This window comes from Hetaerina americana, unplaced genomic scaffold, assembly GCF_022747635.1.
Source record: "Hetaerina americana unplaced genomic scaffold, ioHetAmer1.1.p SCAF_422, whole genome shotgun sequence".
In the NCBI taxonomy this organism is placed as follows: domain Eukaryota; kingdom Metazoa; phylum Arthropoda; class Insecta; order Odonata; family Calopterygidae; genus Hetaerina; species Hetaerina americana.
The window spans coordinates 64,378-136,466 of NW_027287011.1; the positions used below are offsets into that span (position 1 = coordinate 64,378).

Here is a 72,089-nt window from a genome sequence, read left to right on the forward strand (position 1 = left end):
GATTGTTTATCAAGTCCTTCGTCGTAAAATTGCACCCCTTTTTATGCGATCATAGAAAACAGACAAACACTCGCGACGTCGACTCTTAAATAGCCAGTATTCAGTCAGTAACTCCATGCAGGAAGAAAACACCAACCAGGGATGAATTTCATCCTGCACAACCTAATTAAATATTTCATAAACAGATATTCACCAAATAACGCACTAAATCTTCTGGTCTTAATATCACCATTATTTTACAAAAGAGTATACGCGATATACAAACGAATTTCTATCTCATATAAGATTTTTTACACACATAACATTCTAAGCAATGAACACAGACAACTAAACTTACTTTGAAATCTATTAAATCTTCTATAGTCTTTTGCAGCATGATTTGTAATTTACTATTCTCGCCGAAAACATTGATCAACAGTCCACAACTGTTTAAACACAATCTGCACACTTCAAATTCGGCTTCATCGCACATTATGAAAGTTTTAGACTACTCCAAATGATTTACTTTAGAATGTTACCCAAAATAATTCAGCAATATGTCATAGTTTACTTGAAATAGAACTAAAGTTTATTAAAACAGCCGATAACTTAAAAGTAAACTACTCAACAGCTGGACACTTGCATTCCGATCTTCATCTGTCACACTCTTCAATAGAATTGAGTGATATGGAAAAAAGAATCTTAATCCGATCAGATATACGTCTGGGTATTTCAATGTAATCTATTAATTAAGGGGAGGAAAAATAATTCCGTTTTATATAATTTTATTAGTTGGTGAAGAATGACGGGCATTCTTTGGTTTTATATACAAATCGAAAAAACTAAAAAGGTCTAATATGTTCCGATCATTCATTTGAAAAACCTGGATCAATAGATTCAAATACGTTTTGCTGATGATTGCTAAATGTAAGAATGACCCAGTATTTATACATGCGAAAGTTATTGTGCGTTGTAGATATATAGTGTATTAAAAATATTACAAGTTCCATGTTCCCGTCTCTTCATTCTGTCCCTTCCTGAATAGGTAAACATCAAAATAAATCTTCGACCCGTAGGAACGGGACTTTGACGAACTGAATCTTTTTCTGACGATCTGAATCGATGTCAAGTTAACATTGAACGTTGTTTGCCATGGTTAATCAGATAATTAAGATCTCAAAATAATCTTAAGGTAATTTTAAGTGTCAATGTTTCGTGATACGTCTAATAATTCCCAAATATGTTCATATGTTCTGACCCAGATTCAGATCGACTCTACTCGTATCATTCCTTTGATTTACAAGAAATACCGCAGAAATAAAATGAACATATGAAGATCGAAACGCAAGTACCCAGCTGGGAAGATGTTTTATTTACTAAGCTTGTTTTATCGATTTTGAACCCTAATTCAAGTAAATTGTGAAAGAAAAACACCTATTCCGCCTTTTATTCACTCTCTTACTGGATTAGACGTGATTCACCGGGTGGGATTCGTCTACTTGTGTAATGTGCGGAATTGTGATCCTCTTCCTGCAAAGAGTCGGTCATTTTTATCGACCCTTTTGCTCCTGCACATGAACTGCTGTGGTGGAGAAAAAATAAGAAGAATGAAATGCCAATCGCAAGTTGTCGTAGCACTTGTGATGTTGTATTGTGTGAATAATCGTACTATTTTACGTAATGGTTGACAGACATCTGTATATTTAACGTTATATTCTCCGGTCAATCATCCGACGTAATCTTAAACGTTCATAATGTGTGATAAAATTGATTTTGTGGTATGCAGATTGTGTTTAAACAGTGGTGGGGTTCTGATAAACATTTTCGACAAGAATAATAAATCGGAAATAATGTTGGAAAACACTATAGAGGATTTGATTAATGTAAAAGTAAGTGAATTGTATGTGTGATGTCCTTTCTAAAATATTTTTTGAAGATCTTCGTTGTACTTAAAAGCAATTAGTTCATGGAATACGTAAGGTAAAACTATAGTGATTTGTAGACAAGAGTAGATTTCAGCATTATAATGTCAAAATATTCTTTTGATGTATTTTATCAGGTTGTGGAGGATGCAAAATATCCCTGGTTGATTTGTTCGACCTGCATGAAGAAGCTTACGGAATTCCGACTATTTAAGAATCGATGTGCAGAGTGTCTGTTTGTTTTCTACAATCGTGTCCTAAAGGGGAGCCATCCTGGGACGGAAGACATGTTAACTAATCGACAAGAGGTCAGTTGCATCCATTAATTTGAACGATGTATGTAACAAAATCATTTCTTGCCCCAAAAGAATATATTTTGTTGCATCTGTGTTGATTTATATGCTGTACAATTTTGCGATCATTTTTTGAACATCCTTTCATTACGCCCTGTCATATCTATGTATAAAATAATTCAAATCATTCAAGATTCATTCTAATTTGACATTTTCACACTACCGAACAGTGGGGCTGGGTTCGATTCCCTTATACTTCTTAATGGGGTCCACGGTAATAGGTGAATTTAACATAATGCCATGAAGGACTTAGTATTGGGTGAATGCTACCATCACCTACCAAATTGACCTTCTGTGTTGATTACTGTTTTTATTTATAAGGAGGTGAGTGATGTCCTGACGCAAGACAATAAGAGTCCTGGAGAGAATATGGTTGATGGTAAATCAGACAAAGTGTGGGCATCGAGTAGTACCATTGAATCTGCTGTACATTCTGTGGGAACAGCATCAGTTGAGATGAAGAACCCATATTCACCAGTCCATGGAATGAATTTTATGGCCATTAATGATTGCAATGAAGTGAATATTCAGGTGAGTGAATTGAGCTGTTTTCCATTGCAGTCATAACCAATTCTATTACACAATTAATATTGTTGTGTCTTGAAAGTTTAGGTTTTTGTTTCTTAAGCATGGGGAAGAAGTGCAGTAGGTTTCAATGGCTCTGTCCTTTCAAAAACCTACACTGAAATGGTGAACCATCATTTGATAATGTTTATTCCATTGAATGAATGGTAGATGCATGCAATTTAAGCACCTGAAGTCATAATCGTTATTTGTTTGGTGAAATAATGGATTCCAAAATTGTTTTTGAGCAAGAATTATATGACAAAGTTTGGCCAAAAAGAGGTTTTATCCTGAATCACTTATTTTGAAATGTTAATTAAATACCATTATTAAATCATGATTTTTATATGCTTTGAATTAGTTTCCTTGTGAGATAAAGGAAGAGATTGAAGACGAGACCATCGCCAGTGATGCTGTCGACAGCAGTGAGTTAGATGTCCAAGATGACATGATCATTGTCAAAGAAGAAATTGATACTACCAGTGGATGCTCTGTTCCTCTTAAAATTGATACTGGCTCATCAATGCAGGAAGGTGACAGTCATTGGTTGGACAATGAAGATTCTAGCCATTTGGTGAGTGCATCTATTCATTTCAGGAGCATAATTATCAATCTACACTTTAGATCAAATTTTCTCTTCCGGCTCAAAGTGGTGTTATCATCGACAGATGTAATGAACACTTCAATTTCCTCGGACTGATTGGGCAAAGATCACGTACTATAAATTTTGTCTCCCAGATTTTGTGTATAGGGTCAAACTTATAACCATAATACCCTCGGTCAATAAGAAGCAGAATGAGTCAGAATTCTTTAAATGCTCTCCCATATATACAAGGTTTATTCCAAAAGTAATGCAATCACATTTCCCATGCCACTCCTATTGAATAGAGTGGATTTAAGTCACTGTTGGTAAGAAGGATGGACTCTAAGCTATGCTTCAAACCAGTTTCAGTGCTCTCCAAGTTGTGGAAACAGCAGGACATCAGTTATTGTGCGCCAACCAGCAATCTGTATCTACTGTAAATTTGCTGTAAATATCATGCTATTTACTTAATGGTATTAGTGTATATAAAAAAGACTACTGCTTTTTGTTGTATAAGATGATTGCAATGGTCTGCATATGCAACTCTATTCAAATGAAAATGGCAAAAGCATTGAGTTACTGCTCATGATAAAGGTGGTGTATTCAAATAGGTAAATGTAGTGATTTGTCAGTTTTTTAAGAAGAGATAAGATATGCCCAGGATTCTATAGCAAATAAAAGTGTTAGGATAGATAATGGCTATTATGTAGCATTATATGTATTAGGTTAGTGTGAAAGTTATGGCAGGATTTAATTTTCAGAACAGGAAATAGACAGCTTGTGCAAAGTAATGACTGTTCAGGTAAGCCAGAATTGTGGACATGCTAGGTGTTTGCTGGGATGACTTAGTTGTTCCTTCTCTTTATTCTTTTTAGCATCTCTACATAGAAATCATATTTTTTTTTTTCTATGTAACATTAATTTATTATTTGTAGCCAGATATTCAATGTATTCAGTGGGCTTGGTTAGGCTGGAAGGCCTTTAATGACAGGAGCACTCAGATATGTGCGATCTCTCAGATCTATCTGTCTGTTGCTTAATGGTTTTTTAAGGTTTTTAATCACCTTAACAGAGAAGTGGTCATCAAAAATTGGTAGTGGGAAGAAGGTTGATTAAGGATGGGATAGGTAAGGATCATGATGGTTTTCATAAAATAGAATTGGTTATGATGAAGAGGGAAAGGGCGGTGTTTAATTGACTGATGTACTAGGCAGGGCCAAATTTACAGTAGAGGCTAAGTTCGCAGATTGTTAAATTTTATGGTATTTGGACAAAGAAGTGATGATAAGGTGAGGGCTTTTCAGGCAGTTTGGTTCAAAGAGAGGATTCAATTGGGTTGAAGGTTTGAGAATTTTACTATTCAGCAGTTTTTCAGGGTAATCACTTTTTCTGAGACAGTAAAGTAGCTGGTTGGTGTATTTTTATTGGAGGGGAGTGTTCCTGTAAAAACAGAAGCCACAGACTGAGTCAGAAGGAGATGAAGGACTTTGCATGTGAACAGAGGCCACAGTTGAGATAAAGTTATTGTTGATAGTTGGTAAGTTTCATTCAGACTGAGTGAAAATTATTTTTCTAGGGGTGAATGTTGATAGCTTGGAAAGTTATATTACAGTCAGATATAGATGAATTGAAAGATTCTGGAAAAGAAGAAGAAGAAAAAGACATGACAGTACAGTGGGGATCAAGATGGTGTAGGGGCTAATGTACTGGCTTCCCACCCTGAGGGCGCGGGTTCAAATCCTGGCAGTGTAGAATATTTTTAGAGGTATCTCAATCCCAGCTTGAGGTGCTTTGTGGAGGGCAATTGAGTGAGTATGCATCCATCAGATGGGACGTTAAGCTGCAGACCCCTTGGCACCTTTCATAATGACTTGGCTAATGCCGATGCTGGGTTTCTCTCCACCCTTCAACCTTTCCTATCCATCCCCTATGGTGCAAATGACCTTGGCTGTTGGTTGCCTTCCCTGAATAATACTAGTTGATTTCAAAAGCTCGTTTGTTAGGTTGAATTGGGATGAACTAGAGTAAAATGCAGAAAATAAGAATGGATAGGATAAACAGAAGGCTAATCATTTACCAAGTAGAGGTAGAAGTACTCAGAGATGAAGGGGGACTTAATGTAAAGTATGTCACTGGATTTTGTTTTGTTAGCAGTCCCAAAATATTTATTTGTTACTTATGTCCATCCATAATCTACCTAACTGGTAATTACCTAAACAAAATTACAATGCATATGAAGTTATTACATGTTTGCAAACTATACAGCCTTGTTTGATGGATTCTTATAATCCGTTCCATTGGACAGAGGCCATAGAAATATTATGTCTCAAGGGTCATTTCTGTTCATCATTTTTTTAAACCAAGGGGTTTTAAGAGTTTTTCACCCTGTAGTCATATGTAGTTATTTCTCTTGTGTTTCTCAACAGAACAGAGTGATAACTTTACAGCAAGTCTCTGATTATCTCTGTATTCATTAATCCTATCATCCTAACCAATGCAAGTAAATTATTTGAAGAAAAAATTTTTTTCAAGAGGTATTAGCTAAAATATTATTTATTATAACAATTTAATGTATGCCAGTTAACAATTTTTTCATCTTTATTTTACAAATAACCTGTTATTCAAACATTTTTCATGGATATCCTAAAAATCTGTTATTTTTTTTCTTTTTATCTTGCAGGATAATTTGGAGGATGCAGAAATAAGTATGCCCTCTGAGGAGGAAGTAAACATTAAGGAAGATTTTGATACTGAAATTCCTCAGATGGAAGTAAGACTGGAATGGGAGGTGTTGCAGGAACAAGGTAATTGGAGCTGAGGACTGTGCTATCACTTCACCTTTGCTACTTTCTAGTGTAATACAACTATTGTTGATTAACCCTTGCAGTACCATTAATGTATTTTGGAAAGACTGAGTTAACTTTATAGAATTTTATTTAAAATATCTGAAAGGCCATTTAAAACAGTATGATAAATTGCAAAAAGGATGATAATATTGTCATCCCTTTTTTGCAATTATTTATGAACATATTTAATATTATTTATGAAGCTACTCAGACTAGATCTTTTAATAATCTTGCTGTGTTTTCAAGCCATTTCTTTGTTTGCTTGATTATTCTGATTTTAAATTTAATTGCTTAGGACTTATAAATTAAATAACCCAAAACAACCATTTTCACTTTCAATATTTTATGTTTTCCCCAAGTAAGATCTAAACATAGTGTGAAAGGCTGAATTTAGCTCCCTGTAACTTCTTTAGGTTTCTCTGGCTCAAAAGAGCCTTGAAAGGAAAGCACTTGCCACTGAGGAAGGTAAAACCAAAATGGCTAGATAGCCTAATTCAGGTCAGCATTAGTTGATGACATGCTTTGTTCCTCGGATTGAAGCACAGCTGATGTTGCTAAAATGTATACATAGAGTGATGAATTTCTACAGGAAAAGACTAGACATACGATTGTATGCAAATTCAAGTACACATATGTGATTCAATGTGAACATGCATATTTATAATTATAATTTTACATTAATTAGTATATTCAAACTGGTGAAAACAATTTTTTCATCAGAAGTATTTATTTTTTAATGAGTATATACTTAACCTTATCCTTCAAATCTTTCAGATAAACACCAAAAACAAGTTAATGCAGGGGAAGATGCTTCAGCCTCTCAAAGGTATATGTGTGAAAGTTGCTACAAGGTATTTGAACAAAAGGACCTTCTCAAAGATCATGTAATGCATAAGCACCTTAAGAAAATGATGCAATTCAGATGTGATGTTTGTTTGGAGGCATTTAAGAGAAAAATTGACCTTGCAAGTCATATCAAATTGGTGCATGCTCTTAAGAAGCACCAATGTGAATTCTGCTCCAAAAACTTTCCATATTTAAGTAAACTCAAAATTCACATGTTGACACATAATCGGAAAAGACCATTTCAATGTGCATTGTGTCTAAAAGGTTTCGCTGGAAAGATACATTTAAAGAAGCACTTGTTGACACATACTGACAGAAGGGCACACATATGTGAGATCTGTTCTAAAGTATTTACTTGTATTGGTACTTTAAAGAGGCACGTGTTGACACACACTGGTGACAGGCCTTACAAGTGCAGGATATGTCACAATACCTTTACCAGAAATTTTAACTTAAAGACTCACATGTTGACACACACTGGTGACAAGCCACACAAGTGCCAGTTGTGTCAAAAAGCATTTACTGTCAAGAGCCATCTAAAGTCACACATCTTGACACACACTGGCGAAAAGCCTTACAAGTGCAGGATATGTCAAAAAACTTTTACCCATAGTAGTAGTCTAAAGACTCACATGTTAACACACACTGGCAAAAAGCCTTACAAGTGCAGGATATGTCATAAAACTTTTACCCAGAGTAGTAGTCTAAAGACTCATATGTTAATACACACTGGTGAAAGGCCATACAAGTGCAGGATATGTCACAATACCTTTACCAAGAATTGTATTCTAAAGACTCACATGTTGACTCATACTGGTGACAAGCCACACAAGTGCCAATTGTGTCTAAAAACATTTACTGTCAAGAGCAATCTAAAGTCTCATATCTTAACACACACTGGCGAAAAGCCATACGAGTGCAGGATATGTCAAAGAACTTTTACCCAGAGTAGTGGTCTAAAGACTCACATGTTAATACACACTGGTGAAAGACCATACAAGTGCAGGATATGTCATAAAACTTTTACCCAGAAGTGTCATTTAAAGACTCACATGTTGACACACTAGTGAGAAGCCATTCAAGTGCATCATATGTTCCAAAAGGTTTACTAAGAGTAGTTATTTGAGGTCACACATGAAGAAACGCTTCAAAATGATAACATATAACATAACATAATAATGTAACATGTATTCAAAATCATTCTTTTATGCATACATATATGATGACAGACAATATATATATGTGAAATATATTGTTAAGAATTATCATGTAAAAGCTTCATAATCAAAAATTGTCATTTTATATAAATTTCTTTTAAAAAAAGGGATAATTACCCAATCTATACTTAATTAGTTCCTTCTTTACCAACATTAATATTCACATAAATAAGATGCTTACATTATATATATATATATGTATATATACAGATATATATATATATATATATATATATATATATATATATATATATATATATATATATATATATATATATATATATATATATATATGCATACACACACATGCATATATGTAGAAGAAGGCAGGTTACAAAGATGGTGCATGGAATTCAGGTGGCCTAGATGTAGGGAAGGCAAGTAGGCTAGATGGTGCAGGGAATCTCTGGCACATGTGGTTGATTTGCAACAAGATATTCACAGTGTATGATCTTGTCAGATCTCACGTCATGCGTGTGCACTTTGGGAAGGGGAGGCAACTCAGATGTTTCCTCTAACGAATTTGACTGCAAAAGTGATCTCCATGAACATGTGAAATCAGAGCACGCTGTGAGGAGGGAGTGTCGATGCAGAAACTGCTCATGACACCTTCAAAATCCAAGTTAACTCAGAATCAACATGTTGGCACATAATGGGCCCATCCAAGGGTGGGCCAGGAGATGGAAAAGCTAGCACTGCTGAGATGCACCACTACCAGCCGAGGCATGTGCTGTCCTCCCTGTGCACCCACCCAAACCAGACGACATGCAGGGTGAGTTGAAGAAAGAGGAGGAGAAGAATGGTCTCATTAACTCCACACAGGATCGATGCCGGCAGGATCTCTAGCAGTGCCATGCACCATCTGCTAATGTGGCAGTTGGGTCAGAGGTCATTCGTGTAGAGGAGCCAGGGTGCAATGGGAATAATGAGATGGCACCCTGGGACGAACCGACCCCCGGCACAAACTCACTCAAGTTGGATCAGCAGCAGAACCTGTCTTTGTCAACACCAGACTCCTTTGTGATGGAACTCAGTTGGTCTGAGGAGCTTGAACTCATGCCTTCAGAGTCAGAGGTGTGACAGAGACAGGCAGAAGTGTGCCCTGGCGTTTGCAGGTGGAGTGGATTCTTAGAACAGTAGGGCTGAAATCAAAGAGAAGAGGAAATGAAAAATGGTCCATTCCAAGAAGTTTTTCAAAAGTGTGTGTGGGAGAGAAGAGGGGGATAAAGATTGAGGGGGTGATTTTCCCACACCCCTGCCTCTACCTTCCTCAAACACAGGCTTTCCAGTAAATAATCTTATTTTCTAGGTCAATTTTTGCTACTCTTTCTTCCTTTGAATCATACGCATAAGGTGATTAAATACTCCATCTAAATAACATGTCATTAAACTTCTTACTTAGTTTAAAGTATGCCCCTGGATTTTGTTTTGTTAGCAGTCCCAAAATATTTATTTGGCAGTTGTCCATCCATAATCTACCTTAACTGGTAATTACCTAAACAAAATTATAATGTGTATAAAATTAGTACTAGTTCACAAAGTTTACAGCCTTAGTCGAAGGGTTCTAAATATCTGTTCAAAAGGGCGGAGGCCAAGTCTCAAGACGCATTTCTGTTCATCACAATTTATGTTTTTAAAGGAAGAAGTTTGAAGTTTTTTACTGTGTAGAGTTATATGCAGTTACATCTCTTGTATTCCACAACAGAACAGGCTGACACAACTTTACAGCAAGTATTTTAAATCTCTGCATATTTCAATCATCATCCTAACGAACACAAGTAAATTGTAAAAAAAATCAATTTCAAGAGATATTTGGCTAAAATATTATTTGGTCTGAGGAGCTTGAACTCATGCCTTCAGAGTCAGAGGTGGGACAGAGACAGGCAGAAGTGTGCCCTGGTGTTTGCAGGTGAAGTGTAGTCTTAAAACAATAGGGCTGAAATCAAAGAGAAGAAAATATGAAAAATTGTCCATTCAAAGAAGTTTTTCAAAAGTGTGTTTGGGAGAGAAGGGGGAAGGAGAGATGGAGGGGGTGATTTTCCTCCCCAAACTATATAGTAGCATCTTCCCACACCCCTGCCTCTACCTTCCTCAAACCCAGGCTTTCCAGTAAGAAATCCTATTTTCTAGGTCAATTTTTGCTACTTTTTCTTCCTTTGAATCACATGCATAAGGTGAATAAATATTCCATCTAAATAACATGTCATTAAACTTCTAAACATTTATTTCAAAACCTGTGTGGCTTTGTCTTAGATGGACCCTGGCATTACAAAGAAATGAGCCCTGAAACCTTGATATTTATGATATTATATTCATGATATTATATTAAGGATGGACAAAATAGTTGAATGAAATGTTCATTAAAGCATATTTATCATAGACCTAACCACTAATAAATTATTATTGGTAGAAATGCACACGGAAAGGACACCGTTGATCATCATTCTGGTCTACATACCAAGAATAAGCAGAAAGAAATTGATAGGATTTACCACCTTTACAGGATATAATAAATAATGAGTTCATGCAGGGAAATAGGAGAGTAACATTTGTAACAAATGATAGTGATTTAAGATTGTAATAAGATAAATGGCAAAGAAGAGATGGTGATTAGTTCGGAGACTAGTTTATGCACATGAATTCACTGTATGGAGAAAGGAATTGAGTTCTGCAGTTTAAAGATGGAGATTAGCCATTAGTTTCTCCTTGTATGACACTAAGAGACATAGGTATGCATGAAAATTGCCAGGTGACTCAGATAGGTATTAGTTAGATATTTAATACTGAGATTTAAGTAGAATTAAGCATTAAATTATAAGTTTACACAAATGAAACTAGTGTAAAAAGAATTGTAAAAATGCTGTCTGAGGCTCTGGAAAGTCTAAAAAGTAAGGGAGGAATTGGTGCACTATACAGTAATGCAGACTGATTGTTATTTGTCCAATGTCATTGGCTTGCTGGTCATATTATACTTTCAAGGGGAGAGTACTAGGAAGGGAGAGGAGGTGAAGAATTGAATGAATTTGTACAAGTGATTTAAATTATAAATTTATTTTCCCCAAGAATGCACATTATTTTAATGCTGGAATATGTATGATCAGCTACAATGTTACCATGTCTGACCAATGACTTCTATCTTCATGCATTGATGCAAAAATTGATGAATGAATATCCCCTACTGGAGAAGTAGATCATGTTATGGCAATGTCAACTTCCTCTTTAACAATGATCATGTCATCTGGGATGCCACAGCCCTCTTGTCAATAGAATCACTGCCAATCAAGCTGTCAGAATAATACTCCTCAGTTTCACCAGGAATGTATCACAAAGCATTAAAATGCCATAATTCATTTATTCAAATATCAATTTTATTAATCTTTCCAAAGAAATACAACAGCCGAATATGTAATTAGTTAAATAATAAACAGAGGTAATTCACTTTTAGAAAAGGGAACCTTTGACAAGATACGGTGTGAGGATATGGAAAGTCTAAAGAGTTGGGGTGACATTGGTGCACTATACAGGAAGGCACATTGTTTTTTAATTGCCCAAAGTCATCGGCTTGATACTATTATGGGACTAAATAAATAAATGATGCAAACTTCATCAAAGACTAAGAAGGGCTGACTATATTTTTCACCCAAAAAGCCAATTTTTTGCTCAATGTGCGAGTGTTTTTTTGTCATTCAAGTTCCAAAGTCAATGAAACTGAATTTTCAACACTTTTGAGAAAATCAAAACCATCTATCTTAATAAATTGTACATAAAATCAAATTCGAATTACAATGTTTACATTACTCTATCCTGAAAAAGTGGTATTTTCATTAAAATTCAAATGACTGCGTTTGATCACAGAGACAATAAAATAATATTTTCACATTTTAATCAAGGAACATGTCAGGAAATATTAATTTTTAGCCAAATTTGTCCTCCTTATTAATATTGTTCATATTATTAGATACAACTGACATCTTCTCGATTGGTTAATACGTATTTCCTTGAAAGATAGCTTCCCCTCTTGGATGTGATTATAGAATTCCGTTAGCTTCTCCATGATGGCAAAACATACCAACCAGGGATAATTTTCAACCTCCATAACCTAATAGAATATCCCATAACCATGTATTAACAATAAAATGCACGTAACTCCTCTCGCCTAAACTTCAACATACATTTAGACAGCAATGTACGGAATATATTATATTAACCAAATACCAATTCATTTAAGATATCTCAAAAACAAAATTTTTGAAACACCAAAAGCAGACAACTGAACTTACTTCGGCATCTATTATATCCTCTATAGTGTGTTCCAGCATGATTTGTAATTTACTATTCTTGCCGAAAACATTGATCAACAGACCGCGAGTGTTAAAACATAATCTGCAGACTTCAAATGCGTGTTTATCGCACATTATGAAGGTTTTAGAGTACGCCGAATGATTTACTGGACAATCTAACGTTAGAAAAATAATGCAATATGTCAACATTTATTGAACTTGTATTAAAATGTATTAAAACAGCTGGAAAAACTAAGTATACAACTTTATAGCAGGGCATTTGCATTTCGTATTTCATCTGTTACACCCATTTGAGAAGTAAAGTTAAGGTTTGAAATAAATAATCTTAATCCGATCCCAAACATTTGGGGCTATTTAATTGTAATCTATTAATTAGGTAAATGAAAATAATCAACCCTTTTATACATGTTTATTAGGCGATGAAGAATGACAGCCATTCTTTGATATAGAGTGGAAAACAAAAAAATTAATTACTTCGTAAATGTTAGGATCAATCAATCGTTAGATCTGGGAAATTTCTTAAACACATAATTTAAAGCGAAAGCTAGCGAAATAGACTTCTGAACTCACTTTAACATTTATTAAATCCTCTATTTTCTTTTCCAGCATGAATTGTAAATTAGTCTTCTCGCCGAAACATTAATGAACACTTCACGACTGTTCAAACACTCTCTGCATAGTTAAAATTCGGCTTTATCGGAAATGCTGATCGTTTTCAAGTGTACAGAAGAATTGAACTAAAAACCAACTATAGAAGTACAAAGCCGTTTTTCACACATTATTTCACGAATCATTTTAAGTTTTCAATAAAGGCGTAACTCACAAAATACGTAACTCGTCTGCTGGCCACTTGCATTTCGTTCTTCAGTTGTTACGACGTTGTTTTGAATGGAAAAGGAATGGGTTGTTTTGGAAGGAGAGGATCTTATTCCAGATAACACACATGAAAATCTTTTTCGCGATTACTCAGATTTCATTCAAGGCTGAGTAATGGAAAATGGGAATTCGCCTTTCTTAAGATATTGATGAGCTTTTGTTGTATAAATGAAATCACTTAAATAAATAAATGAAAACAATTCTGTTGCGTTCTTTCATTTCAAAGTTTTTTTCGATGCAAACATTCAAGATTAACCAATAATACAGGCATCTATCAGCCAACGTAATCCTAAAGTAATGCAAGTATATTGTAAGTCCTACTGTGCCGTTTTCCCATTCGGTTTCTTTAAGAATACACGCCAAATTAAGTATTCGATAGTTGACGTCCCCTTCTCTGAAATACGAAAAATGTTATGAACTATATTCCAATATATATAATTGACTTCATGCTAATATTATTTATTTCATAAACCCTAGGTAAATTTATTTAAATTCATTCCGATATGATCATACTTACTTACGTAAAGTATGTACGTTCTTAGGTGAATATTACACTGTCATATTCATGAAATCAGCCTAACTTGAAGAACTCTTGTTAGAGTTATAAACTAGTAATGGGTATAGGAGTATCTGAGCGGTAGAGTATCTTAAGATTATATCATTGAGCCATTATACCATTATTATCTTGAGATTATGAAAAAATCTGATCGTTTGAGCTGCCATAATAACGAACACCTAGCTTTAATTATACGAATGTGAGTGAGAATATTATCTAAGGATTATATCACAGATGGGAAACGAAGCTATTCAACATATAGTCCATGTCTGAGGCTGCTATCAGGTGCGAGTAGGGAGAGAAGAGTCAATATGAGCTGTTTGAAAAGTATGACTATGACATGCTGTCCATTCTGTTGTCACCTGTCCTTATAATTGGAGCCTTTTCTAATATGAGTATGGAGAAAAATTCAGGTTAAGCAGACAGGATAGAAAACGGACAGAAATTCGCAAATAAGGGAGGGGTTTAAGAATTGTTTAAGAAATCCACAGGATGCATAATTAATGCGTTTTTATGATGCATGAAATCGTTAATTCAATGAAAATACATGCATAAAAACTTATTATTCATTATTATACTAACAGAGAACTGCCATTAAAACTTGGATTTATAGCAAGTTTTTACTGGAGTAAACTGGTTAAGAAAAATCTAAATATTAATTTTTAGCTATTACTAATAAGGAATGCCTATTAATTCACACATGAGTAGTGTAGAAAGGGCGACTCCAGCACAGCTGCGCCGGAAGTGCGCGCGGCGGCCATCTTGGAAATCCGGCGCCGGTGCTGCCACCTATATTGAGTTTGAAAACAAAAGCGCAACGAAAAGCGGCGCTGGAATTCCAATGTGGTTTTTGGGGCCACGTGCGAGTTGGGAGGAGGAAGTACTTTGCGGCGGCGGTGGTGGTGGCGGCGTTGGGGCTCCCTAACCGCGTGACCGCAGTTGCCTGAAATTCTTCTGAGATGCATGCGTTTAAGAATGCTAAAATATTATCATTGCTATTATATTGGTATTTTTGAGAAAAACAAAAAAAGCTAAAACGACAAAGCGGTGTGTTTCCCCCCTCCCCTTCCCTTCCCATCCCTTCCCATCCCCTCCCCTCCCCTTCCCCTCCCCTCCCCTTTCCCTTCCCGCCGAACTTGTTCGTGCTTGTTTTGGATCAATTTAAACAAACACTATAGGTGAAAACATTAATGATATTAATAAATAAAATTCCATTTATATTAAAACAATAATTAACAACACTGAACACCAGCCTTTCCGATGCTTGTTGTAACACGCAAGGGATGCTTATTTAAACTGGAACGGGAGATCAGGATTAAGAAATAAAACACATTATCACACTTTTTCCATTTTTATTTTATCTTTTTTTATGCACAAAATAGTTATGTCACTTTGGGGAGGGGCGCTCTGTGATTCCAAGCCGCAAATGAAATAAAGAAAAAAAGGAAAAAAACATCTTTTACAATCAATGAATTGGAAAGGTTACATATAATTTGAAATATAATTTGAATTTTATATATAATTACAATCAATGAATTGAAAAGGTTACATATAATTTGAAACTAGTGATAGTGAAATGTAGATAGGATACTATTACTTATATATCACTATATATGGTCTGTTTGTTTTGGAAATTTACATCGATTTAAAAACAGCTAAAATTGAAAGATGAAAAATGCCATGCAAATAATTACTCGATCAATGAAATGGTCAATACAAGACTGAAGTAAAAAGATAGTACATACCAGGAGAGGATAACACACCGGGTTCCGTCCCAGTTCAGGCTCCATTTCTCATCATTGGTATTATAAGTCTTTAAATCACTTTCATCCTCAAATATTGAGGTATATTGTTTGGGAAGCCAAATCTTCCGTTTGGCTTCCCCTTCGTATTGAATTAAGGCTACCAACCCCTCCCCGTACTTCCCGTTAACCTTTTCTAGGCTTAATATTATATATTTTTTATTAACGCTCAACTCCTCTTTTTTTAAAAATGCAAGGGTGTTCTTATTCACCACCGTCAGTAGGCCGTTCAACTTATCCATCTGAAAGGAATGAATTAATTTGTGTATATTTTTTTACATCGGTAAATTGTATTAATAGGTAAATTGTATTAATAAAGAAAAAAATGAGAAAGGATAACTTACCTTTAAATTGGGTTTTTTTGTTAAAATCGATGTGAGCTGTTCGAAGGAGGAAGATAAAAATTAATGAAAGAAATATGAATAATAAGTAATAATTTTCTAAGGCACGTCATCTTACCTTTCCCTTGTCTTGATTTACTTCGAATGGCGCTCAGGGCGACACCCTCTGGATATATACGCGGAGAAGAGCGGATGTTTTTATGAGAGAACCGGATGGATTATATGGAAAATATTGCCAATGTGTCTAGTTTAAGGTTCGTTACAGAAGAAAAATATTTTTTTAAAACGTAACGAAAATATTTTTTACCAAGTGGGAAGGTCTCTCTCTCTCCCTCGACGGAAACGTGATGACATAACTCGACGGAAACGTGATGACAAAAATTAACATAATAAAATTTGTTTCACGCAGAGAAATAACTGGGCAAAAATATAATTCGAAGCTAAACGAAATTTGGTTAAAGAATCGAATGAATGAAATTGTTGAAGATACCGATGCGAAATGTTGCATTAAACATAAACTTGTGAAGCAGTTATACCTAAACTTAATTCGAATGAATGAAAAACCTAGCAAACTAATGTCCGAATGTAAATTATATTACAATCCAAATTTCAGTAATAATTTCGAGACATTAGCAGGAAATAAATGTCGAAAGTTGCAGCAAAGAAAAAAATATTTACTATGTTACGAATCCATGGCACCTTCCCCATAATGAATATTGAATAATGTGATTCCTACCTCATGATAAATAAAAAAGCATACATATATATATAAAATCGAAAAAAACCGATATATAGTAAATAATGTGGTCTCGAAAAATGACCAACCTTAAAAAACCCCAGTGTGCATCATGCAATAATAATACATAGGCCTATGCGTTATAATATTATTTTTCTGGAAAAAAAATAAAAACTGCAATGCTAAAATTTTAGCCTTCTTAAACGCGTACATCCTCCCCATGCGAGAGGAGTCCTCGCTCTCCATATCTTATCTCCTTCCTCCAGCGGTTTCCGGCTCTGCGCTCCCGCCGCTGTCTGTTCACGGGAAAAATATTTTCCTTCCGACTCCTCCTTTCTTCTGCTGCCGCCAGTAGTGCGAAGGCTAACGAAAATATATATAGTTTCCTCTTCACCCCATCAGTCGCTTGCTAGCAATCCACGCGTGAGTAGTGGGGGTTTTTGTGAAGCAATGGAGCAACAATTTTGTGACGTGTGCTACACATATTATCGAAATTTACAAAGCCACCAAAACTCCGATGTGCACCGAAGGCATGAATTACGACAATTTGGCGGTGAAATTCGACCAATAATCGAACTACAGTCGGCTGCGCAGAATCGATTGAAAACATATTGGGTGAGTAGAATCGAAGAAATATCCGATGTTGTGACATTTTTGGGAGCAATCAAAAGCACAATAAGGGATAAAATAACCGAACAACTTCAAAGTAATCCATTGAAAATTAATGTAATTTTAAAATGCCGATTTGTTAAAGATGAGCAATTCGATGATCGATGTTTCAAAACTAAGAACGTTAGAGTGTTTCAGGCCGACGATGTCGATGAGATATTAGATTTAATGTATTCGAAACTATTAAAAGAAAAAAGTGAGCATAGCGCGAGAGGGAGTGGATGGATTTTATCGGTGGTTGAAGGGTTAGAACTCCGAATAAATAGATACACCCCTTTGGGGGGGTCTACATATATTGAACTTCCAAAGAAAATCAAAAACACCGAGGCTGTAATTAACGTAAAAAATACCGATTTGTTTTGTTTTAAATATGCAATTTGGTCGAAGAACATATCCCTAAATTCGCAAAGAGTTTCCAAATATAATACCGAAGCGTTCAGAACCGGTTACGATTGGAAATGTATAAGCTATCCAGTAGAAATCCGAGCAATTACAAAATTCGAAAAAACCAACAATATTTCGATTAATGTTTTCGGTTTGGATGAAAAGCAAAATGTATATCCGTTGAAAGTAGTCGAGCGAGAGTTTCTAGACCACAGAGATTTGCTATTTTTGACCGAAAACGAAAAAAGTCATTTCTGCTGGATTAAGAACTTTAACCGACTAGTGAAACATCAAGTGACGAAACACACGGGATTCTGTTATGTATGCAAAAGATGTTTTAAACGTTGCCAATCCAAAAAATCCTTTGATGCTCACAAGGAAGATTGCAACCGAAATTCGCCATCGAAAATAATCCTCCCAAACGACGACGAGGCTTTTTTAAAGTTTAAGAATTACTCGCATACAACTCGAGTTCCATTCGTAGTTTACGCCGACTTTGAGTGTTTACTACCGCGCGTTTTATCTTGTCAGCCTTTGAATGAGCATTCGTACACGCAAATGCGACAACATCACGAAGCGATGTCATTTTGCATGCTCATGGTTTCCAGTACGGGGGAATTTTTCGAGCCCGTTCTTTACCGCGGGAAAGATGCGATCCAGGTCTTTCTGGAAAAACTCAAAGAAATGGCGCTTTTTGCACGAGACAAATACCGAAATGTAGTACCGATGCAAGCAATGAGCGAAGACGAGTTGATTGCATTCGACACATGCTCTATTTGCCATATATGCGGCCTCGAGTTGGGCGCGGACCGTGTCAAAGATCACGATCACCTCTCCGGCAAATTTCGAGGTGCAGCCAATTATGCGTGCAATATAAATTATCAGCAACCGAGATTCCTCCCAGTTTTCTGTCATAACCTGTCAAATTATGACGCGCATCTCATCGTGCCGCATCTCGGCTCGGATGATTTCAGAATAACATGCATACCGAACAATGAGGAAAAATACATTTCATTTTCAAAATATGTAGATTCAAGATTCTCATACCGATTTATCGACACCTTTCGATTTATGAGCACATCACTTTCGAAATTGGTCGATATTCTTCCAGCCGAAAAATTTAGGCAAACTGCGCGCATCTTCCGAGATAAACTAGAATTCGTCACACGAAAAGGCGTTTTCCCGTATGAATATGTAGATTCATGGGAAAAACTCAACGAAACATGCTTGCCGCCGATTGAACATTTTTATAGCACACTGACGGAAGATACAATTACCGAAGACGATTATGCATTTGCTCGAAAGGTGTGGGACGAATTTGATTGCAGTACCCTGGGAGTCTATTCCGATCTTTACTTAAAAACCGATGTTCTTTTACTATCCGATGTTTTCGAAAACTTCAGAGATTCTATGATATCGATCTATGGGCTGGACCCCGCATGGTATTTCACTATGCCAGGCCTTTCTTTCGATGCTATGCTTAAGCAAACCGGAGTCAAACTCGAATTGTTAACCGATTATGATATGATTCTTATGTTCGAAAAAGGCATTCGAGGAGGCATAAGCCAATGTATTAAACGGTATGCCGAAGCTAATAACGAATATATGAATCAGTTTGATCCCGAAAAGGAGTCGAAATATCTAGGATATATCGATGCAAATAATTTATACGGATATTGCTTATCGGAATCACTTCCGATCGGAGGCTTCAAATGGGTTGAAGTGGGGGAGGCGGTGGACGTTATGACAATCCCCGACGACTCTCCCAAAGGCTATCTTTTGGAAGTCGATCTGAAATATCCGCCCGAACTTCACGATTCACACTCCGATTTACCATTTTGTTGCGAGCATAAGGTCCCGCCGGGGAGTAAACACCCAAAATTATTAACGACGCTTGACGATAAGGAGAATTATGTTGTCCACTACCGAGCATTGAAACAGGCGATAGCTGCCGGTTTACGAGTTACGAAAATACACAAAATAATCGAATTCGAGCAATCCCGATGGATGAAACCATACGTCGATTCCAATACGAAAAGGCGTAAATTAGCAAATTCCGATTTCGATAAGGAACTGATGAAATATGCAACAAACAGCGTATTCGGGAAAACATGCGAGAACGTACGAAATCGGAAAAATATCGAACTTGTCAACAATGAAAAGCGATTAGACAAACTGATTTCGAGTTCTATGTTTCTCGATCGAACGATCTTTGCAGAAAATCTCATAGCCGTTCACCTGAGAAAAACATCAACCAAGATGAACAAGCCGCTTTATATTGGGCAAACCGTTTTAGATAATTCAAAAGTATTCATGTACGATTTCTTCTACAAGCACATGAAAAGAAAAAATGTAAACTTGTGTTACATGGATACCGACAGCTTCATAATGGAAATGCCGATAAATTTTTACAAAGATATTAAACGGAACAGCTCTCTTTACGATACATCCAATTATCCACCCGACCATCCTTGCTATTCAAAAGCTAACGAGAAAGTAATCGGTAAAATGAAGGACGAGTGTGCTGGAAAGATTATGACGCATTTTATCGGATTACGAAGCAAATTATATTCCTACCGTGTGCAGGGAGGATGTGTGAGGAAACGTGCAAAAGGCGTAAAAAGAGCAACGCTCAGCAAGACGATCACATTCGAAGACTATGTTACCTGCTTACGTGAAAATTCAACGGCATTCAGATCGATGTTTCTGATTAGATCGAAGGAGCATAAGCTGGCCACCGTAAAAATAAATAAAATTGCATTGAGTTCCAATGACGATAAACGTTATGTTTGCGAAGACGGAATTAATACATTAGCTTGGGGGCATTATAAAATAAATGTGTTTTCCGATACGTGAGTTGCCAATTGTTAACATCGGTTGCAATGGGTGGATTTAATATATAAATAACGTTTTTCCGAGTCGTACTCAGTCAATATTCGCAATTGGTAAATGAAACATCGCGGGATTCGCGAAGCTTTTGAGCATAATCATGAGATTAATATTTTTGGTCTAGTTTCTCACCGAGCTGGGGTTGAGCATTTCCGGTATCATACCAGACAACAACCGCACGTATTGCATATCGAGTTATCTGCAACAATATGGCTACCTGAATGTGAGCGAGAATGGACTTGCCAACGTAAAACCGGCGGAAATAACAGAATCACTAAGAAGGTTTCAAGAATATTATAATATCAGCGATGCAGGTGGGCGGATGGATGAAGAGACTGTGGATTTTATGAAAAACCCCCGGTGTGGCGTAGCGGATGATTTTGCATTCTCAATAACCCCGTACAAGTGGCGTAAGAATGTTATCAATTGGCATTACATCTTCGTAAATGAAACCTACATTGCATTGGCAAAGAAAGCATTCGAGACATGGGCCGAGGTAACGAATGTTACATTCGAGCAAAATTCTAGAACACCCGATATCATTATCAGAAATGCTGCCCTTATTCATAAAAATGTTGGTCCGGGTTTCTGCGCCATGAGTTTTGATTGAAATGGCGGTCAATTAGCCCACGCAGATTATCCGAGGGCTAACGGCGAGTCAGTAGAAATTCACATTGACCAGGACGAGGATTGGTATTTAGGATTTGATAGGGCCGAACTAAAATACAGCCTTCTCGCAACACTTATCCACGATATTGGTCATGCTTTGGGAATCGCGCACGCCAATTATAAAAATGCTATCATGTACGCAATATACAACGCATCCGATTATAGAATAGCCTTACACGAAGATGACATTCAAGCGATTCAGTACATTTATGGCAGACCTGCAGAAAAGAAAGAAAACGAAGGAGGGGGGAGTGGTGGAGGCGAGGTGGAGGATGGGAATATGGGGCGAGAAAGAAATGACCCCCCTCCCATGTTGTGCGAATTAAAAAAATAGATAAATATCTTATACTAAATCACTTGTTATACATATTTCACGGTCAGTATTTTTGGTTCATGGATATGGAAAATGCGGTCAATTCGGTTATATTTGGCCCCCAACGGATTACCGATTGGCTTCCCTTTCTTCCGGGTAAAAATATTACGGCAATTTATCAAAGACCGAGCGGGGAAATTGTAATTTTCATTAAGGAAATGATTTATATGATTCAATACCCGAGTATGCAATTGGTAGAGGGTTACCCTTTGGCTGCGTCATCCGTAGGACTGCCGCGTAATGCTAATATTCAAGCAGCTGTGAACACATATACAGGGATGACGTTAATATTTCACAGTAAAGATTTTATCATTGAAATGGATGAATGCCACTTTAGACCAAAAACTCAATATCGCTATCAAAAGATGTTTCCGCAAATACCATCAGACATCGATTCTGTGTTTAGATACACTAATGGAATCTTGTACTTTTTTCGCGACGATAACGTCTATGAGTACAGCGAGTTCAACAACACTCTAGTGAGAGCAGGTAAAAATAACCTAGGACTATTCGGAATAGCATGCCCCAAGAATTATTCACCAGTGTTAACAAAGATCGCGAAAGAGTTGAAGGTGCTCGCGACGCGTATGCATGACATGCTCGAAATATGAAGATAAAAGCACAAACTGAAGAGAGGAGTGTTCATTTTTATATTCGCATCTCGCGCGTTGTTTTCGATCATGATCAAGTGGAAGCATCCTTTTACGTGTGTGGTGGCCGGCCCTTCGAGCAGCGGAAAAACAGAATTTGTCTTAAAGTTTCTCAGAAATTTAACGTCAATGGTGGATGGGAAGATAGATAAAATCATATGGTGCTGTAGCTACGGAAGTGTACCTAATGCAATCGAGACTTATAAGGTTCAGTTCTTATTCAGTCTTCCCGAAAGCTTTGCAAATCCTAAGAAGGTACCAACTCTGTACATCATAGATGACTTGATGCATGACTCCTTCAGTGACAACAGAGTAAGCGAACTTTTTACGAAAGATTCGCATCATTCAAATATCTCCGTAATTCTTATTAGCCAGAATGTTTTTTATCAGTCGCGTTTTTCACGTACCATTTCACTAAACGCAAAATACATTGTACGAGGGTCATCCGGAAAGTAGTACCCGTTCGTGAAATAAAGACGCAAAAGTAAATATTAACAAACATAAAAAATTTTATTTGAAAGAGGATACTTTAAACTACTTCTCAACATAATCTCCAAGCAAATTAAGGCATTTGTCATAACGTGTGACAAGTTTCTGTATTCCTGCTGCATAGTCCTTCGCCGCCAGCTCATTGAGATACGCGAGGGACCCATCTTGCACAAATTTTTGCATAATGCAGATGGTGTTTAACAATTTCATGAACAATTGTTCGAGAAACATTGGGAAAATGCTCACAGATGTCATCAATTGTGACGCGCCGATCGTTCCTCACGAATTCGTCAACTGAGCTCACCAGTTGGTCTGTAATGACAGACGGTCTCCCCGAACGCTCATCGTCGTGTGTGTTCCCCCTCCCCATGTTGAAGTTGCGACACCACCGCCGAACAGACGACTCGTCCATTACATTGTCTCCATACACCTCCTTTAATTGGCGATGAATATCACATGGGCGAACGTTTCTTGCATTGAGGAATTTAATCACTGCCCTCACTTCACAACTGTCGGCGTTCTCAATTTTTTTAAACATTGTAAACAATCACAGAAACAACACAGGCAATGCTAGCGTCACGCAACTTGGCTCAGAGAAGGCAGACAAGCCACTGAAGCTATCTGACCTCGTCCAGCGGCTACTCGCGTCGTCAGCACTTCATGCGGCACGAACGGGTACTACTTTCCGGATGACCCTCGTATGTTTTAGAAATCTCCGTGATCGGTCGCAATTTAGACATTTGGCCTGCCAGGTTTATCCTGAAAATCCCGCAGCGCTCACCGAGGTATATAGGGAGGCGACTTCGAAGCCATTCACTTACTTGTTACTTGACTTTGCTCAAGAAACGGACGACTGCTTGAGGTTCAGAACGAACATATTTCCCGACGAAATCGGTGAAATTTTCGTCCCACCAAATTTACTAAACCGCCTTCAAAGTTAACCCAAGATGAAGAAAATGAAATTAGCCAGATCAAAGCGAAATGTTAACATTTTAAAAAAGATAAAGAAGGCCTCGGCTACGAAGAGAAGATCCATCATTAAGACGGCAGGTTCGGATGTCATTAAATCTTTGAGCGAATAATGTCGAAACGTATTAAACGGTAATTGTAAGATTAGTCCGAGGTTGAGAAAAAAATTGCTCAGATACAAAAAAGCGATCAGAGAGATAGGTTGCTATAGAGCACCCCTGAAAAGAAAACGCGTTTTACTTAGTCAACAAGGAGGATTTTTGTCAGCTCTTCTTGGTGCGATACTCCCACTAATCAGCGGCGGAATAGCTAGTTTGATAAAAAAATAATGAGTTTCAAAAAGTTCGTGTTAGTGGATCCCGCCGCCACCGCCACCACCACCACCACCACCACACATGAAAAGGGGCGGAATATTAAGAACGAAATGACAGAGTTGGATAAACAAATGCAAGGAATTCTTAAGCGGATTGATTTGAACGATTCGCAAAAATGGCATTATTACCGAAAAGTATTAGATTCATACTTAGACGCAGTAGCCGAAAGTAGCGAATAAAATGTATTGTCACACCCCGCCGTTGACCATCAACTCAAGTCAACACGCCGCAAAGGAGGAAAAATTACTAAGCCGTCCGAGCCTGATCATTATTTCATTTCTGGAGAAAACAATGAAATAGCTCTGGACGAAAAACTTAGAGAGATTTTAAATCGAAAGGACCTCCCCGACCGGCAAAAATGGATTTTATATAGAAGAATATTGAATTCGTATATAGAAAACGTATTAAAAAAAAATAAGCAGTTCATTCCATCGTCAATATTTGATGATGATGGTCATTCCGACGAGGCGGTGCCAAGGAGTGGCATAATAAATTCTGGAAAGGAATTATTGCAAGCAGACGCTAAGTTTGGGAAATGGGAGGAAAACCAAGGGAAAGGAATAGGGAGGATGGAGAGCCTGCTGGACGACTTGGAGCAGCAAATGCGAGAAGGAGAAACAGCGGCGGGGAACGTGCCAATAAAGGAAGAGCAGGAGGGAAGAATGAGCGAGGAGGAGGAGACAGTTTTACCAAGAAGAGGAAGACGAAAACGAACGAAAAGGCCACCATACACTCCACCGTCAAACGACGGCAAGAGGAAGGGAAAAGTCTCTCAAAAAGGAGGCAAGATTCGAGCTTGGACCTCTCATCCTTGAATAAAATTTACTACGACCCATCACATCCGGCCAGTTTTTCGACTAGGAACGCATTGTGGGAGGCTCTCGGAAGAAAATTTTCAAAGAATGCCATTCAAAAATGGCTGGATTCGCAGGAAACATATTCATTACACAAACCTATCAGAAAGAAGATTTCGCGAAATTATTACGATGCGTCTTACATTGATGAAACTTGGCAGTGTGACCTCAACGACATGAGAAGTTTGATGAAGTTTAACGAAGGCTATCGGTATCTCTTGACGATCATCGACTTATTTTCTAAATATGCTTGGGCCGTACCTTTGAGAAACAAGAAGGCTGAAGATGTCATCCAAGCTTTTCACGCTATTCTCAAGAAAAGACGGCCGTTGAAGGTACAAAGCGACAAGGGAACCGAATTTGCCAACGAAAAATTCAAGTCATATCTCGGGAGAAGAGGAATAAAATTCTATACTACCAACCAACCTGGAGTCAAAGCAGCTGTTGTGGAGAGATTCAACAGGACGTTGAAAGATAGAATGTACAAATATTTTACAAAGTACAACACATACAATTACGTGAAAGGGCTCTCGAAACTGCTCCAAAGTTATAACAATCGAGTGCATTCTAGTATCGGAATTCCACCTTCGAAGGTTAATGTTTCAAATGCTTTTCAGGTTGCACAGAAGCTAGCCCAATCAAGACGTTTGAGAAACAGAATGGGCAAGAAAGCAGCATTTGAAGTGGGTGATCACGTTCGAATCAGCAAAGAAAGGACACCATTCGCAAAAGGATACACCCCCAATTACTCCACTGAAGTTTTCAGAATTAAGGCTTTAGTACAAGGCTTGAAGGTGCCGACCTACCAACTGGAAGATTTAAACGGGGAAGATATAAAAGGAACATTTTACGGAGAGGAGTTGGTTCGAGTACGGTTGAGTGATAACACCGAATTTCAGATCGATAAAATACTCCAGCGTAGGGGTAAGGGAAAAAAGTTGGAGTTTTTCGTTAAATGGAGAGGTTATGGTAACGATTTTAATAGTTGGGTGCCGGCGTCTGCCGTGAAAAGATTGCAAGATGTTGGATAATTTTCAGATAACGCTTCTCAGCGATAGTTCTGGTAATTTTTTTCCTGATAATACCATCGCACACTTTCGTACGAGGCTCCCTCATCGGATTTTACTGGAAAATGGAGAGTGGACCGTGGGGTTGGTGGAGATTTTGATACCGGAGGCATATGAAACACCCGTGGAAGATGTATCGGTGAGAGTCCTCCCGAATCACGTGCTGAAATTGGATCAACATTACGGCTCGCTGAAAGAATTGATTCATGCGATGCGAGATTCTGTGCCTGCAGACAGCCAGGCGGAATACAACGTCGAAATTGCTAAAACCATTGACGGTTTGACTTCTGATCCACCTATGACGACGACCATGGATGATATTACAGTTGGTAATAGCAAAGGTGATAAGGGTGCAAATGAGGAGGAGGAAGCAGACGTGGGAGTGGAGAAGAAAGCTACTTCGGATTGGCGTGGTTATACAGATAGGCATATGATAACAAAAGAACAATATAGCGCCCTTAAAAGAGTGGTAAACTGGTCTAATAAAAGATCCACTCGTCATGCTGAAGATGTGAGCCATTCCGGGACCCTCTTCGTGTACACCGATTTGATAAAACGACAATATATTGGTGATAAGTTGGCGAGATGCATGAGAGTTATCAGTACAGGGAGCGGAAGACATCAAATATTTCAAAATCCATATTATTTACCCATCGAACGAAGGGAATTCGATAGCATTGAGATATTTCTCACAGATAAAATGGGTAAGCCATTTCCATTTATTGATGGTTTGGATCCGGCTGCGGTGATACTACACTTTAAATTGAAGTGATATCATTAATTTTCATTAGTGTGCATCAAGATGGCGAATGATACGAATCGCTATATAAGATATTACGTTTCGAGGAGTCAAAGAGGCGGCGATGTCGGATCCGTTTATCGTGCGAGCCATTTCAAACAGAGAGGAAAGGGGCTTGGGTCTTTTTTCAGCGGATTGTGGAGATACGTCAAACCATTTTTTAATTCCGGGTTGAGAGCAGTCGGCGAGGAAGCGGTGAAGGCCGGGGTAGGGGCACTTTCCGACGTCGGCTCGAAGTCGGGGAGGGAAATATTACGAACGCGTTTAGGAGAGGCAGGAAGCAGCCTTAAGAGGAGAGCCGAAGCAAAGTTGGAAAGAATGGCGGGCGCAGGCTTGCGTATTGCAAAGCGACCGCGCATTGCTTCAAATAATGTGAGGATACCTGCCGACGCTGTCATCAACATGAATGACATATCCTCACCTCCCACGAGAAAGAGAAGAAAAGTTGATAGGAAAACAAAGTTGAACCGCAAGAAAAAGACGCACCGCAAGAAAAAGAATGTCGTTACGAAGAAGAAGAAAAAGGGGAAAGGGAAGCAGCGTGGTGGTGGAAGGGACATTTTCTCATAAAACCGTGATTTAACGCAAAAGATAAACAGTCTTTCTAGAGCTTGGGTGTGGACTACATCATCAAACGAAATGGAGCAAGTCATTCCTTCGTGTTTGGACCTGTTCAAACAGCTTCCCATGCAAACCAGTATTCTCGGCCACAGGACGGTAGCGTACAAACCAATTACCGCAATCGATACATATTCGGAATTGAAATTTTCAATCAAAGGCAATGGAGATAGGTATCTCGATCTAAGCAGCATATGTCTCAATGTTAAATTAAGACTAGTTAAAACTAATGAAAAGTCTTACGCGAGTGTTGACCCAAATCAACCTGGGGTCGTGAACAACATCTTACATTCCATGTTCGAAAATTGCAACGTGTCCTTGAACGGGAAAAGGGTGACCACCTCGGAATACTATGGATACAGAAGTTACATTGAAAAGCTCCTGAACTATGGTGAAGACGCTGCTCGTACGCACATGATTTGCGATGGATGGGCACTCGATGAAGGCGACGATTTGGACAAAATTGAATTGCCGAACAGAGGTTTCGTAAAACGTCAGACTTGGTTGAAGGATAGTGCCTTGCTAGAATTAGAAGGGAAACTCCACGCGGATGTGCTGCATCAAGACAGATTGTTGATCAATAATGTAGACGTTGATATTGATTTATCATTCGCCAAGCCTGATTTCTTTTTGATGGAAAAAGAGGGGGGAGATTCCATTTTGAAAATTGAAGAAGCTACACTATATGCCACGCATTACGATCTAGATCCTTCCCTTCTCGTGGCTCACGCTACTGTTTTATCCAGTGGAATGCCGATAACGTTACCCTATAAGCGAGTCGAAATTAAAACATTTACTATCCCAGCAAATAGCAGCATGTTTAGCAATGATAACCTAATATTAGGACGAATTCCAAACACGCTAGTCGCCGTTCTGTTAGATAGCAATTCATTTCTCGGTAAAAGGAATAAAAATCCTTTCAACTTTCATCATTATAGCATGTATGCCTGCTCGGTCTATGTGGACGATCAAGAATACCCTTGCGGAGGGTACGAAACTGATTTTGATACCACTTCCAAAAAGTTTTGTACCGGAGCATACCGTCAGCTGTACCGAGCCCTGAGGCTTCATCATAGTGACAGTGGAAATCAAGTGACCAAGGAGATGTTCGAGCATGGGTATTTCATTATGGCGTGGAATCTCACTCGCGACGGTTCGGGGCACGAGACTCACATTTCCCCAACTCGTACGGGAAATTTACGCTTGCAAGCCAAATTCAAGAACCCCATACAAAACGCCGTGACCGTCCTCGTTTATGCCGAGTATGATTCGGAGATTTTAATTAATAACAATAGGGAAGTAAGTTTACTTTTGTCATAAGGTTCACAACATGCAAACTCACGAGATTGACAGAGTTCTTAGGCAAAATCCGCTAACACGAGACTCATTTCGCGGAGTTTTCGCCTCTGACATTTTACCGAAATATAATGTTAAACCTGGCGTGTATATAATTAATTTTGACCCATCAAGCAAACCGGGGATTCATTGGGTTGCAGTGCACGTCATCGATTCGCAACATGCGGAATATTTCGATTCGTATGCGATTCAACCTTTCGTTCCCGATATATTAATCTTTCTTTCAAGATTTTCGTCCTTACGAACGAATACTACACGTCTTCAGAATTTCAAGTCTGATTTGTGTGGGGAGTACTGCTGCTTGTACACACTATTCAAATCCACCAAACGCTCTCTTTCGCAGTTCATTGGGGTTTTCTCACACCCTCACATAAATGATTGCAAAGTCGCTGTATTGTTTGCAAAGTTTTTCGGTAAAGTCAGATGCAAACGCAAGTGCCATCCAAAATCGCAAGTATGTTGCTCGTTAGCTGAGACTTCGGCTTGGCGGCAGAGACTGAGACATATGGTTGCACGAGCTAATAAAATAATCATTAACCCGTCTGCTGGCAAACGGAGAGCACCATGCCGCATTACGAGAAAAGGAATAAAAGGAAAAATAAAAGACATCCGGGAGTAGGCGATACATTTCTAGACATATACGCGAAGGAAATTACTAAATTAATGAACACGTTGGAATATATAAACGATACCATTTCCATAAACAAGGAAACGCGACATCCGCAAGTACCCGATCAATTTCTAGACGAATTCGAGGGGGAAATTACTAGTATAATAACCAACTTGGATGATATTTACGATATCATTTCCGTAAAAAATCAACTATGCCTTCAAAGAAAATTGAAAAACATTCGAAACGTTACACAAAAAAATATCCCAGACGAACACGTAACCGGATTGGTTAGAGATAATGAAAAAAGACCGGATGCAAAGAAGATAAGAAGTCCGGAAATAAGCATATAAAGAAATACGAAGCGCCAAACAAATTTTAAGTCAATCATCATGCAGTCGTCAGATAATCAGCAGCACCCGGAGCAGCAACAGTCTCCTCAGCCTCCTCATGAGCAGCAGTATCCACAGCAGTGCGAACAACTCATGCCGTCACCGGATCATCAACAACAACAGCAGCCGGTGAATCAGATACAGCCTCCTGCCGAGGAGCAGCAGAGTGCTTCTGACCCTCGCATCAAGCGAAAGATCAAGACAGGAGGAGCGGAAGGTAAAGAAAATATACAGCCCAAGAGAGCGGTGAAGAAAAGTAAAACATACGAACATTGCAGTTTAGCTGCGTTCGACATTTTGGAGAGGGAAATAGAGGAAGCTATCCTTGGGGCATTACACGCAGATAAGCCCGACGCGGTACCTGTTTCACCACCACCTCCTCCTCCTCCTCCTCCTCAACCATCATCCACGACCTCTTGTGTCGATGAGAAACATCTATCTGCCATTAAACATTTATACTATTGTGGTGCCGTCCTAAGTGCAAGCAAGAAAATTCACATTGCGTGGCAGCTGAGGCAGAGTGACGGTGGGCGGGCTTACGTGAGATTGTTAAATATACCAGACGACTGTGACGAGTTGAGCGGGCTGGACTTATTCGATTGTGACCTTTGCGCCCTACGCAACTGTGAAAAGATCATTACTGGCTTCTTAAGCAGATCGAAGGGAAAGCCGAAAACAATCCGCCCACTTACGAATTTCTCCGTCGAGTTTGGCACGCATAACGGTGGTAAAGTTGTAGCGTTTGTTCGTAAATCGGGAGCTGCTCTCCTCGATCAACGGTGGGGTAAAACTGTTTTGCTAAACTTATCGGAATGGCTAGAGTTTTCAAAAATTCTAAATGTACTCATAGATGCTATCCTAGTTGCCAATCATTGGAGCCCGAAGCTGGACCAATTCTTCACGCCCATTCGGGATGCCGTAAGCACGGTGGGAGGGCAACACATGAGAATAACCTTTGGCATGAGGTCGACCGCCAGTCTAAACGTACCCTTCCCGTTCGACCCATGCCGAGCACAAGGATGAGTAAAGTCATTGTGGACTTCCAGGCAGGAGTTGATGGAAAGGTTTTGGTGATCAGAGAATTGGCTATGGAGGATCTGGAATCCGAGTGGCGAAGGTCGTGGCTTTTCCAGTTTCCACCCTTCATCCCAATTCCCGCGATGGAAACGAACCAGTGGCTCACTAGAAATTGGCACGGGTTAGATTATGATTCGGGCGATGTACCTTACGACGAATTGAACACTATTCTGAAAAAGGAAACCGAGCCATTTCAATTTGTTTTTGCAAAAGGGTTGGAAAAATGTAAATTTTTGTCGGGAATCATTGATCGTCCAGTAATAGAACTGGCAAAGTATTTTAATGTACCAAAATTGTGCACGCTCCCACCCACTTACACAAAATGCGATTTTCACAAAACGGAGAAATTAGTATGTGCGGTGAAAAATTGTTCAAAATTAAAAGCTTGGACACATAATAATGTGCAGCATGATAAATTTAATTCATTTTTAAAATTTATTTAATTATTCTGCTTTAAATTCCAATTGTAATGTTATAGTGTTTGTTCTAATTGATCATATTCCTATTGTAATGTTATAGTGTTTGTTCTAATTGATTATATTCCTATTGTAATGTGTATTTTTTATTATTTATACATAGAATAAATTGGTTGTAAAAAAAATTTGTTCTTTTTTCCTAATTCATTTTCCTTCACCTTCCATTGTATAATTATTTCTCTAATAATGCTACTACTATAATAGCAATGATAAAATTTTAGCATTCTTAAAAGTATGCATCTCAGAAGAGTTTCAGGCAACTGCGGTTAACAAGTTTCCTGCCTCCCCTTTCCGGTTTCCTTTTTTCCCCTCTCCCCGCGTGATACTCATCTCAAATGAACACTTGAGCATTGAGCTCACAGCCATGGATGCGAGCAGTCATATTATGGAGAGAGTCAACGACTCCATCAGAGCTTGCATTGTCGCGAAGGGCGAAATTAATATACTCTCCGACGAACACGTCGCACACCTGCCTCTCGCTTTTCTAGAAATGTACCGACCCAGCCAGGTGCATGTCTTGCTGTCGAGGCTGCCAAGAGGAGGCAATGGTACCGAGTTCGATTTGTGTTACGAACACTACAATAAAGGGCGGACACATATCGACGGACCACCACCATTGAAAAAGCACTGCCATGGATGCGAGAATAATATATAAGCATGCCACACTTTTAAAGTCGCAATTATACAGACTCCGCTAGTGCAAACCTATATAGAAATATTTATATATAATTAACTTTAATATAAATAAACCGACCTTTTCAAGTCGCCATTTTTTTCATTCCAAACCCCCCGAAAGTCGGAAAGGGAGAGGGAAGGGAACGCAAGAGATCCAAAAAAACAAGCACGAACAAGTTCGGCGGGAAGGGAAAGAGGAGGGGAAGGGGAGGGGAAGGGAGGGGATGGGAAGGGAAGGGAAGGGGGGGGAAACACACCGCTTGTCGTTTTAACTTTTTGTTTTTCTCAAAAATACCAATATAATAGCAATGATAATATTTTAGCATTCTTAAAAGCATGCATCTCAGAAGAATTTCAGACAACTGCGGTCACGCGGTTAGGGAGCCCCAACGCCGCCACCACCACCGCCGCCGCAAAGTACTTCCTCCTCCCAACTCGCACGTGGCCCCAAAAACCACATCGGAATTCCAGCGCCGCTTTTCGTTGCGCTTTTGTTTTCAAACTCAATATAGGTGGCAGCACCGGCGCCGGATTTCCAAGATGGCCGCCGCGCGCACTTCCGGCGCAGCTGTGCTGGAGTCGCCCTTTCTACACTACTCACATGACTTTAGATTTTCCTCTTTGTAGTTAACGAAAACCCGGATTTAATTATTTCACATTACAAACGTCATATATTTTGCATACTACTGGGCACAAGTATAATACCAAATACTTTGTTTTGAGGAAAAGAACTATCAATTTAAATGGTCTGATGAAAATTGTAGGGTTAGGTAGGAATAATGCTGGTGATATTGGATAGTAAGGTTTATTGCGGCGACTTAGTACGAGTACATTATGGAAGGTCCTCGATGAAGCGACTGACGGACTCGATCTGGACACTACGGTGGATGCGCGCACACTACTTGTGCGGAGTCATTGCCGCCAGGCCATTCTGGTCATTGCCGCTCGGCCCTCTAGGGCAATTGCAGACAATTGAGAATCGAGGCTCGAGCGCATCGTCGGACAAGTGAGAGTCGAGGCGCGAGCGCGTCGTCTGTCGCTACAGCACCCCCTCACCAGTGACAGTGGTTATCCTGGAACGAAAGAGAAGGAAACGAAAAGGGGGAAAACAAAACAATGGGAAACTGGGTCCGGAGCGGTGGGGACAGCTCTACGTTGAAAAGTCTCTCAGATGCCCTGGGAAACGGACTCTCCTTCCGGAACGGGTTGCTCGCCCCTCAGCTGGGCGAATGGGAGCCTGGGGTGTCGGCGCTGCATGGGGTGCCGGTGCTGTCTGAGGGGCTGCCTGGTTCGCCAAAGGAGCTCTCCATGCCACTACGGGTGTAGCCGTTGTCGGTGATAACAGGGTAGGGGATGGTGATCCCTCTGCTCCGTGTGGAATCTCACAGGCGATGATGAAGGCCGGTTTCAGGCGATCTATGGATACTCGCCTTTCTCGGCCTCGGATGCGAAGCAAATAAAACTTGCTCTCCCTTTGAAGTACCTCAAAGGGTCCTTCGTATGGCGGCTGCAAGGCGCCGCGGGCTCTGTCAACCCTCACGAAAACATGTGATGAGGACTTCAATGACTTAAAAACGAAAGTTGGCCGAACGCCATGTCGTGTAACGGCTTGAGGGCTTAATCTTGCCATATGTTTCTTCAGCTGCACCACGTAACTAGTTTGGTCACCCATACTGAAGTCCTGCGGTGGGGAAAGGAATTCACCCGGGAGTCGCAGCGGTTCTCCGTACACCAGCTCAGCTGTGGTACTCTTTAGGTCCTCCTTCCAAGCTGAACGGAGACCCAGAAGTATGGCAGGCAGTACGTCCACCCAATCCTCTGTCTCGTGACACCGAATTGCGGCCTTCATTTGGCGGTGGAGGCGCTCAACTAGACCGTTGGAGGCTGGGTGATAGGCCGTCGTTCTTAGGTGAGTGGCACCAGAGATGTCTGCCAACTTTCTAAAAAGCTGACACTCGAATTGGCGGCCCTGGTCTGTAGTGATGCGCTCGGGGGTACCAAATCGCGAGATCCACTCGCGGAAAAAGACTCGCGCCACCGCCTCGGCTGTTGTATCCTCGATCGGGATGGCCTCAGGCCATCTCGTGGAACGATCGATCAACGTCACACAGTACCGGAAACCTCTGGAAAAGGGTAGGGGACCTACCAGGTCTAAATGTACGTGATCGAACCTACGGGTGGGAGTGGGGAAAACACCAATGGGAGCAGAAACATGTCTTGAAACTTTTGACCGTTGGCACGATAAACATGTTCGTGCCCACTCTCTACAGTCTTTTTTGACTGATGGCCAAACAAAACGCTCCGACACGAGCCGCGCAGATGCCTTGCAGCCAGGGTGGGATAGGCTGTGGAGCGAATGGAAAACTTTTCGCCGTAATGCAGTTGGGACAAAAGGTCGAGCCGTTGGGGTGGAAAAATCACAGTACAGGGAAACGTCACTGTCGGGGAGGCTGACCTTTCGGAGCGCGAGGGAGGATGAATCCGTGCGGATGAGTGCGGCAAGTTCTTCGTCCTCTTCCTGTGCCTGCGCGAGGACATCGTGGGGCACCGCCGGGGAAACTCCTTCAACACGCGAGAATGTGTCCGCGACCACGTTCTCCTTTCCTGCGACATACTGTATGTCCACCGTGTACTGGCTAATATAATTTAAATAGCGGAACTGTCTTGGGGAGCACTTATCAAGTTTCTGGCGAAAGGCAAAAACGAGGGGTTTATGGTCTGTGAATATCGTAAATTGTCTTCCCTCGACCATGTGGCGAAAATGCCGCACCGCGTCATACACGGCCAACAGCTCGCGATCATAAGGGCTGTAGTTCCTTTGTGGGCCGTTCAACTTGCGCGAGAAAAATCCTAGAGGCTGCCATCCTTGTGCCGTCTTTTGTTGGAGAGCCACGCCAATGGCGAAGTCCGAAGCGTCGGAAAACACTGCCAGAGGTAGGTTGACATTTGGATGAGCGAGGAGTGCAGCCTGTGCAATACTCTCTTTGCACGCCTCGAACGCTTCCTTGGAAGTAGCACACCACGGTACGCGGTCTTTGCCCTTAACATTTCCCTTCAAAAGATCACTCAATGGCGCCTGGAGTGTGGCGGCGCCGGGCAGGAAACGACGGTAAAAATTTATAAGGCCCAAAAAATGTCTGAGGCCTTTCACCGTTTGCGGTAAAGGGAAACTCTTAACGGCCTCTACTTTTTCTGGGAGCGGCCTAGTGCCTTTCCCAGACACAGAATATCCTAAAAAAATTACTTCCGGCTGGAAAAACAAGCACTTCGAGGGGTTTAAAATCACACCAAATTTTTTCAAACGTTCGAACAACTGGGTGAGATGGGTCGTGTGCTCCTCCTCGGAAGTGGATGCCACCAGGATGTCGTCGATGTAGGCGAAACAAAAATCCAGTCCCCGTAGGACCTCGTCCAAGAAGCGTTGAAATGTCTGGGCCGCGTTTCGCAATCCGAACGTCATACATGTAAATTCGTACAGGCCAAACGGTGTCGTTATGGCTGTCTTCCCAATGTCCTCCGGGTTGATGGGAATTTGATTATATGCCCGCACTAGGTCCACTTTGGAGAACACTGTCTTACCGAGGAGGTTGTGGGCAAAATCCTCGATGTGCGGCACCGGGTACTGATCCGGGACGGTCCTCGCATTAAGCGCCCGATAATCGCCACAGGGGCGCCACTCGTCTCCCTTCTTTGGTACGAGGTGCAGGGGAGAAGACCAACAACTCTCGGACGGGCGCGCAGTCCCAGCGCGTAGCATGGCACTGAATTCGTTTTTAGCTATACGAAGTTTATCGGGGGCCAATCTCCTGGGTCTGCTGGAAACCGGTGGGCCTGGGGTGGTGCGAATGTGATGGACCGTTGAGTGGAGGGGGGCCTCGGGTGAGCCGGCGGGCCGCGTGATTTCCGGGAAATCCGCGAGGATGTGATGACACCTCATGTCACTTTAAGCGCTTTTATGTGTGGGAAAGGTTCGCGCACAGCGATTCCGCTCACTTTCAAGGTTGTGATGCCATCTATGAGGCGCTGATTTTTCATGTCGACCAGTAAGCCGTAAAATCTAAGGAAATCAACGCCAATGATGGGGTTTGTCACATCAGCTACCACTAAACGCCATCGAAAATCCCGCCTGAAGCCGAAATTGAGGAGCAACTCCTTGCATCCGTACGTTGCGATGACGCTGTCATTTGCTGCATACAGTTGGTATGATGACTTCTCGCGGTGGCCGTGAACTAAGGCCCGAGGGTATACGCACAGATCGGAACCGGTATCCACGAGAAACCGTCTCTTGCTGGTGGAGTCGATTATGAACAGGCGGCCTACAGGAGGGCGGTGATCGGCTGCCGCGTCTACCGACTGCCCTGCTGGTTTTCCGGGGTGAAGGTGCAGGGGGAAGTGCACCGGCGGGCTGCGTCCCCCCACCTGGTATGGTACCAGCATACTCCATCCTGTCGCACAGCGTTCCGGGAGTGAGAGCGATGGCGGGAACTGCTTCGTGTGTGTCCGCGGGACCGCGAGCGTGCACGAATCGGGGAGGGATTGCTGACCTGTGCAACCACCGTCGCGGACATCTGGCTCATCTGGGCCGCTAATGCCGCCACCTGGCGGGTCAACTCTTCAACCCTCTGCAGCATGGCGTCGCTGGTAGACGCGCTGGATACCTGAGGCTTGGGCGCTACCTCGTGGACGCGATCCGCCAAAATGGCGAATCCGTCCAAATCGCCGCCATTTTGGACGGTCACAATGGCACGCGTGGTGGCCGGCAGGCGATTCAGCCACAGCGTCCGTAAAAAAGTATCCGGAACGGTAGGTCCGGCGAGGGTACGGAGGTGCCGTAAAAACTGCGACGGCTTGCGGTCGCCTATTTCCTCGTGTTCGAGGAGCTGGCGGATGCGTTGCTCCTCGGACGCCGTCAGCCTCCGAATCAGTTCCTCTTTGAGACGGGAGTATTTCCCGTCCGATGGAGGAGAAATAATGATGTCGCTCACCTCGGCCGCGTGCTTCTGCGACAGTTGGGACATCACAAAATAATACTTAGTGGAGTCCTCTGTAATGCCGTTTAGGCGGAATAACCCCTCCACCTGTGCGAACCAAACTGCCGGATCTTCGGGCCAAAACGGGGGAATTCGGATGCTTGTTCTCGCGAACTGTGCGTTGGTTTCCTCGCTGGACATTTTCACCCGCGTTAAGCTATCGACGAGTCAGACAAAAAATAGTATTTACTACGGCACTAATGCTTCCGGTCACCTGACCACGTGGTCCCTAAAACGCCGGAAAAGATCACGTCTACATCTACATCTACTCAATACCCCGCAAGCCGCCGCAAGGGCGTGTGGCGGGGGGTGCTAGGACACCACCCATAATTTAGAAAAGAAAAAGAAAAAAAAACCGCATGCAATAACGACAAAATCATATATAAAAAAAAACATGGCATACATTCATGCATGAACACTTACACCCCACACACATGCAAACACTCAAACTACCAACTAACATACACATGCACCTGAAAGTATGCCTAACATCTCTATAGTGTTTAATTTTGTTCCGACTTGTAAATTCAACGTTTTTAATATTTCTAAAGTGACTTCGGTTTCTTGCTATTATGATTACTGATTGTTCGGGGAAAGAATGAGTATTTGTACCTATCTGTCTTGGAATCTATCTCCCTTAGTTTATCTTTGTGGTCTGATCTACCTAAGTAGTGTGGGGCCATTTTAATTCCTTCAGTGTCATATTTAAACTCGTTTGTTCTGAACTTTTCTAAAAGTCTAAGCCTCGCTTGTTCTCTCCGCACTTCAAGTGGTTCCCAGCCTAAATCCCCTAAGAGACCTGTCACACTTGTGCTTTTATCATAACAATTTTTAACGAATCTAGCGGATTTTCTCTGGACTTTATCTAATTCTTTTTGCCAAATTTTCTCCCACGGATCCCAAATACTTGCGGCATATTCCAAATGAGGTCTAACTAGAGCAAAATAACACCTCTCTTTAACTTTTTCATTACATTTCCCCACCACCCGTTTTATGAAGCCAAGTTTCTTTAAAGCTGATCCGCATATTGTCCTGATATGTGCTCCCCATGAAAGGCGTGGTGTTAGAGCAACCCCCAAATATTTAACTTGATTTGCCGTAGTCAATACTGAACCCTCTATTTTGTAGTTTATATCCTGTTCCTCGCTTCCTTTATTCCAAAATTTCAAAACTGAAAATTTATCTATATTAAGTGTTAATCCCCATTTATTGCACCATTCCGAGATATTGTCTAAGTCTCTAGAGAGTAGCTCGCGATCTAGTTGGCTCCTTATTTCCCTGTATATCACCGTGTCGTCAGCAAATAACCTTAGATTGCTACTAACGTGTGTGCTTAAGTCATTTATGTATATTAAGAACAGAAGAGGCCCTATTACACTTCCCTGGGGGACGCCCGAAGTTACATCTCTCTCCGTTGAGCACAACCCATCTATGACTACTATTTGTTTGCGGTTTGACAAGAAGTCTCTAATCCAATTAATTATTTTCTCATTGATCCCATAGTATTTAAGTTTATGTAACAATTTATTGTGTGGGACTTTGTCGAAGGCTTTTTTGAAATCCAGGAATACTGCATCGACTTGTGTGTTCTTTTCTCCCGATCTAAGTATATCGTGAATGAAGAGTCCAAGTTGTGTTTCGCAAGATCTGCTTTTCCTAAATCCGTGCTGGTTGTGGATTAGTATTTTCCTACTATCAAGAAATTTCATAATGTAAGTGACAATAATGTGTTCCAATATTTTACAAGAGATCGATGTTAAAGAAATGGGTCGGTAATTGGTTGGTTTATCCCTATCGCCGCCTTTATAGATGGGAGTTATATGGGCTAGCTTCCAGTCGCGAGGCACTGAGCCTTCTTCTATCGATTTTAGAAAAACAATATGTAAAAATGGGGCAATGTCGTCAGCTAATTCCTTTAATATTCTAGCAGGTATTTCTTCCGGACCAGGTGCCTTGTGTGCTTTGATACTACGGAGCAGATGTACTATTCCCTGCTTGGTCAGTGTAAGATCGCTCATGTGTTCCCCGGGTGGGTGTGGAGGATCGTTTGGTGCGTTTGTGTTTTTGTTGTAGACGCTCTGGAAAAAATGGTTTAAAATATTTGCCTTTTTCACGCTATCTGTAATGATTTCTCCATTTTCCGTCTTCAAAGAGTGAACAGTGGGACGTTTACCCTGTATTTCCCTAACATAGGACCAGAATGACTTTGGATTTTCCTCAAGATATTCGCTTAGCATTTTAGATTTAAAAGAGTGTAGTGCTGTGCGCATAATACTTTTCGTCTTACTACGACATTCTTTTAGTAGCTGTTTGGTTGTATTCACATAAATTATATCGTCACTTTTTAAACTCTTTTTGAAATTTGCCTGTAGCTTTCTTTGCCTTCTTAATGCCGATCTGACTTCCCCGTTGTACCATCTAGGTTCCTTACTGTCGCATTTGAGTTTGGACGGGATGTACGTCTTCATTCCTTCGCGTAAAATATTTAAGAAATAATTCCAAGTGTTCTCTGTATTTGTTGTCAGTGTTTTTGTCTTGTATTCTGGTAATTTTATCTTTAAATATTCTCTTAGTCCGTTAAAATTTGCCTTGTTGTATAGGTATATTTTACGCTTTTCTTTGTTTATTTTGACGAACTTCGTTTTTAACTCCACAAGAATAGCCTTATGGTCACTGATTCCGTCTATTATTTCAATGTTAGTAATGATTTCGGGCATAGAAGTCGCAAAGATGTCTAGTATGCTTTGGCCCCGTGTTGGTGATTTAACTATTTGTTCTAAGGAGTGTTTTGTGAATATATGAAGGAGTTCTTGGCATGAATCTCTGTTTTTGGCAGATTTTCCTACGCAGTAGTTGTCCCAGTCAATTGACGGTAGATTTGTGTCGCCAGCGATTATAGTAATACTGTTGCTTTGTCTGCTGCTGATAGTGGATATTTGTTCGTCGAGCTTGTGTAGGACATCTGTGTTAGAATCTGGGGGTCTATAAAATGAACACACGTATAGGCTTCTGCCGTTGTAGTCCTTAATGTTGCACCAAACGCTTTCTATGTCATCTACGTCGCATTCATATCGTTGGCTACTAAGATGTGACTTTACTGCAATAAATACTCCCCCACCCAACCTATTTGGTCTGTCCCTTCTGTAAATTGTGAAACCGTTTGGAAAAACCTCATTGTTTGCTATATCTCCCGTGAGCCAACTTTCTGTTCCAACTACTATGTCTGCGTTTGTACTGACAAAAATATGTTCAATATCCGATATTTTGTTTCTAATGCTACGGCAGTTTAATGTTATAATTTTAATATGGCTAATAACTTCTTGTTTTTCGGTTTTATGTACGCTAACAAAACTGTTTTGAGACGATTCGTGGTGAACAGAGACAAAAGAATTACATTCACTTGCATTGCTATCTGTTATGTATGTAGAGGCACCAATTTTATTAAATTTACGTGGGTTATATGTTGTTTTAACGCAAGTATTTGTTTGTTCAATTTTTTTGGGGATATGAGAGGCATTACCTGAACTGAATTGACAAAAAGCGCTGGATTCTACTTTATTTTTCCCAATATATGACCTACGCTCTCTCCTACCAGCTATGCTAAACCCTCGAAACGTGTTCGTATAACCTACGCGCTACCAACTGCGATGCCTCGGCAGTATAATGGACCCCGGAGCGATTAAGGGGTACCCGACACGATGAGAGGACGGGCCTCAGATCAACGAAGTCCGCTCCGATTCCCCGGCAAAATCCCAGCAATCTCTGATTTAAACCCTCAATGCGGCTCCAAACGAGCCTTCCGCGGTCTACACGCGGCACAATACTACATATACTTAATTTAATTGGTACCTTCAACTCTGCCTCGACTCGTTTCACCTCCGAGTGCATCTCCTTAAAGGAGCGCAGGATCTCTTCAGATCCACGTTCCGAGGCGTCGTTTGTCCCGACATGAGCCACAATGCGTAGCTTGGAGCAGCCCGTATTACTGACGGCCGCCTTCACCGCCAGCGTCGCCTGGGGTACCCCGCCGCCCGGTATACACCAGGACGACAAGAATCCAACACCTCCCTCCTGTTGGACTCTGCGGCGCAGCGGGTTCATTATACGCCGGACATTTGAACTACCTAATATAACGGTTCCCTCCCTCCCCGACCGCTGATGCCTTACCCTAGGCAGTGCCCTCGGAGTAGGGATAGGGGCTGCAGGTACGGTGGTGCTGTCATCCGACAGCACCTGGTACCTGTTGGAGACGGGGATGGTATCTGCCTCCGCAGAGTCCAATCCTCGCCGCAGCGTTACCTTCCCCTTGCCCCGAGAGACGACCCTCCAATCGTCCGACCTACGGACGTGAGACACTCCCTCGTTGAGAGATGGGACACGGGGTAGGTCTCTAATCGCCCAGCCACGTGTTGCATTCGGACGAATCCGTGCACCCCTATGGGCGTGGCGGGTTTTCGTATTCCGACCCTGAGCACCATCTCTCCCGAGGGGAGCCCTCCGGCCGGCGATCTCCAATCGAAGCTCCCGCACCATTCTCTCCAGCATGACGATACGGGCCCTTAAAGCCGCGCATTCGCCAGTGCCTTCGAGCATGGCAACAGGGGACCTGGATGAAGCCATCCTAATTTAATTACCAAGTTCCCAACAAAAGCTAACCTGTATACACTATGCTAAAATTTCTAGAAGGGGTTAGCTAAATTTAGCTCAAACAAGTTACGATTTGGATTTGAATATGAAGCCTAAGTGGAAAAAACGATGCTTGAGTAAGGTCTGGTTTTCAGAGGACCAAAAAAAAGATAGTAAGAAAAAGGAAAGCACTCACCGGTCACCAATCAGAGTCGAAGGACAAAAACCACCACAATCCACTAAATAAATTACTACTACCACACACTACGGTTAACAAACCACACACAAAACGAAAACTATATAAACGAGGAAACGTATACGTTGACACTACACTGCACTTCACTAAAACCAAAAGCACCAAGAATCAAGCTGGCAGGCAGGTAGTCTCTGGTGGGTCAAACCGGTTACCAGGAGCGCTCAGTAGGCAGGTCCGCTCAGGTTGAGGGCCAGAGAGAGAAACGGGTCAAGAGAAACGTCGGGGTCACCAAAATGTAGGGTTCCACGTGGTTAGGTAGGAATAATGCTGGTGATATTGGATAGTACGGTTTATTGCGGCGACTTAGTACGAGTACATTATGGAAGGTCCTCGATGAAGCGACTGACGGACTCGATCTGGACACTACGGTGGATGCGCGCACACTACTTGTGCGGAGTCATTGCCGCCAGGCCATTCTGGTCATTGCCGCTCGGCCCTCTAGGGCAATTGCAGACAATTGAGAATCGAGGCTCGAGCGCATCGTTGGACAAGTGAGAGTCGAGGCGCGAGCGCGTCGTCTGTCGCTACAAAAATCATAAAAAACAGAGCAATTCAAACTTCCCTTTTTATAATTATTTCAAATCATTTGACCTTTGGCTAACAGTCGTTGTATTTTTAAGAATCCATGCCATGGTTTTGTTTCAACTTTATTTATTAAAATTCATTGACTGCAATTAAATATGCCGTATTAAGTAATTTGTGCTTAAGGCATCAACACATTAAAAGGTAATATTTGCCATTAATGAATTCATGAATATTTTTTTCTCTCTGAATAATGACACTTTTAATTAAATGTTTCATCCGGAAACCCAGCTGTCTTATTACAACATCACTTTAAAAGGATTAAACTTGTTGGTAAACGTAGAAATAATAAATAAAGTATTCTCTTATGCCTCGAACAATGTAATATTATGTTTATTGTGTCATTTTTAGAGAACCAAGTGATATTTTAAAATCTTGCTATTCCGACAGTTTTATTTGTTCAAAAGAATGAATACACTTAATTAAGTGAGAGTTTAAATAATTTAAAAAAGTGGAAAGTTATTTGAATTTGTTGATCACCTAGGGCCAAAACAAAAGAAGAACGATTAGCAAACTCCCACTTTGGGATCGATTCAGAACGAACGACTCATCGATACATAGTCGGCCATTTTGGAATCCATTGCTTACGTGTTTTTAATGTTGACGGTTGTTATTGCGACGAAGATGTCTCGGCAAGAAAGTTTAAAGTGTAGATTATGTCTTGGCAATGGTGGTCGGTTGACAAATATTTTTAGTGAAAACGACGATGCTGAGCAGTTGGTGCGAGAAGCAATAGAAGAGTTATTGGAATTGAAAGTAGGCCATCATTTACGTGTTTTCTTTTTCATCAAGACGCTGTTATCGTAAATTTACCACAAAGTTTTTGTTTGTTCCCTGTTTTATGTCAAAACAAAGCTTTTGCATTACTATGTCAATAATTAGAGTCATACTGAGAGAAGATGTGTGGGATTTAATACCTTGATAATATTTGTTTCGTAGGTAGTATTGGATAGAATCAACCCGTGGTTTATTTGCTATCAGTGCTTTAAAATACTGACCGATTTCTATATGTTCAAGCAGCAATGCTACGAAAACAATCTTATGTTGGAGAGGCAAACGGAATACAAACAGGACGAGGGAAATATTAGCCCCGAAAAGGTGAGTTGTCTTCAAGTTATGTTTTTATGTCATAATGTCCGTGGTTACAATATTCGTTACGAATTTAGGCATATTGTTTAATTAACGTGTTTATATTAAATAGATTTCCTCCCAAGGGTAAAAATGCCTAAATGGGTAATAACCAAATGGCAAATACGGGCACTTACTTAAACATTGCGAATATTGTTTGCATTAACGATTTTCGTGAGAAAAAATTGAATACTTGTATGTTTTTTTCAGAAGAGCATGCATGAGAGTACTTAGACTGCCTTCTTTTAAAAAATTAGTGAAATTAGTTCATAAAAAAAGGTAATTACGCTTCATAAATTGTAAAAAAGCGGAAAAGATTATGAATTTACGTATGTACCTATGTGAAATATAATCTCGTGTGAAAATAGTATATTGTAGTAATGACTTCTTGTTCAAAGCCATTTTCTTGAAGAAATTTCCTCCTCATGAAGAAACTCCAAGAATTATTAAGTAAAATTTGCAAGTGTGTAGTTTTTAAACAGTGCTATTAACAGAATTTGTAATTTGAATTTGAGTTACATCTATAATTATTTTAACCAATTTTGCAGCCTAGTAGTATCTAGTCATAGTTGCGCAAGGATTAAAAATTAATGCAGGTTCCAAATAGGTGTAAAGTGGATGTTGGAAAAATGATAAATCCTTTTTTGTTTTATTTATTCATATTGATTAGTAATTTTCCATCTTCTCTAATAATTATTGGCAAAGTCGGAAAGCAGTTGTTTTTAATTTTTTAAACGGTTTTTGTTACAACAAAATATAAGCTTCTAATTACATTGGATAATAATTTTCCAAAGATATGAATGTTATCTACCCATGCTAATTTATAGGCTAGACATATTTTTGTAATTTTTTTTATAATATTATATATTACATAACAGGCAATATATGACGATTCTGCTCATAATTTATTCATCAAATGTGGTATTGGTGTATTGAGGAGAGCTTATATTTTCCCAAATTATCTTATTTTGTGATGAAAAAATCACTTCAGTGGGCACTTTTGATGAGTTTCTTTGCAAAGAGGAATGTTAAGCTCTTATTTTTAACACATGTTTCATGTTCTTTAATTCTTTCCTTAAATTTTCCATCCTGTTCACGCAATACACTTTGTTGATCACTTTAACTCTCATATTTCTCTCCTCTCATTTTTGGGGACTTTGTCTTTAGTATAAGTGATCAGGATCTTAAGGCATTAACCACTGGAAAATGACATTTGATTTTTCCTTTTTGGTTCTATTTCAATTATATTTTCAGGCATGGTCCCTAGATATAATCCTGGTCCCATTTGGCAATGAGATATTTTAAATTATTAGGGCTTAATGTAATGGGACTTGGCAATTTCTGTAAGTTTCTTCTGTTATAATTTAGTAATTAAATCTTCTGAATAGCCTTTGTTTACTGCTAATGTTTTAATTACATTAAGTTCCTTCTTTGCATTGAATTTTGGCATAGGGATAGGTATTAAATAATAGATCAATGCATGAAAGCTTCAAACCATTTCATCCCACTACCATCCATCTCTGACCAAACCCCTGCCATTGATCAGAATGAATAAATACCAAGTTTGATTCTATTAGGACCATCTGATGATGACATTCACTTTAGAAATCTGGATTGTGTCTTTAAATAAAGTGTTAAATAATAAAGTTAACAATTACTTTTAATTTCATTATATAATGCAAATTCCATAAAGTTACTCCAATGAAAACAAATTTTAGTTATATTTTATTATTGTAATTCCAGTCCTTTGCTTTACAAACTCACAGCCCACTTTCATTCCTACCTCGAGTTCTTCCCATGCCTCTTTGATTATTTCCTCTGCATACAGGTTGAACAGCAATGGTGATAATGGGTAACCCTGCCTTACTCCCCTTCCTAACACTGCCTATCCCGTTTCCCACCAACTCCCCGTTTCCGACCCGCACCTGAGCAGTCTGAGACATGTAGAGGTTGCGGATTAGCCTCCTTTCCCTCCAATCTATTCCTTTTTTCTGCAATATACTCATTAGTTTTCCCCAATTCACTCTATCAAATGCTATTTCAAAATCTACAAAACAGGCAATAATCTCCTGGTTTTGTTCTATATTCCTCTCGATTAATAATCTCATTACCGCAATGGCATCACGAGTACCTCTCCCCTTCCTAAACCCAAACTGATCATCCCCTAAGTAATCATTTGCCCTACTCTTTATTCTTTTGTTTATGTTCCTGAGAATAACTTTAGCTGCGTGAGATTTTACCTTTTTTGGAATAGGAACTAAAACTGATCTCACTAAGTCTTCTGGCCAGATTCCCTGCTCATAAATACTACGAATCACCCCTTTTGCCTCTTCCTCCCACATTTTCCTAAGCATTTTAAAAGTTCCACGGGAATGTTATCTACCCCCACGGCCTTATTTAGTTTCATCTCCCTTAATGCCCTTTCTATCTCATTGTCTAGTATGTTTGGACCTAAGCTGTCTGCCTCTATGTCATTTTCTTTTTCAATGTCTAACTTTGTTGGTCTGAGGTCTTTACTATACAGTTCTCTTGGATCTTTCCTGAGTCAACTATTACCTTACCCACCTTATCTCTAACTGTTAGCATAGCTCTTCCTGTCTTACTTCCCGATAACAATTTAACTTTGCTGTATAGCGCATTGATTTCACCCTTCCTCTTCAGACTTTCCATATCCTTTCAATGCGTCTTCCACCATGCTTCTTTTGCTTTATTTTTTGCCCACCTCAATTTATTGTTCAATTCTTTGTACTTCATTTTGCCTAATTCTGTATGTATATTCTTCCATTTTCGCCGCTCATCCATCTTTGTAATCATCTCATCCATGATCCATGGTTTCCTAGTCCTTTAAGTGTTAACGGTTCCAATAGTGTCTTTTGAGGCTTTAGACAACCCTTTCTTGAAACTTTCCCATTTTTCTTCGATAGTACTTAGCTCTTTACCATCCTCCATGATTTTCTCTACCGTCTGTTTGTATTCCTTCCTTTTCAACCCATTTAATGCTTATGCATTCCATTTTCTAACTAGCCGCCCCTGCCTTATGTTTTTGAAACGTACGCTATATTTCATAACAACTAAATTGTGGTTTGAGTCCGCATCCGCTCCCAGGAAGCTGTGGGAATTTACCACACTGTTCCTAAACCTGTGTCTAACCAGGATATAATCTAGCTGATATATTTCTGAGTCACCTGGCATATTCCATGTATACCTGCATCTTTTGTGGTGTCTAAACAAAGTGTTGGTGATGACTAACCCCTGTCTCCTGCAGAACTCAACTGCTTTCTCCCCGAGGTCATTCCTCGTGCCTAAACCATAGCCCCCACCTCATCACCATCTCTTCCTTTGCCTACCGTCACATTCCATCCCCCATCACTTTCAAATGTTTCCCTGCAGGAACACACGCGATCATGTCCTCTAACTGATTGTATATCCTATCAACCTCTCCTTCCTTATGGTTGCTCAGTGGCATGTATACCTGAATAATAACTAAGTTCATTGGTTCTGCTTTTATCTCCACTAGTAGTATTCTATCCGTTACCTGCTCTATGTTGACTACGCTTCTTCCTACCTCTTCATTTAATACTATGGCAACCCCTCGTTGGCTCTCGTCCCCACTGCTGTATATTATTCTATACTTATCACTCCAGTAATCCCTGCTATCTTTTCATCTCACCTCGCATAGACCTAAAATATTTATATTTCCCCTTTCCATCTCTGGCTTATCATTCTCCAATTTCCCTGTCCTCATCATTGTCCTAACATTCCACCTTCCTATTTCAACTAATTTGGTCTTCTTCTCCTGCATCTTCTGTCCTCCTGCTGGTGGTTTTCCCTTGCAAGGGTTTCGTGGGATGATGACCGCGGAAGCCTTGCCTCCCTCTGCCGGGCATAACACATTGCCAATTGGGCCGAGCCCCGTGGTTGCCAGGACAAAATATCTCTATTGTCTATCATATTTTTCTTGGGAATGATAATTGAGGTGGTTTCCAGTTGCCTTCCTCAATAGTGTTTTTAACGTGACACCATCACTTACTGGCCGCCCTACTGGGGTCAGATGCCATTGCAGCTGCCTCACTGAGGAACAGACGCTGCATGGACTACCTGTCATCTGGCTCCTAACCTTCAACCTATCTGGCATGGGTGACCCTACCAGGAGCAATAATTATTACTCCCGCCAGCACAGCTCTAGGGGTCATCGGAACACACAAGCCCCTCCACCACATCAAGGTTGTAGTCCGGGGAGGGAGCTCAAGTATATGTAGATATAAATGATCTTCCCACAGATTTAAATGGAAACATGTTATTCCATAAGCATAAGATATTTGAACAAAAGCCCTGCTGTTTAATTTCGAATTGCAATTATCACAACCGTTTTCATTCAATAGAAATTGTTGATTTAGCACTCAACTTTTATTTTGATGTTGGTTGATTTTGATGCTTTATTTATTATTATTGTTCAACATTTTTAACAAACATATGCAGGTCAGAGTGAAAAGAGAGAAGATGGATGTTGGAGAACTGGTGGATATTGAAATTCCAGCAAGCCAGGATGAAGTGAACCATAATATTCAAATTCAGGAAGAGGTAAGGGAAAAATAAGAGCAATTGTTGCATAATGACTAATGCTTAATTTTTCAAATCATGACTACCATGACAAGAGAAGATTTTTATGTTTCATGCCTTAAATGTTATGCTATTTACCAATTTAATGGTATGAGTGCTTATGTAAAAGACATATTTTTTGCCCTATATCATAATAGCGATGTTCCTCATATGTCATTCCTTGGCAATGGAAAAGACAAAAGCATTGAATTACTACACAAAATAAAGGTGGTGTATTGAAATAGGTATATGCAGTGATTTCCTCCCTAGTGTACAAATGCCTAATGACCAAACGACAAATACTGGCATTGACTTAAAAATTGCGTTTATATTGTTTGCATTAGAAATGTACAAAGGAAGAAATTACAATTATTTCCAAAGCATTGCCAAAGTAATTCCTCTGTATTTTGACATGTTTACCCCTCTGTCAGATCCATTAATGTATTAGTTTTTAAAAGATATACTTTTATATGGAAATATTTCATTCATGTAAACATTGATTCAATGGTAGTTTTTCATTTGATCTTTGAAACATACAATGTGCCAAGAAAATGACTAGCCTCTATTCTTATAAGGTTTAAGTTATAGGGTCATATGTTCAAAACATACAATGTTGAATGATTCTTGATAAAAGAAGAATTTGCAATTAGTCATTTTTGAATGTCTAAGATTTGCATTTTCACTTCAAATATGTCCAATAATAACCTATTATAAATCATTTTTACTACCCAATATTTTTCAAAAATTCTCATACATAAATGTTGAAACTGGCAACAGTCTAGTCACAATTTTTACTATTGTTCAACATTTTTAACAAACATATGCAGGTCATAGTGAAAAGAGAGAAGATGGATGTTGGAGAACCGGTGGATAATGAATTTCCAGCAAGCCAGGATGAAATGAACCATAATATTCAAATTAAGGAAGAGAGTAATCTATGCAATAATGACTAATGCTTAATTTTTCAAATCATGACTACCATGAGAAGAACAGATTTTTATGTTTCATGCCTTAAATGTAATACTATTTACTCAAGTGAAAGGCATAGGTCTTTATGAGCCAGACTTATATTTTAGGCTATATAATGTTTTTGCGATGATCCATATATGTAATACCTTTCCAATGAAAAAGGCAAAAGCTTTGCATTCTTGCTTATGATATGAGTCTTGTATTGAAATAGGTGAATGTAGTGCTATGTTTTTCTTTTCTAGTCATATTTTTTATTATTGTTGAACGTTTTTAACAAACATATGCAGGTCATAGTGAAAAGAGAGATGATGGATGTTGGAGAAGTTGAGACTAGCAAGAATCAATGCAATATAGTACATCCGATCTAGAGGATGGGCGATTTTTTTTTCATTTGTAATAATTTTCAATTTTATTTCACTCTGTGTGAATAGTGAGCCCCTGACCCAGAGGGAAACCTCTTGTAAGCCCTGCTATAGTGTGCCTACATGCTACAGGCAAGGATCAAAGCTGCTTAAGTAATCCAAGCTGGAGATTTTATAATTATTTTGTTTTTATTTTTATATTGTGGGTGCCTCACGGGCCACTGGTGCAGAGGCCCGTAAGCCCTGATTGTAAGCCCTGATTGAATGTGAGTGCTTAAGACTGACAAGGATCCTCCTATATAGTTCCTCTGAGCTAGAGGGTGCATGATTATTTTTCATTTGTTATAATTTTTAATTTTAATTCATTATGTATGATTAGTGAGCTCCTGGCACAGAGGGAAACCTCTTGTAAGCCCTGATAGCAATTGACTGCATGCGAGAAGCAAGGATCAATTCTGCATGGTATAACCAAGTTAAAGAGTGCATGAACAATTTTCATTTATTATTATACTAAATTTAGTTGTATTACTTATGTTTGAGTGCCTGAGACTAGCAAAGGTCAATGCTTTATTGTCAAAGCTAGATAGTAAATGATTTATTTGCAGTCTTCCATTTCATTGTTCTAACCATTTGTGGTATTTAATTAATTTTAGTTTTTTATTATCTTTATGATTGGTTTAATTTTCAGGTATTTATTTATTTTTATAATTTTTATTGATATATTTGCTTATATCTTCCCTAATTTCCCTCACCCATCCTTTGCCCATTAATAAGAGTACGGCTGGGGTTGACTCTTTCCATTATATTTGGATGTTATTGGTTCTCTAAATTTTTGTTAGCATATAAAATGACGGTTTTCAGGATTAAGGATATGGTAAGTCTGTAGAAGAAGGGCAAAATTAGAGTATGATTTAGCAAGGTTAAATCATTATCAGAAAGTAAGTAGAAAAGATCTATTATAACAATTATAGATATGTTGAGTAAGTTTATAGCTGACATAGGACAGATCCAAGACAATTGAAAGAAATAATTGTGAAAAACTGTCTGTTAAAGCACTTAGGCCAACATGGTAACACAGTGTTAGAACTTGACTCAGATAAAGAAAGCTAGGACAAAGAAAATATCCAAGAAACATGAATAGAATATCAAAAAACTGAACAGTTAAGAACTTAGGTAAACAAGTTTATACATAAAAAAGTAAGCTTACGGTGAGGAATATAGGTTAGGTCCAGGTATATCCAATGATGACATAGAAAGGGCTTTAAAGCAGATTAAGTTCAATAAGGCAGTAGGGGTAAAGAATATGTTCGCAGAATTACCAAAAGGTTTGGAAAATATGGGAGGAAAAGTATATGGACTAATTCATAGAAGCTTTGCGGAAGGAATCTGGCAGGAAAACGTTATGTGATAAGTTTTATTTCCTTTCCAAATAAGGTAAAGGTCACATTATGTGAAAACTACAGATCAATAAGTTTGAAATACTGCACTTCTGAAGTGGTTCTTTGTATTGTCGATAAAAAGATAGTGTCAAGCAAATAATTACTTAGGGTATTTTTAGTCTGGGTTCAGGAATGGGAGAGACATGCATAATGCTTCTGAATTAATCAGAACATTAATCGAGAGGAATTTAGATTACAATCACTATGTACCTATCAGTTTTGATGATTTCAAAAGCTCATTTGATATAGTGAATTGGGTTGAACTAGTGAGTTAAATGTGGAATATAAGAATAGATAGGATGGACAGGAGGCTAATCATTAACCTGTACATATCTCAGACTGGGAAGGTGTAAGTTAAGGACAGATGGTCTGGTGGGCAGTGCTCAGAAGAGATGTAAGGCTGGGTTGTCCATTATGTGATAGATATGGAATAAGAATCAATAATAATGAAATATATTGTGCAATTTTCAAGAAAAGTAAATGCAAGGCATTGGAAAAGGAGGGCAAAAACTAAAGCATTTTCACATCGAGGTGTTAAGCAACAATACTGTCAATGCAGCAGTGAGGTAAGAAGAAAACCTGCACTAAGAAATGAGGCATTAAAAAGGTAGGATTTGATGACAGGGACATGGAGTAAAGATATAAAGAAAAGACTTGTTCAAATTTGATATGGGACATTAACAGAAAAGTATTGGTGGCTTTTGAAATGAGGGTATGTAGAAGAATAGAGAAAAGGCAGTTGACCAGAAAGAAAACAAATCAGGAAGTGCTAAACATTTTGGGCAAGGGTATGGGTTTGTGCGAGAAATCCTATGAAGGCAGGAAAAATTGGAGGAAAGCCATATTGTCTGGCAGTGGGAGGCTAAAAACGAATAGAGGAGAGAATGTTTGTTAAATTAGGATAGGGCATGAACAAGAAAAGAATTTTGGATTGGGTAAATGAGAAGAAGTACTCAGAGATGAACGGGGACTTAATGTGAAGTGTGCCGGTGGTTTTTTTTTTCTTAGCAGTCACAAAAGATTTTTTTGGTAGTTATGTCCATCCATAACCTACCTTAACTGAGAATTACCTAAACATAATTATAATGCATATGAAGTTAGCACTAGTTCGCAGAGTGTACAGCCTTAGTTGATGGGTTCTTAATATCTCTTCAATATGGCTGAGGCCAAGTCTCAAGAGACATTTCTGTTCATCACATTTTATTTTTTAAAGGAAGAGATTTGAAGTGTTTTTCACTGTGTAGTCATATGCAGTGTGTTTCTCAACTGAACAGGCTGACAACTTCACAACAAGTATTTCATACTCTCTGCATACATCAATCCTTTTATCCTAACCAATGCAAGTAAATTGTTTGAAGAAAAAAATTATTTTTTTCAAGAGCTATCAGCTAAAATATTATTTATTATATTAATATAATGTGTACACGTTAACAATTTTTTTATCTTAATTTAAAAATAACATGTTTTAAAAACATTTTTCATGGGTATCCTAAAAATCTGTTGTTTTTTTTTTGATCTTGCAGGATAATTTGGAAGATGCAGAAATAAATATGCCCTGTCAGGAAGAAGTTGACATTAAGGAAGATTGTGATGCTGATATTCCTCAGATGCAAGTAAGACTGGAAGAGGAGGTGTTGCAGGAACAAGGTAAGGACAGCTAATGGCTGTGCTGACACTTCACTTTTGCTACTTTCTGGTGTAATACAACTATTGGTGATTAACCCTTGCAGTACTTCTAATGTTTTGTTGAAAAACTAAGTTAACTTTTTAAAATTGTTTTAAAAATAACTGAATGGCCATTTAAAATAGTATGATTTATTGCCAAAAAATATGATAATATTATCATCCTTTTTTGCAATTATTTATTAATATATTTAATATTATTTATTTAGCTACTCAGACTAGATCTTATATTAATCATGCTGTGTTTTCAAGTCTCTTCTTTTGTTTTACTCTATTATGCTGATTTTGGGCTATATCAGTGAAGAACTGTAAATGAAATAGATAAAAACAACCATGTTCCCTTTCTATATCTTGTTTTACCCTAAGTAGGATCTAAACATCATGTGAAAGGTATCAATGCCATTCATTTATTTTTTACATGTCCATTATTTACAGTTAGACTATTTTCTTTCATTTTCCATGTCTATTATTCTTTATTTATGTATATACTGCTTTTGTTTGAAGCAACAGGATAGGATTTATTTGTTTTTTTTCCTAATTGCCCCATACTTTTGTTCCTAATATTAGTTTCCTGCTGTACTAATTCATTCAGTTTCCATGGGAATAAACCTCGAATTGCTTATCAAAGCACTTGTTAGATGTATGTACTTTTTGAAAAATTAACATGCCAAATATTATGTTCTAATTTTGATATCTACACAATGGATTTAATGAAAGATTAAGATGAGAGTTACACTCTTCATTCTGGGGATGTCATATGTAGGTGGTTTTTCTGAGAACTGTTTTGCTTGTGTTTCAACAAGCATCTTCAGGTTGAAGTACCCAGACCTGGTTCACTTCAACCTGAAGACCCTTGTTGACACAGATTAAACTGTTGTCTGAAAAATAACATACATGATGACATCCTGAGAATGAAAGTCTTCCATCTGAATGCCACAAAAACCTAGTCCCAAGATGAGAGTTAGTTCAGTGCCTTCTAATTTTACATTTATCCCTAAGGTCCTCCTGGGATATGTTGGTAGGGCAAAATACCTAATTGGCTTGGTCAACTTGATAAAATTTTGCCGAAATTTGATATTTTTTATTTTCAGTCGTTAAAAGTATAAAAAAGTCATTTAATGTGACCAAATCAAAAGTAATAAAAATGGATTTTTTGGAGTAATTGAATTTAAGTAGGTCATTACACAGCACTGCCTCACTATTGATCTTGTCAATAAGTTATCAAGATAAGCTAAGTCATATTCAGCACACCTTTTTATGCTGCAAAAATTTGGTGTTAAAATTTGATTGGTTATTTTTTTTGAATGAAACTAAAAAGAATTTTCATTAATAAAATTCTTAAAAAATGCATAATGAGTAAATTATAATACATTACAATTAGCTGCAAAAATAACTTGCTACAAAATATTTCAGTTCTTCATTTAATTTAGCCAGGAAAAATGTATAATTTATGTTACCAACACAAAATTGAATTAATAAAATCATATAGAAATCCAAAAAAATGTCTAAAAATTATAACAAATAAATTGCACAACTTAATATTACTGCTGTATACTCTCACGTTCCTAGTCCCAATCCTACATTTTTCTTAGTTATGTCATATCCATTGCATTTGATTTATTTTCTGCATTATGTTAAAAGCAGCAGTATAAATTTTCCCTGATGCTTAACTATCTTTTCGTGGAAAAAATTTATCATTTCTTAAATGATATATTTCTTTCCCTGTATGCTAATTTTATTTTAAATGCTTAAGAAATGTTCTTGTTCCTTCTTGATGTCATTGTATAAAAAATACTTGTTTTGCTAGGGTAACACTAAGTAAACCCATGTGGAACAGTTATGTGAGACCATTATAAACCCTTCTATTAGATAATTTTCTTTATTGGTTGTTTATTTGCAATAAAAAAACAGTTCATTTTACTTCAAGTCTATGCTATATTCCTTTTTCTTTGCTCCACAAAAGCAGTTTTAATCTACTGCCAAGCAAAATAACATAATTTGTATTCTTCATTTATTAGGCAGATATTGAAGATGCTATGAGTGACTTTTAGTACATACTTTATGCGCTTACAAAGGATTATGTGCTCATTGGTTAAGCATGCTTGTCGAAATAAGCAATTGACATAATAACAAAAAGGGTAAAATTTTGCAGATACAAAAAGGACATGAAAGTAACAGAAATTGAGCTACAGTAGTCAATAAAAGCTGTTTCAATGGAACATTTTTTCAATTTGGCAAATAAACATAATGGTTGATTATCCAGAGCAAAACACTGCTGTAAAATTTTATTTCCTGTTGGGTGGATTTGCAGCGGAAACATTTGTATTGCTCAAGACTTGTTATGCATAACTCTTTTAAGGAAACCCAGAGTCTATGAGTGATTAATACTTTTGAGAACCAATTCAATTCAAAAGACCAACCCCATTCAGGCTACCCTTCAACATCAAAAGCTGACAAAAATATTGACAAAATCAATGCACTAATTGTTGAAGATCATCACAGAACCATTGATCAACTCTGTGAGATGTCTGGAGTGTCCTTCATTTCTTTTCAGAGGATTTTTTCTGAAGATTTGCACTTTGACACTAATGAAGGTAAAACACAAAGTGCTACAAGGCCTAATTCAGGTCAGCATTAGATGATGACAGCTGCTTTGTTCCTGTAGTTTTGGCACAGCTGACATTGCTAACATAAATATAACAACTGATGAGTTTGTGCAGGCAAGAGTAGATGTACGATTGTATAAATTTATGCACCTTTTTAATGAATATCTACTTACCCTTCAAATCTTTCAGATAAACACCAAAAACAAGATGATGCTGGGAAAGATGCTTCAGCCTCTCAACTACATGTGTGTAAAATTTGCTGCAAGGTATTTGAACAAAGGGACCATCTCACATATCATGTAATGCATGTGCACATTAACAAGGTGATGCAATTCAGATGTGATATTTGTCTGGAGGCATTTAAGAGAAAAAATGACCTTGCAAGTCATATCAAATTGGTGCATGCTCTTAAGAAGAAGCACCAATGTGAATTCTGCTCCAAAAACTTTCAAAATTTCAGTAAACTCAAAATTCACATGTCAACGCACACTGGTGAAAGGCCACACAAATGCAACATTTGTTTAAAAGCATTCACTCAGAGAATTCATCTAAAGTCACACATGTCAATTCACACTGGTAAAACACCACACAAGTGTACCTTTTGTTCAAAAGCATTTGCTACAAGAACTCATCTAAAGAGGCACATGTTGACACACACTGGTGAAAAGCCACACAAGTGCAATGTCTGTTCAAAAGCATTCATTCAGCTTTTTCATCTAAGGTCACATATGACGTCACACACTGGTGAAAAGCCTTACAAGTGCTACTTCTGTTCAAAAGCATTTGCCCGGAATGCTGATCTAAAGGGGCACATAATGACACACACTGAAGAAAAGCCTCACAAGTGCAAAATCTGTTTAAAAGCATTTATTCAGAGTAATCAACTGAAGAGGCACATGAAGACACACCAGTGAAAAGCCTTACAAGTGCAACGTCTGTTCAAAAAAATTCATTCAGCGTTGCCATCTCATCTCACACATGATGATACACCTTGCAAAATATCATAAAAATGTATGATATATCCAAAATCATTCACTAACTTGAGCATTATAAACAAAAGAGTGCTTAGGGAACATACAATTAAAGTGCATTAGAATGCTGAGGATTATTTGTTATTCCTTAACCCTTCCCAAATATTCCCTTACACTCTGAAGAAACCATTGTAAAACATAAATTACAACTTTGTAACAAAGTTGCATTATTGTCCTGTTTTTTGTTATTTCTTTAAATAAAAAATAATTGGTAAAATTAAAAATCTCTGCATTTTGTGTATGATAACATTAATCTAAAGAGAAACAATTTCATCCTGTAAGAATTAAAATTTCATAATTTTTTAGATGATTATCTTTTAATTCATCATTAACTGAAATAATGATACCTTCCAATTTTTGGACCTCCTAAACATGAATCAATTATAAGGTTTCCATGGCCATGTGTAAATTATATCATACATTTGTCCATCAATCAAGCTAGGATTGTTATTAATAAGTTCATTTCTGTACTATCTACTAAGTTCCGTTTGTAAAAGGCAAAACACTTGTGTCTCATGCCTTTTTGCATGGAAATTTACCTGCTTTTAATTTTCTTGAGGAATAAGATGAAGTGATAAAGATAATGCAAAGTTTGTTACACAAGAGTAAAATACAAACTGTTTTCTTCACAGGACATTTGGAGTGTATATGTTTCTCTTTCCCTCGTAAGTAAGTGTGGACAGCCTAAGGTGGGCAGGGTTTAGGTGTCTAAAATGTTACTGAAGACAAAATATGGAAAAGTGTGGCAGTTTGTTGATGAGTGTTAATTGATAGAGAATGAATTGTTGCATGATGCCTATGAAAGGAAGATGAAACAAGGTATCTGTCCAAACAGCATTTGATTTGGAAAAAGTAATGGTATATTTACATAGGTGCCTTTATGTTAATACTGGAATGCTGTGAAGGTATTGCATGGTTCTTGGTGAATGATTATAGGGATTACATTGCTGACATCATCTTTAGGAAAGTTGACTGGGATGTTAAGAGTTTGGAGTATTTGATTATGCACAAAAATAGTAATTAGAACCCAGTTACATTCTGCTGAAGTTTCATTCAGGATAACGAGGCATTGAGCCATTTCAGTCTGCAACACCCTCTGTTTATGGAAGAGCTGGAAATAGGGGGGTCTATGGTAAAATTTTACCTATGTAGACATTTTGAGCGAGATTAGCTCATATTTCACCTGAAACTTATGCTGCTTAGTAGGAAAAATTGGCTTAGTTGAGAATATTATGGAAGTTGTTAATTATAGGGGTTTGAATGAGTGGGTTTGGATATCCCTTTGGAAAACTAAAAGCATTTGACTTTGGTTTCATTGATGCTGAATCACAGGCTTCCAAAATCTACTCCTTGGATGCATGTTATGGTGGACCAATATCTCATTATTGGTGTTAAATTGTAGCACAAAATAGGTTGGCTTCTTCTTGAATCAGTTAAAATATTGCTACAAAAATGTTTTGCACTTAGCTGATATCCATCTTTATTCACACCGCATTTAGTTTGGAAGTACTTAAGGTGTGTCTACATAAATTATGTTGTATGTCAAGAATAAAATACTGCAATTGCATTCCCCAGTTCTCTGTACAACTCTGGGGATTGTATTGCTCACTTCATCTCAAAGAAAGTGGGTTGGGATGTTAGGAGTTTGAAGGATCAGGCTCTGCACAAAAATAGGCATTGGAACATTGTTATCTTCTGTGAGGGTTGCCTTCAGGATAAAGTGACATTGTAGTTTTTCTGTCATGAGTGCCATCTCTTGATGGAAGAAGAGGAAATAGGGGGGAATACCTAAAAGGTTCACTTATCTGAACATTTGGAACTTTTTGGGTTCCGGATGTGTTTCGATATAAAGGCACTTTGCCAAACCAGATGTTTCTACTTTGGGATCTTTGCCACTAAAACTCTGGCTTCTATCCAATGCTTTAATGGATGTTTTTTTTGCTTGTAATGTTGGGAGCCACTTCTCATATATTGTGATAATTCATAGAAAAAAATGGGTCAGTTTTCTCTTAAATTGATTGAACGATTGCTGCTAAATATGTTTGAACATTTTCTTGTATATGGCTTTCAACAAATGCAGCACTCATCTTGCCCAGAGATTTCCCATCCCTAATTCCTTGCAGAATATTTTTTGCACCTTTTCTTACAATACACTCATGACCATTTAATGTTCAATGAGTTGCTTCACCTTATGGCCATCCTTAAGGTGGATCATTTCCAAGGGATATAAGATCATGTTTTAATTGTGCTTCCTACTTTTTAATGGTTTATATTGAAGGAGTAGAGTCCCTGTATATTTAGTTAACTTTGGATTATATTCCTCAGGGAACAATGCATCCATATTGAGGAATGCTAGGGCTGCAAGAAATTTAAGTTTATTTATTTCAACAGGAAACATAAACAATTTACTGCAACAATATGTCTAAACAAACTACTTTTAAAGATTAAGTTGAAACTGGTCGAAGGACATATATCCAGACAGAAATCCTAATTTATTCTCATTTAGGGATACGAACTATGGGCCTGGTACAGAACATTTCACCTTACCCACTTCTATCATTCCATTTCATACTCTTAGAAGATTCTTTATCTTAATGAGGTTTTTCCTCATTAAAGCAGCTGTATTCCTACAACCTCATTGAAATAACAGCTCATCCCTAATAAAGAAATCATAAACATCACTTAAATTCCATAACAGCACCCTGTTTAACTTCTGTTGATAAAGCTTTTGAACAGGCTCACATACATCCATTTCTTAAAATATGCTGACTGAATGAATTGTCCTCAAACCTGCAAGTGGGTGATGAGGAGATATGTTACCAGGAATGTTTATGAAGATTAATTTTTTATTGTACAAGGACATATTTACAATAGGTATCAGCCTACTCCTTTGAATCTAATTACATATACATCTCAACTGATTCAAATAGCTCCCTAGAGAAAAATTATGAGCAAAAAAGCTCTTAAAAATGTGACCCATTAAATAGTTTTAAATTTGGCAAACTTATGATACAGTAAATCTTTATAGGAATAGTGGGTACTGGAAATCTATCATAAATATTTTTAGAATGTTCAAATTATATACTTGAGGACCATCTCATTCAATATGCATTGCTATCTTCATAGATTAACGACATTTATTCAAGTTGACAGTTGTAACCAGCTTTAAATGAAATTTCTTGTGAAAACAATATGACTGATAAAATTTATATGATAGTGGTCTCCAATTACCATTATATTGCTTATTAAGAAAGAGGTCTTGATCAAACATGGCAACCGGGATTTAGGAGTCCTATACAGAGTATGCATACAACATTGATGTTATACAAATAGGAATTAAAGAGTTTAGCGCAAAATTTCTCCCTCAAAAAATGGCAATTCTGATTTTATATGCTCATTTGACTTGAGTTGTATTACTTTTATGTTATGTCAACACCAACAGTCATTAAAATATGGACTTAAGTTTGTTTCAGCAAGCATTTGTTTCAGAACAGCTGTAATACCAACCAGGCATGTATTTAGGGTACTTATTCTCATTAACAGTAAAGCCTTGATTAAATGACGTAAGTGTAAAAGAGGATCCGTAAAAAAAAGTCTACATAGAATTTTAAATTGAATAAATAGCAATTGAAAAGTTCTGTGCAAAATTGCCCTCTTCAAAAATGGCTGGTGGAATTTTTATGGCTGGAATCCTTATATTACTTGAATTGTATTACTTATTATAATATTTAAACATAACCAGGCATTAAACTATGGACTACAGTTTATTTCAGCAATTTCATGATTACCATATAGCTGTAATATAAGGCAATGTTTTCACAAGGCAATGCAATCAGCATTTTCTCTCAAATCTCTTAACTATCAAAGAGTTAACAACATTGTCTACAGAATAAAATGCTTAAAAATTTTACGGTAGATGGGAAATACTAAAATATACAAAAATTAGTATCAAAAATACAGTAACAGATGAGATTATATGCATATATATGCACAACAAAACTCTACCGAAAACATACCTCTATGTGGCTAAAAGCACATAGTAACAGTAATACTAGCACACACACTCAATACATATAATAACGCACACTCATGAAGACATACTAACACATGCATAAACTTACACGCATGAGATGGCACATATCTGGGTGCTCCAGTCATTTAAACGTCCAATATTGAATCATGTCCAATTTCAATCACCACTTAGAATTCCCCTCTCACCACCTTGTCAATTTCCTATTGGACAAACATAACTTCTCCCCTTACAATTCCCATACCAAAACTGTCTTCATTTTTCCCCCAATGACTACTTTCTGATGGCTACCATCAAAATTACTCACGTAAGTATCCTTTCTTTGTTCTTGTAATATCTTGATCCATATTTTTATACATTTATGCATGGTCATGGAGCACTGTGTTTCAAAGATAATTATATATGTATATATATATATATGAAAATACACATAAATATATACATATATATGTATGTATAAGTGGGTTGCTGTAGTCCAGTGGGTAAAGCATTGGACTGCTGAACAGAGGGTCCTGGGTATCAATCCCAGGCAAGGTACTCAGGGCACCTGCTTTTCCACTAAAGCTACAGTCATTTTTGGTTAACAGGTCTTCCAGGGAAAGCATAACTGGAACAGAAAAAGGAACTGGCTTCCATACCCTGATAATTCCCTGATAAGGCCTGAAATTACGTCTGCAGGGCTAGAGTCCATGTGGGTGGCTCCTGCTCCCTAATGCTCAGTGGTTATGATGAGGGTTCCCAAATCCAGTCTGCTTAGCCTCAGATTTGGGGACCAAGCGGATATATAGGTGAGACAAGGCCTGAGTTGGTAAGTTGGTCGAAAAGGTTCAGAGAGACAGAGTGCCTCCAGATCTCTCCATTGTTAGTGGTGGGTACCCCATCGCGCACATGTCAAACCAATTGACCTCACAGGTCTTCAGTCCGAGACATCTGGCGACAAGCAAAATATTCCAGAAGTTGGACACACATCCCATTCACAGCCAAGCATGTCTCCATTATCTCCTGAACCAAGGAATGTCACCAATACTGAGCTTTGGGGAGCAGGATCTAACCGCATTGGCTTTAGCCCTGCAGACACAATTTCAGGCCTTATCTCAAGAGATGCAGACCACTAGGCAATTGCAAATCCAGCCCTGTAAGTCAGCAAGACTGATAACGCTGCTACCGCCAGTACAAATCATAGCACTGGAGAAGACGTTTGTGGCACTACACTCAGCAAGCCTGGCCACATGGATCACCCTACTAGAGGGCAATGATTAGGTCCTCACCTTGTGCCATCCAGTTAAGGATGGCAGGAATTCATCTAAGCTGACCCGGCATGACCTCCACAAGTTTGATGTAATGATAGCCACTTTGGCCTATTGAATGATACTCCTGGACCTGGTAAAACATGTAGTATAAAATAGAATCCGGGTACTTGCTGTCATCCAGGCACATTTCTGGGAAACAGCCACCATCAGAAAATGCCCTGCTGCAGCTGCCCTTGAATACTATCCAGCCGCAGCTCACCATTATAGTACAAGCACCACCACGATAACAATACCAGCCAGCAGGACCGCCCAGCAGACAGGCAGGAGCCAAGAATGCCTTTACTCAGTAATCTGGGCAGCCCTTTCGGGGCAATAGATGCTGCTGGGACATGTGTTCCTACTTTGCCAGGTTTGACAACTGAGCAAATGCCTGTGCCCATGCCGTCACTCTCTGTGGTGCCAAGCCATCTTAACTAGATGGCTAATGAACCTGGGGTCCTTGTCGATTTCCTCAAAGGTTCCACATACCCTAGACCCCAAGGAGTGGGAGGCAGACCCCTCATCTTCAGGAGAATCAGTGGTAATTGAAAGTGAGAAACAGGAAGTAGTGACAAGTGTGTCAAACACAGTGGGAGATAGTGGACTTGATATGGACCCATAGAAAGAGACAAGCATCTAGCAATTGCCACCGCAACTTCTTTCACATGAAACGCATGACAATGACAAAGGCCAGAATTATAACTTGGATCCAGACAAGGAACAGGAGCCAAGGGAGCAGCCACTGTTACCAGGACCGCAAGAAGAAGAAGGAAAAAGTGCTCCTTACCTTAGGCAGATACCCATATAGATGCGCATCCTTCAGGCAGACCATCCATTGGGGCGTCAATGTACCAAGACCAGAAGGAATTTGGACGAGACTACCAATGGGTCTTCAATTGGCACCCACCATTATGCAACAGTGGGTGCAGGCAGTTAGTAGTGAACTGTGCAAGAAATTCCAGATAGTCATGATAGCATATCTGGACCATTGGCTAATCCTGTTGAATAATGACCAAACTTCGTTGGTGCAACAAATAGTTCAGTTCATACAAGTAGAGCTAGGAATAATGGTCAATCTTGAAAAGAGCTTGTTAATTCCATCAGTGAGAATAAAATATCTGGGGTTACATATAGACACTGCTTTAATGTAGCTAAGCTTGACAAAGTACACATTAAAGCAGATCAGATACATCATTGATGTGGTCCAGAGAATTCAACAAAAGGATATACCCAAGGCACCGGCATATATTGCCTGGATAACCTACATTTTGAAACTCCACCTATTCATAGTCCAGGACACGGCAAGTTGCAACATCACGTGGCTGGAGTGCCTATGGGATGATAATAAATGGCAGGGACCAAGAGTGTATTCCAATTATAAGTACATTTTAGATGTGTTCAGTTACAACACCCTATTCCAGGTAGCTTGGGTGATCCCGATGCTACTGAAATATGGGCCATAGAGCATTAGAGACCAATTATGGAGGCTTTGGTGGCCTAAATGGAGGCCCATCCTGCAATCAGCATTGCAGACCCCAATACGAATGCAATAATTTATCCTGATGATCAAGCTGTAATTTCATCCCTGACTAGGAGAACATGTGTTATATTTATGTGTCATGATATCTTGTATCTATTTATGAGCTTAATTAAAGAATGGTCACAGAATGTGACCTGGGGGTACATTCCCTCAGAATAGAATCTGGCTGACCATCCTTCTTGGACTGTCCTGCCTCCCTATGCCTACTTAGCCTCAGATTTGGGAGTCAGGTGGATATATAGGTGAGTTGAGGCCTGAGTTGGTCAGTTGGTAAAAAAGGGTCAGAGAGGGAGTGCCTTCAGATCTAATCCAGTCCTGTATACCTCTGATCATCCTCTGCCATTCACCCGACCTGACTTATCCTTAAAAGGTAACAGATATCACCCTTGAAAACTATTTTCCCGCCCTTTCCATCAAGGAGTCAGCTGGAGAGACATTCATCTCGGAGGAGATCTCTGAAGACCTGCAGGGCGAGTTGGAGGAAGAGGAGGAGAGGAGAAATGGGAAGTTGCTGGAGAACAGTATGGTGGTGGTGGGAATCATCTCAGTGACTCCATACCAGATCAATGCCGGCTGGATCCCCAGCAGTGCTGCAGCACCATCTGACTAGGCAGCAGTCAGGTAGGACTTCATTGATGTTAAGGAGCCAAGGTGCAATGGAAATAATGAGATGGCATCCTGGGATGAATTGACCCCCGGCACCAACTCGCTCAAGTTGGGTCAGCAGCTGATCCTGTCTTAATCCACGCCGCTTACTTAGTGACTTAAGCCACTTGGCTAACAGGTACTCTTCCGTGATGGAAGTCAGCTAGTCTGAGGAGCATGAACTCATGCCTTCAGAGTTAGAGGTGTGATGGACAAGGGCAGAAGTGTGCCCTGCCCTTTGCGGTTGGAGTGGATTCTTGAAACAATAGGGCTGAAATCAAAGAAAAGAAGAAATGAAATACAATCCATTTAAAGAAGTTGTATTTCCAAATTGTTTGTGTAGAAGAAGGGGGAAGGAGCTGGATTTCCTCCCAAAAGTATTTTCCCACATCTTCCCACCCCCTTGCCTCTACCTTCTTCAAACCTGGGCTTTCCAGTAAATAATCTTATTTTCTAGGTCAATATTTCTTAAATAATCTTATTTTTTTCCTTTGAATCAATAAATATTCTATATAAATAACATGTCATTAAACTTGCAATCATTTATTTCAAAACCTTTATGGCTATGTCTTAGGTGAACCATGGCATTATATAATAATGAGCCCTGAAACCCTGATATTCATGATATTATATTTAAGGATGGACAAAATAGTGAATGAAAATGTTGATAAAAGCAAAGTATTCATAAACCTATCAAATGATAATTTATTATTGGTAGAAGTGCACATGGAATCTACGCCCTTGATCATCATCTACATACCAAGTAATCATAAGCAGAAATTAATTGATAGGATTTATCAAATTTACAGGACATAATAAATAATGAGTTCATGCAGGTAAATAAGGCAGCATTTGTAGCATATGATAGTGATATAAGATTGGAATAAGATGTAAGGCAAAATAGAGATGGCAATTAGGTCCGAGACTACAGTTTGTGCACAAGAATTCACCACATAGAGAAAGACATTGAGTTCTGCAGGTTAAAATGAGGATTAGCCATTATTTATTCCTTGTTTGGACACTAAAAGACATAGGTATGCATGAAAAACGCCAGGTAACTCAGATAGGCATTAGTTAGATAATTAATACTAAGATTTAGGTACAAATAAGCATAAGGATAAATAATAAATTAACCTAAATTATACTAGTATAAAAAGAATTGTATAAATGCTGTCTGAGGCTGTGGAAAGTGTACAGAGTAAGGGTGGAATTGGTGCACTATACAGTAATGCAGACTAATTGTCATTTGTTCAATGCCATTGGCTTGCTGCTTGTATTATAATTTCAGGGAGAGAGTACTAGGAAGGGAGAGATTGTGAAGAATTGGATGAATTTGTAAAAATGCATTAAATAATAAATAATGCAAGTAAGCAATAATGCAATACAAAGAATTTATCTTGTCTTAATGCTGGAATGTGTATGATCAGTTACCATATTACTTGCCTCATCATTGTCTGACCACTTCCCATTCGACAAACATCTCCCCTCAGAATTTCCCCATCCAAACTGTCTTTATTCTTCCCCCAATGACTACTTTCTGATGACTACCATCAAAATTACTCATGAAAGTATCCTTTCTTTGTTCTTGAAATATCTTTATCCGTATTTTTGTATATTTATGCATGGTCAAAAAGCATTGTTTCAAAGATAATCATAAGTATGTGTGTATTTATAAATATAAACACATATATATTTATATATATATATATATATATATATACATATATATATATATATATATATATATATATATATATATATATATATATGTATATATATATATATGTATATATATATGTGTATATATATATATATATATATATATATATATATATATATATATATATATATATATATATATATATATATATATGTATATATATATATATATATATATATATATATAGATATAGATATATATATATATATATATATATATATATATATATATATATATATATATATATACACACATATACATGAAAATACACATAAATATATACATATATATATAAATGTATACATATATGTATGCATATGTGGGTTGCTGTAATCCAGTAGGTAGAGCATTGGACTGCTGACCGGAGGGTCCCTGGCTCAATTCCCAGGCAAAGCACTCTGGGCACCTGCAGCTCCACTAAATCTAAAGTGATTTTTAGGTACCAGGTTTTCCTGATAAAGCTTAACCGGAACAGAAAGGAACTGGCCCCCAATACCCTGATGAGGCCTGATATTGAATCTCCAGGGCTAGGGCCCTTACGGGTGGCTCCTGCTCCTGAATGCTCAGCAGTAATGATGACGGCTCCAAAATCCAGTCCGCTCAGCTTCAGATTCAGGAGTTGGGTGGATAGATAGGTGGGACAAGGCCTTAGTTGGTCAGTTGGTCGAAAAGGTTCAGAGAGGGAGAGTGCCTAGGAATCTTTCCATTGTTCATGATGGTTACCCCATCATGTACATGTGAAACCAGTTGACCTCACCCATCTTCAGTCTGAGACACACCCAACAACAAACAAAGCATCCAAAATTTGGACACCCATCTCGACCACAGGCAAGTCTCTCTCTGCCATATCCTGGACCAAGGAGCATGTAGATAATGCTGAGCATGAGGGAGCAGGAGCCACGCGCATGGGCTGCAGCCCTGGAGACATAATTTGAGTCCTTATCCCAAGAGATGCAGACCATTAGGACATTGCAAATCTATCCCGGTTAGTCAGCAAGACCAGTAACACTTCTACCACCAGCACCAAGGCCGACACTGGGGAAGATGTTCGTGGCACTATGCTCTGCAAGCCTGGCCGCGTGGATCACCCCACCAGAGGACAATGATGAGGTCCTCACCCTGGGCCATCAAGATAAGTATGGCAGGAATTCATCTAAGCTGGCCTGGCATGACCTGCTCGAGTTTGACTTAATGGTAGCCATTATGGCCAATTGAATGATACCCCCAGGCCCAGTAAAGCATGTAGTATACAATAGAATCTGGGTACTTGCTTTCATCCAAGCACATGGCTGCGAAGTAGCCATGCAATTTCAAGAAATATTGGGTAACATCCTGCTGCGGCTGCCTTCCAATACTATCCAGCTGCAGCCCACCATTATAGTACAAGCACCACCGCAATAGCTATACAAGCCAGTAGGACAGCCCAGCAGACAAGCAAGATCATAGAATGCTTATACCCAGAATACTGCAGATTCTGGGATAGCCCTTTCAGGGTTGACAACTGAGCAAATGCCTGTGCCTGCACCATTACTCAGTGTGGTGCTAAACCATCTGAACAAGTCGGCTAATGAACCTGGGGTCCTTGTTGAGTTTCTCAAATTTACCCCAAGGAGTAGGAAACAGACTCGTGGTCTTCAAGAGAATCAATGGTAAGTGAAAGTGGGAAACAGGTAATAGTGACAAGTGCATAAAAAACAGGAGGAGATACAGGACTTGATACAGACCCATATGAAGAGAAGAAAAGCAGGAGCCAAAAACAGAGTGAGAAGGAGATTACCGATTTTGATTGTGATGGGTGACTACAGTTGAAATTAATTTACTGTTGATAGTTGACAAGTTTCATTCAGACTTTGTTCAAGTTATTTTTCTAGGTGTGAATGTTGATAGCTTGGAAAGTTATATTTAAGTCAGATGTAGATGAATTGTAAGATACTGTGGAAAGGAAGAAGAAAAATATATGACAGTACAGTTTGAGTGTCTCTTTCATGAAAGAACTTATGTTTAAGTTTATCCATCAATAGTTTGGCATATGCAGGAGCTATAGGAATGCACGTTTACTGCATTTTACAAAGACCCTTCAAAAACTAAGGTATTGCATTGTTCTTCATGGAACAACTAATTTATTCTCAACTTTGTATAAACCTTAAGAAAGCCTGAGAATTTAAAGTTGCCTTGACTATTATTGTATCATGTTTTTATCCTTGTAAGCAGCTTCATAATACTTAAGTCATACCTTTCTCATGCCGTGTCATAAAGCCAACTGGCTACTCCTCTTCTGGCTCCTTGCACTTCCTCTTCTGACTGGAATATCTGTCCTCCAAGGTATTATTATGCAAGAGCTTCTGAACCCTCCCCTTACCCTTCCACAAAGTGAAAGTCACAGTACTAATGTCAGAAGATATTCCACAACAAATCTGTGGAAGAATATTGTAAGGGCTATGGCATCCTTGCATATCGAGGCATGTGAGTGATTTGTAGGCCACTGGCACAGAGAGAAACTAGTAAGCCTTGAGAGAGTATGAGTGTATGTGACTAGGAAGGATCAATGCTGCTTTGTACATCCAAGCTAGAGAGTTTGTTATTATTTTGCTTTTATACTTATATGACGTGTGACTGATGTGTAACTGGTGCAAAGGGAACCTCTTTTAAGCCCTAATTGAATATGAGTGCTTGAGACTATCAAGGATCATTGCAATATAGTACATCCAAGCTAGATAGTAGGTGATAATTTTTCATTTATTTTAATTTTAAATAGCTATGTATAATTAGTGAGCCCCTGGTGCAGAGTGAAACCTCTTGTAAGCCCTGAAAGAGTGGGAGAGCATGCAACTAAAAATAATCAATTCTGTAATTTACATCAAAGCTAAGGAGTGTGAATAATTTTCATTTATTATTATACCACTTTTAATTTTATTAACTGTGTTTGAGTGCCTGAGACTAGCAAGGATCTATGCTATATTACTGATGTTAGATAGTAAATTATTTATTTTCTATCTTCCATTTCATTTTTCTAACCATTTGTGGTATCTAATATTTTCATTTATTTGTAATTTTATTTATTATTTTTGGCTTTATTTTCTGTTATTTATTTATTTTTATAATTTTAATAGATTTACTGCTTATATCTTCTCTAATATCTCTCTTTGCATATTTAAAAGAGTATGGCATAACCAATTCAATATCAACAGCTGAAAAAAGGTTGACAAAATAAATGTGAAGATCATCAGAGAAACATTGATCAACTCTATGAGATGTCTGGAGAGTCCTTGATTTTATTTTCAGACAATTTTTCCTAATGGTATAAAGCCAGCATTCAGCTTATTTGTTTAAATACAATACATATAAAAGTGACAATATTATAGTGTATAGGACAAGCTTTACCGGGAAAATTGCAATGTTTTTTTAAAGAAAATTAGTAAAATTTAGATTTTTATGCAATTGATGTATTTGCATCTCCAGATAGATACCATTAATACTTTAATAAGCAAATAATTCCCAAACCTGAAAACACTATTAGGTTTAATATATGACCAAAAGAGGGATATATAACCATATTGTATGAACAAATATGCATGATAATAGTGTAAAAAATAGAAATTTTCCCCTTTTCAAGCCTTAATAAATACTTCTAGAGAATTGAGAGAATTTTTGGAGGGCCATTTGAAAAATAAGGATGCATAATGGGCAAATTTCCCAATTACTTACTGAACTTTAGTCTGTAACTCAGTGACTGGTGTTGAGAAAATAACATAAAAGGTAATAAAATTCAATTAATATCAGAGTAGAAACGTTCTGCCATTTTTGGAGAAAGCAACTTTGGACCAAACATTTTAACAGCTATATATATAATTTCAAAATTGTGTATATGCTCTTTGTAAGGCTCCTATTGCATGGATACCCAATAAAAAAAGGAATTTTTAAAAATGAGAATGAGTATTGTAATATCTTACCACTAGCATTAGAATTTCCTCAATTGCTCTGATTGAATTTTAAAACCTTTCATGTTATTTGCTCAACCCCAGTAACTGAATAACGGATTATAGTTCAGCTAGTAATTAGGAAATTTGCCCATTACGCATCTCTGTTTTTCAAATGGCACTCAACATATAAACACATAAATTCTCTCATAACCTCAAATTAAGGTGCATTTTTAATTAGATACATGCAAATAGTTTATAAACTAATGCATACATGTATGTAGACCATATTCAAAATGACCTTGAGGACCATTCCTTGGGCCATATCTGGAGGTAACCTATTCTCTTATTATGTATGCAAAATTTATTAGTCATTATATTCATACAGTATGTTTCCACGAGTATCTTTTACAAAAACATTCAATTATTATAGCAAGATAATCTAAAACTTTTATTATCAAGTTTCAGTGAACTAGAGAGTTAATGAATTGGGGATTAAGTTTTTTCAATGATGGTAACATAATCCAGTTGCTTTCCTAAGGAAAATCCTCATTAAGTAGAGAATTCTCCTGAGAGTATGAAAAGGCATGATAATAAGGGATAAGTATAAAAGTTCTCAACTTGACACAGGAATGCAATTTCAATCAGAGATATATTTATGATTCCTTCCTGAATGCGTCTGTTTAGTTTGAAAGGCAAGTTCCAAATTTTTCTCTCAAATAGTTTTTTAAACATATTGTAAGAGTACTAGTCTTTTGTGTTTCTGATTAAAATTGAAAAACTTGAATTTCTTGCAGAAGTGAAATTCTTCTTTTTAAATGAATTAATTCCTTAGGAAATTCACTTGAAGTTTATGAAAGTATAGGGGGACTAATTCAATTTCAGCTGATAAAAACTGAGATGCTGAAATTTAACAGTATTCCAATATCCCTTTGAGAAGACCCACAAGATGGAGAGCCATCAAGTGCTACAGTACAATATACAAAATAGTACGACATTAGACAATTAAAGGGGCATGAGATACATAAGACCTTAAGGATAGCAAAGGAAAAGTTGCAAAATAACTTGCCTAAGAAATTTGGATGGGTAAGCTGAAGGCAAGGTGAGTGCTGCATTTGTTAAAAGCCCTTTAAAAGCAATTTCCCAAACAATGTTTTGGCAGATTCCAGACGTTACCAATACATTATCAGGTGGCTTAGTGCCAAAGAAACCAATGGTGAACACATATGGTTTAATAGCAGGAGTATTTGGGTAAATAAATTTTTAAATGTTTCAATGATAAAACCTTCCTTCATTAACCCCATGTGGTTTGGACTGAAATATATCAAAGCCTCTTTATCAAGAAAGCAAATTCCACAGAAATACCTGCATTATAATCTATTTTCATATAGAAACATATATTCACAAATCCTAACATCCTGACCCACTTGCCCAAAGACAACATATGATTAGGCAAAGTGGAAATACAACAAAAAAATACATTTGAAACCCAAGGTATAAAAAACTTCATTTATATTCCCAATTGAGTCATATTTCTTCAATAGCAGTGGGAGTATTAAGGATAATCAAGTTGGAAATGTTTGGATGAGAAAATCTTTCACTATTGATCCCTTAATTGACCTAAATAGATAAAAATAAGGTACTTTGGACTGATATACCTCAACACCTCCTTATCCAGAAGGATCATTCCACAGAAAGTAGTAAACTTCTTATCTCTATTTTTGTGTAGAAAGAGATACTCCTAACTCCTAATTTACTCTCCCCACCAGACAATGTCAGCAATACAATCCTCATAATGTTCAGCAAGAGCTGGGGAATACCCTTGCAGCATTTCAGCATTGATATATAAAGGCACGTCTATAGATGTCTACTTAATACTAATTAAATGCTGTGCATTTGAAGATGGATCTCTTTAGTATCTTCTTACTTTAAATGAAGTCATGCAACAATACGTTTTGCATCACATCAGGGTTGTTGATGAACTGCCAAACTTAACAGCACTCTTAATGAAAAATCCACCTTCACTGAAAAGCGTAGGTAAAAAATATATTCTCATAATGTCCTACACTATTCCTCTTTCATATCAACAACGTATCTAAATATTTACACGCAGTTGATTCATGCATAGGTCATCAAATGATTGGAACATTAAGTCATTGTAGCTACACTTAATTATATTCAAATGAATGAAAGTCAAACGAAATTTTTCATAACTGTTAATTTTTATTCAAAGAAGTTTCACAAAACAGAAGAATGATGTCACAGTTTTACAAACTTGAAATTTATGTATTATAATGATCTTTGGTAGTGATAAAATTATTTGGA

At 38.5% G+C, this 72,089-nt stretch overlaps 1 protein-coding gene across 1 annotated transcript; it reads left to right on the forward strand.

Moving 5' to 3' along the window:
* The first annotated feature begins 7,077 nt into the window (after positions 1-7,077).
* LOC139692866 (zinc finger protein 85-like) lies at positions 7,078-56,506 on the forward strand. Its single transcript, XM_071591173.1, has 4 exons — positions 7,078-7,098; positions 7,468-7,617; positions 7,960-8,126; positions 56,218-56,506. The coding sequence occupies exons 1-4, from the start codon at positions 7,078-7,080 to the stop codon at positions 56,504-56,506; spliced, it is 627 nt and encodes a 208-aa protein (XP_071447274.1).
* The last annotated feature ends 15,583 nt before the right edge of the window (positions 56,507-72,089 follow it).

Excerpts from the sequence above, each read along its gene's own strand:
- LOC139692866 (XM_071591173.1), top strand. The coding sequence starts at position 7,078 with ATGTGTGAAAGTTGCTACAAG. Across the intron at positions 7,099-7,467 it reads TGTGTGAAAGTTGCTACAAG|AGGCACGTGTTGACACACAC; the intron begins GTATTTGAACAA and ends GGTACTTTAAAG. Across the intron at positions 8,127-56,217 it reads CATAAAACTTTTACCCAGAA|AACTCATCTAAAGAGGCACA; the intron begins GTGTCATTTAAA and ends ATTTGCTACAAG.